The 68581-nt window shown below is 50.3% G+C and overlaps 5 protein-coding genes across 12 annotated transcripts; 3 read left to right on the top strand and 2 right to left on the bottom strand.

Annotated features, from left to right (window-relative positions):
* The first annotated feature begins 5888 nt into the window (after positions 1–5888).
* On the top strand, positions 5889–8101 carry NR0B2 (nuclear receptor subfamily 0 group B member 2). The gene is made up of 2 exons (XM_036914884.2): positions 5889–6497; positions 7444–8101. Exons 1-2 carry the CDS (start codon positions 5960–5962, stop codon positions 7740–7742), a joined length of 837 nt encoding a protein of 278 aa, XP_036770779.1. The 5' UTR covers positions 5889–5959; the 3' UTR covers positions 7743–8101.
* Positions 8102–14684: 6583 nt separating this feature from the next.
* On the top strand, positions 14685–21024 carry GPATCH3 (G-patch domain containing 3). Its single transcript, XM_036914870.2, has 7 exons — positions 14685–15148; positions 16465–16889; positions 18358–18532; positions 18853–18912; positions 19425–19546; positions 19658–19785; positions 20324–21024. The coding sequence occupies exons 1-7, from the start codon at positions 14713–14715 to the stop codon at positions 20538–20540; spliced, it is 1563 nt and encodes a 520-aa protein (XP_036770765.2). The 5' UTR covers positions 14685–14712; the 3' UTR covers positions 20541–21024.
* A 138-nt stretch (positions 21025–21162) lies between these two features.
* On the top strand, positions 21163–28506 carry GPN2 (GPN-loop GTPase 2). 2 transcript variants are annotated; one of them, XM_036914880.2, is made up of 5 exons: positions 21163–21791; positions 22343–22499; positions 24604–24764; positions 25838–25968; positions 28138–28506. In XM_036914880.2, the coding sequence occupies exons 1-5, from the start codon at positions 21381–21383 to the stop codon at positions 28208–28210; spliced, it is 933 nt and encodes a 310-aa protein (XP_036770775.2). In that variant the 5' UTR covers positions 21163–21380; the 3' UTR covers positions 28211–28506. The 2 variants fall into 2 exon arrangements, with proteins under 2 accessions (XP_036770775.2, XP_057355864.1); XM_057499881.1 differs by having other exon boundaries at positions 27709–28506.
* On the bottom strand, positions 25814–68256 carry ZDHHC18 (zinc finger DHHC-type palmitoyltransferase 18). Of its 7 annotated transcripts, none has more exons than XM_036914877.2 (10): positions 67859–68256; positions 63632–63792; positions 52400–52549; positions 48431–48568; positions 48269–48317; positions 47688–47790; positions 46275–46387; positions 45344–45443; positions 42930–43007; positions 41333–42375 (listed from the first exon to the last, which is right to left on the bottom strand). In XM_036914877.2, exons 1-9 carry the CDS (start codon positions 68161–68163, stop codon positions 42966–42968), a joined length of 1161 nt encoding a protein of 386 aa, XP_036770772.2. In that variant the 5' UTR covers positions 68164–68256; the 3' UTR covers positions 41333–42375; positions 42930–42965. The 7 variants fall into 7 exon arrangements, with proteins under 7 accessions (XP_036770770.2, XP_036770771.2, XP_036770772.2 ...); XM_036914878.2 differs by having other exon boundaries at positions 41347–41988; XM_036914875.2 differs by lacking the exons at positions 41333–42375; positions 42930–43007 and adding an exon at positions 25814–26087.
* SFN (stratifin) lies at positions 36166–37495 on the bottom strand. Its single transcript, XM_036914882.2, has one exon. The coding sequence runs from the start codon at positions 37407–37409 to the stop codon at positions 36663–36665; it is 747 nt and encodes a 248-aa protein (XP_036770777.1). The 5' UTR covers positions 37410–37495; the 3' UTR covers positions 36166–36662.
* Positions 68257–68581: the final 325 nt, after the last annotated feature.

Here is a 68581-nt window from a genome sequence, read left to right as displayed (position 1 = left end):
ATTCAATCTCATTATATAACTTATCAATAAATATTGGTAAAATTTTTTGGTAAAAACTTCTTATTAAGTACCCAGTACTGTACTGAACACTTTATAAACATTATGCGACTTAACATAATGCTCCTATGTTATTTTCTCCATTTGGGGGAAGGAGAAAACAGAGACATAGAAGTGAAGTCATGTGCCCAAGGTCACACAGCTGAAAGGGCAGAGCCAGGATTCAAATCCATGCTACCTGACTCCAGTGCCCACACACTTCAGCTTCAAGTTCTGCCTCCCTAAACTGGCATTCTGATTTTATAGACAGGTCCCAGACATTTGTTTGATGTGACTCTTCCTGAGAAACCAAGACCTGATCTTGAACCCTGGTGAATTCACTGAGACAATAAATGTTTCTGGGAAGGCCTCTTGGTGACCAGAAAACCTCCCTAGTGACCTCTGATCTCATTTACATTTGCATATGAACAACAAACAGATAAGGGGGTGATTCCAGCACCATGTGCTAAGCTCTCTATTAGGGATAGTATATGACCTGGGAACTCAGGGGTGGAGCAATTTATTCTTCCCAAGAGGTGAAGAGGGAAAGACATGAAGCCTGAGCTAGGGAAGTAACATTTGCACTAGACTGTGCAGGGTGATCAGGAGCTTACCAAGCAGACAGAGTAAGGGAAAGGCATCCCAAGCAGGGGAACAGCATTGGCAGAAGCTTGAAGGCAGAAAGGTGCATGTCACATTCAGAGAATGCAAAGTCACCTCGTGCTGGCTTTCCAACTCCCAGTTCCAGCCCCTAACCCAGGCCCTCTGCAGCCCAGGATCTCCCAGCTGCCTCCTCAGTTAGTCTGAGGCCTCTGTACACAAGAGCAAACAGGTACACCCATGAGATCACAAAGCATTTTCACGTGCATTACCTTATGGGCACTTAACTTTATAGATCACGCCCAGCCCAGTGCCTGACACACACTAGGTGCTCAATAAGTGTCAGTTGCTGTAATTCTTAGCATGATGATGATGATTGTTCCTGCTTGGATAGTAACACCTTCATCCCATTGTCACATCAGGATTAACCAAGATAATTGTGAAAGTATTTTGCAAACCATAAAGTGCCGCACAGAAGGGAAAGTGTTGTCATGAACTTTCCCTCTGGAAAGCTTCCAATTCAAGCCCCTCAGCCCCGCCACTCCATTTCAGCATCCCTGCCCACCACTGGGGCGGGCATCCCAGGTTCCCCGTTAAAGCTGAGAGCAGGGCTCTCTCTCCCTCATCAGGATGGGGACTCCTCAGGGCTGGCGATCAGACCGAAGGCTCCCAAGAGCAGGGCTTATCTCCTCTCCTACCAGGGTCTCTGAGGGCTGGCTTGTGTCACCCCAATAATATTTGGGGTTCCCAAGGGTGGGACTATGTCTTTCCCTTTAAACTGCTAAGGGTTGGCCTGTGTTTCTCCCTTCAAACTGAGGGCAAGGCCCGGGCAGGGGGGCAGCTGATCAACCATCTCCTCACAGAGGCCTCCCCACTGTCTGAGTGAATGGCCCCAGTCAGGCTCTGGGCTGTGGAGATCCCAGCTGAGGCCTTTCCTTACCCTCCAGGGCCTCCAGGACTGACCTGGCCTTCAGGTCACACACAGGACTCAGAAAACAGTTCCCCACACTGCAAAAACTTAGAACCAAGGGAACCCAGCTTCCAGCCCAGCTTTACCATGACCCCCACAGAAGAGTGTCTCCTTTCTCTGGGTCTCCTCCTCTTAAACTTTCCCCTGCAGGCAGTGAAGGTGACAGCAGCAATAACGATCGCCCCCTTTATGGAGCACATGCCGTGTGCCATGGACTCTGTGTCCTCATAAACACCTCACGTGAGCCCCACAAACACCCAGGAAAGGCAGTATTAGAGGCAGATTTTCTGTGAAGCTAATGAAGCTCAAACTGCAGGGCCTTGCACTTGGACAAGGGCACTTGGGCCTATACACATTCTTTTTAATTTGAAAAAAAATAGTATTTTAAAACTACAATTGGTTAAGAACACTGTTTCTTCTCACACTATCCCACTTTGTAACCTGAATGATTCCCAAGACACCTGGAAGTATATGGATGATGAAGGAAAAACGAGGATATGTGTGGAGCAAGAAGCAAATGTTTGTGAAGTTCTTTCAGTCATCATTAAATTGTCATTTCATATTGACACCAACTCAAAAAGGAAGCTTCCTTCTATAAGGAATATGAAACACATGCAATTATAAAGGCTCCATTCACATTTGTCTTTTTTGATAGGAATTACACAGAGTAGAATTTATCAAAAATGTCCACTACAAACTTGTAAGCAGAGCTCCAGGCAGCAAATACATCTGTGTGTGATGTGGCATGTTTATATATCCTATCAAGAATAAAACGTGTTTTTTTTTATCAACCACACAAGAGGAAAGACAGAATCATCTCTCTATTTTCACTGTAGAAATTTATTTTTAAAGTTCATTGATAGCTCTACTTTCTCCTCTTCCTGAAAATTTCAGTCATAAAACCATTAGGTAGAGCAGAACAAGATAGAAGCGTGTCCTAGAGAGGGAGGGAGCCACCAGGGCCCAGAGCAGAAGTCAGCACCCCAGCAGGGGGAAGAGGAGGCAGGGGAAGACTGTGTCCCTGAGTGGGAGGGGCAGCCTGACACAAGGTACAAGAGCCCCAGTGGGGTGAGGAGTGCATCTCACAGGGCAGGGGCGGCTGTGGCGATGGAAGATGGGTTGTGAAACAGGGCTTGACCCAATAAGTAAATAAATTAAGAATAGTGGAAGCCAGACTTCTCAGTGTCAGGGAAGGAAGGTACAAATATAGAAAGGGCAACAGCCAGAATGAACCCCATTATAGGGAGTTAAAATTGCAGAGAATAGTCCTAACTCATGTTTTTTAGTATGTATCAATAGATATAGAAATAAATATAAATGTAAATGGGTGTGTGTGCGCCTGTGTGTTGCATGTATATTCCTTAGCTCTGGGAGGGCCTGGAACAGTGACACCCAATAGCAATGAGCAGGTCTTGGTTTCTAATTACTGTCTAGGGCCCAGATCATAGTTTTTAAACACTGTTCACCACTAAAAATTGAATCAGAGCTTCTTGGAGTACTGGCTGATCCCAGGAGCTTGAAAAGAGGCTATCTTTTTATACCAGAAAACCAAGGATGTTCAAAGAATGACAGGTGTGTTAAAAGGACAGACTCCAGCTTGAAGAGGCTTCCATTGGCCAAGTCTGTGACAATCTGAGCATCAAAATAAATAATGATAGTAACAGGTTATAAGCCACTGAATAAAATAAGAGACCATGAGTTCCTAACTGAAGACATACATACATAATACATTCAAAGTATAAGGAAGGATATCTACACAGTTTCAGAATGCTTCCTCACAAAATACTGATGCATTACAGAGGGGGAAAGAGCAACTACAGTGGAGAAGCCTGGCAGACATCACCTTAATCAAGCGACCCAAGCGGATCATGGGACAAATGGAAATGGGTGCTACCTGTTAGGGTGTGTCAAGAAGAACCCAACATCACTTCTGCAATATTCCTGCTAAAGATACATAATGAATCTAATCACAAGGAAGTCTCAGACAAACCCAAAATGACAAACTTGCTGCAAAATCATTACAGCTCTTCAAAAGGGTCAAGGTCGTGAAAGGCAAAGAAAAACAGAGGGACTTTTCCTGACTGACAGAGGCTGAAAAGACCTGACAAAGAACTGCAGTGTGAGACTCTGGACTGTGTCCTTTCACTGTAGTGAGTTCACTGGTACTTTTGGTGAAACTGAAAGGGGTCTTAGAGTAAGTGGTATATGGTCAATGTTAATTCCTGCTTTGACGGTTATGCCGAGATCATGTAGAATGTCCTTGTGTATATAACAGAATTACACACTAACAGGTTTGAGAGTTATGAGGCATCAGGATGCCAATTTACTCTTAAAAGGTTGATGGTAAAAAATAAAACACAAAAAAGTCCCCCCTATCGTTCTTGCCATCTTTCTGTGTTTGTGAAGGTTTCAAAATAAATGTCAGGACGTGTAGAAACAAAGAGTGTGCAGCTAAAATGTATAGGCACGTACCGTCAGGCAATTGATTAGTAGAAGTATTTTTTATTCTCCTGGGTTTGTGCCATTTATGTTTTCTGTCGGACAGCTTAGTATGTAATTGGTAGTGATTTGTTTTCTCATTTTAAATACTCACTTTCATACCTGATTTTCTATTCTTAAGAAGGGCCCTCCAAACTGTATGTTCTTCAGGCCCTATAAAACCAATATCCACTATTGGCCTTTCTTGTACCCTTTTAAAGATGGAGAAACTGAGGCACAAGTATAAAGTGACTTGTCCAGTGTCACTCAGGTAAGTGATGAAGAGGGTTTGAACCCAGGCAGTTTGACTCCAGAGTCTCCCAGAAGGGGACACTGTAAGGGTTCAGTGACATAAAAGGACATGAAAGGAATTTTACCAAGGTGAGGAATAAGATTATTCACCATCAAATGAAAGTTCATGCCTGCCTATTTGTCTGCTGGGGCTTAGTTCCTTAGGCAGAGGGAAGGGGGAGCAAAGTCCTCCTGCTGTATGCCAGAAACTGCTTGGAATTTGACATCCAGGACTTTGCTTTGTCCCCACAGCAGCCCTACAGGTAGGTGTTATTGTCCCAGATGAAACTCTTGAGGCCCACAGAGATTTGGGGATCAGCACAAGGTCGCACAACTGGACAACAATAGAGCCAAAAGCAGGTGCCAGGGATGGTGATGGCTGCCCAATAGTGTGCTGGCAGGCGGCTTTCCAAGCTGCATTTGCCAAGGTCCACAGTCATGACACAGCGAGGACCTTTCTACCTGCTCTCACACCCACGCCCCACCATCTGAGACAGGTACCCAGGCCATAGTTGCTGTGTGGCTGGCAGCAGAGCAACATTTCTGCCCAGACCATAAGTGAGCAACAACTGCAGAATAGGCAGCCACAAAGTGGGGCCCCAAATAACCATCAGCTGTGGGAAAGTCAGGCCACACAGCTCTGGCTGCACAGTTGGGCCAGAGGGTCCAGAGAAACAAGCAAGGACTTTGGAGTCAGACAGATCTGGGCTCTGTCTCTTAGTGGTGTGACCATGGGCAAGTCAATTCACCTCTCTGAGTGTCAAAAAGTAAGAATCTTGCCTCATAGGAAAGCTCTGAGCACTGGAGTAGAAAGTGCCAGGCACGCAGTAGGGGCCCAATAAACAGCAGCCATATTTCCTTATTATTCTGTAAGGGCTTCTCAGCAGACATGTCCTTTCAGGATCTCCAGGAATCCAGGCTGGGGAGAGAGAGTTCTAAGGACCCTATTTCTGCAGGGGCCCCAGAACTGGAGTGAGAGAAGGGGGCCTCCTAGACTGCACAATGGGCGAAGTCCTCCCAGCCCGCCAGGGTCCCGGCTCCCTTCCCCGCAGCCTGTTCCTTACCAACAACAGGCGCAGGGCCCCAAGGTTAGCAAACAAGCTAGTGATAAGGCACTTCCAGGTTGGGCTTTGTGTTCAAGGCTTGTCCAGCTCTGGGGCTGGCTCCCCAGCTTAATGTAAGTCTGCAGGCACCAATAGGGACACCTGCCATGGCCACCTGCTGATTGTGCACCTGAGGCCTTGGTGCCCTGGTACAGCCTGGGTTAATGACCCTGTTTATCCACTTGAGTCATCCGATAAGGGGCAGCCGGGCCAGCGGGCAGGCGGCCCTGTGCCCTGCACCAGCCACTTCATTGACTGAAGCAATATCAGGGCCACGTGGAGCTCCCAAGGCCCCCTCCCCCTCCATTCCCCGCCAGTTTTGCCAGGGTCAGTGTATGTTCCTTTTTTTTTCAATGAACATGACTTCTGGAGTCAAGGTTGTTGGGCCCTTCCCTTCTTCCCCCCAGTGAGGATATATAGCACCCAGAGTGCAGAGCAGAGGGCGGGAGAGCTGGCAGGAAGACGTAGCTGGTCCTCAACCATGAGCTCCAGCCAGCCAGAGACCTGCCCATGCCGGGGTGCTGCAGGCCGCCCAGCTATTCTGTATGCACTTCTGAGCCCCAGCCTTGGGGCCAGGCCCTCTGTGCCTCCATCCCGTAGCCACTGCCTGTGCAGGCAGCACCGACCTGTTCAGCTACGTGCCCCCCATCGCACCTGCCAGGAGGCTTTGAACGTTCTGGCCAAGACGGTGGTCTTTCTCAGGAACCTGCCATCCTTCTGCCAGCTGCTCCCCCAAGATCAGCGGCTGCTGCTGAGGGGCTCCTGGGGCCCCCTCTTCCTGCTTGGGTTGGCCCAAGACACTGTGACCTTTGAGGTGGCTGAGGCCCCAGCTTCCAGCATACTCAAGAAGATCTTGCTGGAGGAGCCTAGCAGTGCAGGCAGAGATCAGCTGCCAGATCGGCCCCAGCCCTCGCTGGCTGCTGTGCAGTGGCTTCAGTGCTGCCTGGAGTCCTTCTGGAGCCTGGAGCTGGGCCCCAAGGAATATGCCTACCTGAAAGGGACCATCCTCTTCAACCCTGGTGAGCTCCCAGACACTCCTGGGTGAGGGCCAAGGCTAGACAGGGGCAGGGCCCAGCCAGGGAAGGCACCTTCTAAGAGCTCGACATCCATCATCTCTGGGATCCTCATGATCACCAAACAGTTATCTCACAAAAGAGGCTCAGAGAGGCTGAGTGACCTGCTTAAGGTCACACAGCTAGGTAGGAGCACAGCATGGATGGGAACTCAGGTCTATTCACTCCAGAGACTGACCCTTGCTGCTCTGCCTGAGAACTTGCCCTGACTCTCAAGGAAGGCCCCCAGGAGTAGGGGAGGAGAGGCGGGTAAAGAGAGCTGTGCCTCAGTCACAGGTAAAACTCTGTTGGGCTCAGGAAGGTTGCATAGAGAAGAATGAAAATGAAGGGGTGTGACAAGGAGAGAGAAGAGACTTTGTGACATTCATCTAGGGGAGTAACAGATGGAGATAGTGTTCTTGGTAATCTGGAAAGCATCTGAGATGAGAAGTTCTCACTAAAAGGCCCTCACAGAATGCATAAATTATAGTAATTGATTATAATAGTAGTAGATAATTCTCGGATTACACTTACCATATGTTAGGCCCAATTCTAAGGGTTTTACATAATCTAGCTCATTTAAACCTATAACAAACCCAGGAGATAGCTACTATTACTATCCCCATTTTCTCTATGAGGAAATTGAGGCACAGAGGTTGAGTAACTTGCCTTAAGTCAGACAGCTAATAAGTGACGGTGTGTGATTCAAACACAGGCAGCTTGGCACTTAACCATTACTCTGTACTGCCTCCCCATCATTGGGTGGATGAACAAAACGATAAATAAATAAATATTGAAGGTAGTAACAGGGCCTCAAAGGCCAAGCCAGTGGCCTCAGGTCGTGGGCCAGTATTGCTCTGGGGTGGCTGGCAGCGGGGTGCTCACCAGCCCTCTTTGCACTCTCTGTCCACAGACATGCCAGGCCTCCACGCCTCCCTCCACATCTGGCACCTGCAGCAGGAGGCTCATCAAGCGCTGTGTGAGGTACTGGAGCCCTGGTACCCGGCAAGCCAAGGCCGCTTGGCCCGAGTTTTCCTCACGGCCTCCACCCTCACATCCATTCCATCCAGCTTGCTTGGGGACCTCTTCTTTCGCCCTATTGTTGGAGATCTTGACATCGCTGGCCTCCTTGAGGACATGCTTTTGCTGAGCCGACCTGCCCCAGCCCAGGCAGAGATCGGGTGCAGGCTGGGAAGAGGTTGGCAGCACTGATTTGGCCTGGCTGTCCTCACGAGTAACCCAATGCTCCCAGAGCGGACAGACCTGTAGAGACAGCACCTGGCTCCCCCTGAGCAAGCTGGCCTGGCCCAGCCAGGTGGGCTACAGGGCCCCTCACTCAGCCACATCCCGGGTGGCCTTCCTTGGCTTGGGCACCGTGCTCTAGATGTCTGGCTGGCCCTTGGTGGTCCAGAGAGTCTCTGGGCCAAGATTCCTGCCTCTTCCCAGAATGAAGATGGAAACTCAGACTACCTTTTGGCCCTAGAGTGCTACTGACTTTGTACAAAACTGACTTTAAGTTATTGGCTTTTGTAATAAAAGGTGCAGCATCCTTGGAGCTTGACACTGCAGTTCGTGCATGTGGGAGGGACTGTCCCACCTCCAGGGCCCACCCTGCCCTATCGGAGGGAGCCCAAGAGGAAGGCACCATAAGGAGTGCATAAGCCAGGCCTCAGGGAACTGGGATGTTAATTTTTCAGAGTGGGATGACAATTTCATTTCTGGGATGAGATTTATTTTATACGGGTCTGAATGCAGAGGATAGGATCAGTTCAGTACCCCCTCACCTCTTTGCCTTTGTCTTTGGGAGGAAGGAGTGTCCTCCTTGACCCCCACCCCCTACTGATCCTTCCCTCAGCTTCTGCTCCCTACAGGCTCCCTCTCAACTCCGTGAGAGTCAGATCACAGCCAATAAGGAATATGAAAGAAGCCCATTCCCAAACGAAAACAGACAAGGTCACCCGAATTTCTACAGTTTGGGATCATTCGTTTCCCTCATTCCTGAAGGCTGTATTCCTGCGGAAGAGGCTGGTCTGTTATTTTCCCAATGGGAGGGGCAAGGGCACCCAGGGCTGGCCTGGCACCTGCTTGGAAGCCAAGAAAGGCCGAGGTTTAGCTAGCTGCCATACCTGCTGTTAAAGTCTGAAACACTTCCATGATTATTGGTTCACAGTCACCGCTCTGAGGCCCACTGGACCCCCTCCCACTGGCCCCCTCCTCTGGGAACCCATTCCCATCATCCAGCAACTAGAAAGGCAATGCTCAGTATCACAATGGCTTCCAGGTCTGCTCCACTCAGTGCATGACTGGTGGCTGTTCTGATTGGTCAATGGCTGTGCCTCACTGTTGGTTAAATATTTTGAGTATCACCCAGGTCAGGGTGACTGACCTGCAGGGTGGGCAGGAGGGAGTGATAACAACACATATGCCTATAGGACCCCCTTTCAGGCCTCCTCCTTTCTCCAGCAGTAAGGCCTGGCCTGACCAGTCCCACCCACTTCACCACCCCAGTTTGGGATTCTCCTCACAGGGGCTAAGTTAATTATTGCCCAAGAGGTCATTCACTCAGGGAAAACAGTCTACGAGTCATCATTCAGACCAGTCCCTAAGGCCCCCAGGATAGGGACCACAGCTGAACTAGCCATGTACCCATCACGGGCAGCCAGTGCCAGCAGTAGGGGCACGCCGTCCCTTACCCAATCAGCCACTCACTGGCTCAGACACCCAGAATGGATCAAAAACACACAGCTCAGCCTCCATAACAAAGACATACACAACTCAGACCTACAGCTTTCTCACACACACAAACACACACACACACACACACACACAAAGACATACAACTCAGACACACCTATACAGACCCATAAAACGGACCGCACACACACAGCACAGACACGCACAGGCTGGCACACTCGCTCAGTGACATGCAGCAGACCCAAACACATTCACACGACAGACAAGCACCCAAGCCAGGTATTCACATAAGCACCCCTGTGCCCAGGGCTGGAGCATACAACACCATCATGCCAGGTCATGTTCTCCTTCCTCTGCACAGTAAAAGTGGCCCCCAAAGTAAGCAGACCATGTCTGTGCATCTTCAGGGTCTCCCCACAGCCTGCAAATGCTCTGCCAGGCATTTGGGGTCTCAAACTACCAATCATCCCCTTTCCCCAAGGTGACCCCAATATCTCTCCTCCTCTCAGACAGGCCATAACCTGTTCAGCAATTCCACCCAGTCAGGACCTAACCAAATTCCCAAACAGAAGCATCCTTGAATGCCCAGAACAAGTCCTACAACCCTCTACCCCTTCAGCCACTACTAGAGCCCCCAGAACCAGACCTCAAGATCCCAGACACCTCTCCGTCCCTGCCCTTCCCGCACTTTGGCACATACCACCCCATCTCACCTGGCAGAATCATGAGGCAACTCTTTCAAGAGCAAGTGCCTTATCTCCCCATAGGAGCCCAATCCAGGGGGTTCAGGGATTTGGGGTCATTCTGGTTTTTATGACCCTTCACTAGCTGCCCCGAACCCGCAGGCTGAGCCTTCCTGCCTCTCACCCTCTCCTCCACAGCTATTAGCAAGCACTCTTCTCCCCTGGGTCTCCCAGCCTTTTCCCTCAGCTTGCCTAATGTTTCCATCATCCAAACAGCTGCCCTTATTAGTCCTACCTTGCTCCTTTACAAATTTCTTTCCTACCCTTCTAAATTGTTGGGGAGCTACATGTTTGTTTCTGATCTGTAGCTCTTGAGTTACTCCTTGTATCTCTTGAGTTATAAGCCTTCTGCAAGAAACATAAAGACAAATCTAGCAAATCTAAGGAGAAAAAGATAGTACTACAATGTACTAAAGGCACTAATGTTTTCTCCATGAGACTACCAGCTTTCCAAAGTTGGGGGACTGTGTCTCCATTACCAACGTGTTAGGAGTGGGACCTGCATCTCATCAAGCAGAGAGGGTAGAGGAGGAAAGAGGCCCAGGCAGGGTACTTACGGTCTGACTGACCCACTGTGCTGGGATTTGACCTCAGGCCTGTGTGACTGTGGAGGCTGGGATCTCACCAGAGCACAGGCTGAGGTGAGTCACGGCCAGAAGAAGGCTGTCTGGAGCCAACGCAGCCACTGCTTACTGACCGTCTACCCTCTCAGCCATGATCCCTGTCCTCGGGCCCAGCCAGGGATGACTCATTAGGAAGCAGAAGAGTGGCTGTGGCTCTGCAGCAGCCTCAGGTACCATTTTATTATCATTATCTCTACTTTCGTTAGCCAAATCATTGACTGCTTAGTAAGCAGCCAGGCAACTGACATACTGTGCCCTGTGCTGACACACCCCACCCTTGGGGCAGCCATGTACCATACAATCTATGACGGATGCATAAAGCCAACACCCACTATCCATCTGTCCTTTCACACCATCATGCAACCTCTCTCTTGATGTCTACTTGTACCAGACCCTGGCTAGATGCTGAGGAGAGCACAGAATAAATAAGACACAGCCCCTGCCTTCATTGAACATGCCATCTGTGGCAGAGAGAGACTTGTGAGTAATTTTAACGGAGAGTGATCTGAAGTGTGATAAAGGGACATACAACAGGCTGCACAGGTTCAGAAGAGGGAATGATTAAATCTGCCTGGAGGTCGGAAATATGCTTCAGGAAAGTGGTGACTGCTTTGAGCTAAAGAGAATAAATAGAAGTTTGCCTAGCAATCAAGGGATAGGCATTCCAGACAGAGGCAATGGTAGAGGCAAAGGCCGGAGGTGTCAGAGAGCAAGGGCATTTAACTAATTGCAAATGGTCTGGGGCAACTGGGCCCTGGGCAGCAAGAGATGAGCCTGCAGAGATGGGTAAGGACCATGTGACAGAACAAGGCATCAGGGAAAGGCGATTCCCATGCAAGTGGTGGTGGCAGCAAGGCCAAGGTCTAGGGGGAATTAAGCTAACAAAGGAGACCACCCATTCCTGGCAGGTCACTCTGGGTAGCTGCTAAACAATAACCAGCAAACACTGAGAGAACTGTGCTCTAAACACATTATGTGGAGAATGTTATTTTATTTTCATAACTCCATGTGGAATTACTGTCATTATTCCCATTTTATAGATGAAGAAACCGAGGCACAGAGAGGTTAAGTAACTTGCTCAATGTTACAGGTAGAAGTAGTAGAGTCAGGATTTGAACTTGGGTAGCCTGGATTTATGACCTACACTCTTACATATTGTGCTACCTTGTGTCTTTAAAGGTCAGGGATGATCAACTGGAGAATAAATAACAGCATCTAGATTCCTTCTCCTCCCCACCCCACTATAATATAGGATGAGAGTGAAAATGTAGTCTTGGTTGCCTTCGGGTTTAAGCTTTGGATGAAAAGTCTGAACGGCGTGCTTCCCCAGGGAAGTGCCCACTTTCCCTGGAAAGAGTCCCCAGACACACCTGGCAGCACATCCCCATGTTAGTGCCAGGAATGTTCATTCTATCAACAAAGATTTACTGAGAGTCTACTACACTGAGCCTCATGCAAGGACCAGGAAGTTTAGTCCCACACATGGCAATTGTTTGTCATCATATGTGCATAACTTCTTGGGTCATCAACAGCTTTCCCAGAGCATACCATCTTTATGTCGATCCATGTTGTTTGCTGTAAAGAACTTATTCTATGATTTTCAGATTTTAAAATATATGGTTTTAACTATGTCTTTTCTGTATAATATACAGAAAAGTACACAAATCATACACATACAGCTTATCACAAAATGGGTACATCCCTGTAACCACCACTCAGTTGAAGAAATAGAGCGTTAGCAACACCCCCGAAACCCTCTCCATCACTACTTACCCCTCGTCCCCAAAGGGCATCCCTATCACTGATTTCCTACATCATGAACGAGATTGCTTGTCTTAAACTTTATATAAATGGAAACATATAGTATGTACTCTCTTGGGTGTGTTTGTCTTCTTTCACTCAGTGTTATGTCTGAGATTCATTCTGCTGCTCTGTGTAGTAGAAGCCCATTTGTTTTCATTGTTGTGAAGTATCTCATTACACTGCAATTCATTTATCCATCATACTGCTGATAAACATTTGGATAGCCAAATAATATTTCTATGATCATTATTGCACGCATCGTTTGGTACACAGATGTTTGCAGATCTGTTGCTATAGAGCAAGAATTGGAATTACTAAGTCATAGAATGTATGCTCAAATTGAGTAGATCTTGTCAGTTTTCCAAAGTGGTTGTACCAATCTACACTTCCATCAGCAGATTCTAAAACCCAGATACAATGTTGTCCCTATCCACAATTACCCAGATTCTCATTAGAGCTGTTTTATTTATTTATTTATTTTAATTTTAAGGACCTGATTGGCTTTATTAAGTGGCTCATGAATGGCAGCATTCCATCTGTCAAGTAGAGGAGAACTACTAGAACTGTTTTTTAAATTTCTAAAATAGGTGTGCATTTATGATTACCACAAAGTAACCACTTGATTTATTGCTTTTGAAAGTATGTTATTTTCCCTTTTAACATGTTTTATTAAAATTGAATAAAACAAAATATTTATAAAATATACGTAAAGTATAAAGAATAACATTACAAAGAACCCTCATCGCTGTTCCACAGATCATTATTACCATCACTCTGAAGTTTTTCTGTCACCTCCCACACAAAGGAAATGATCACTGTGAATTTTGGCTTAATCATTTATTTACTTTTCTTTATGGTTTTAAAGCATACTTATGTATTCCTAAAACATACTTTTAGTTTGTATTCTTTTAACTTTAAATTGTTTTCTGACCTATTGTTGCTTAACATCATATACCTGAAAAATTGTACTAAATGCCAATTTTTTGCTCTTACAAAGACTGCAGCTATGAATATTCATATAAACAGTCAAATAAAAAACAAATCTGGACTTGGTAAGGAGAAACTTTAATTTAAATGATTATTTTAAGGGAGGAAAGGAGCTGTTGCAATAGGGAAAGGGGAGCTCTTGCAATGGGAGAACACTGTGACCATAAGAGCTACATGTGTCTCAAGGGTTAGGCAGAAGTTTTTCTTTTATTCAAGGAAAGAACTGCGTGTGAGGAAGTGGGATGCCCAGGAGTGGTACGACGGGACAGTGGATCGGAGAATGTTTTACCTTGAAGCCACCCTGTTCTCCGGAGGGGAAGAAGAGGCTGTTAAGGAGAGGTTGTATGCTGGCTCAAACACAGCAGGGTGGGGGAGTGGTGCAAGTTCAGGGACCTGGGAGGAGAGAAGCCTAACCAAAGTCTGTTCTGATTGATCACTTAGGCCAAGCAGTTCATCTAAGCATTTATGAGGCAAAAAATTGGAATTTGGAGTCCGTATCTACCCTGTCATAGGTAAACAAGGGGGCATCCATTAGTTTTATCTGTCATATAAAGAAGGGTATTTCTTCACAGTTGCGTTGCCAAATACAAAAAGTTGGGAGGGGTTTCTTAACCTCTGTTTTCCAGGATCACAGGGTTTGGGTAAAGTTCAACACTATCAATAAATCTCCTGATAAACGTCCGCAAGATTTCTGTAAAGTATATAGCTACAAGTGGAATTGCTGCGTCAAAAGATTTGTTTTCCAAAGCGATTGTACTAGTTTACACTTCCACCAAGAGTGTATGGGGAGCTCCAGTTGCCCCACACGTCACCGACACTTGATTTAAATTTTGTGCCCATCTGGTGGAATGGGTCTCATTGCATTTCCTTATTGAGACTGGACACCTTTCACTTGTATGTTTCTCTTCTGTGAAGTGTCTTCAGACCACTTCTCAATTGGATTATTTTTCTTACTGATTTGTAGATTCACCAACATGTTTTGGGAGAATAAGTGGATGTACGACCAAAAAGACTGAACTGAGAGAGAACTGAGATTGGTTTGGGAGATCCACGGTGACTAAAAAATTGCCCCTCCCAAAGGCTTCTAATTTGATTTTCATTAGGACCTTACTAAGAACTCTGTACCACCACTTCTCAGGTAAGATTTTCCCTCATCGCCGGCTTCTCTCTTTGGGACAGGACCCGACTTGCCCCAGAACTTGCCAGCACTTGGCTCCACTGCACCAACGAGCCAACAGCTTACCGGTTACACATTTCCGCATCTCAGATGCCTCCGCGCCGCTCGCGAATTCTCGCGATAGTTGGTTCCAGGTAATCATGTGACAATGCAAGATGGCTTCACCCAGTGAGGCGGAGGGGGAGGCGGCCGTCTACCTGATAGTGAGCGGTATCCCCGCGGGGTTGCGCTCGGCCCAGCTACGGAGCTACTTTAGCCAGTTCCGAGAACAGCGCAGCTGTGGCTTCCTCTGTTTCCACTACCGGCATCGGCCTGAGCGGGCCTCCCCCCAGGCTGCTCCCGACTCTGCCCAAACTCCCGTCGGCCGGGTGCTCTCCCAGACTTCAGTTGCCGATGCCCGCGCTCCCTCCACTCTGGACTCTGCTCCCGCCCAGGCCCGTACTTGCTGCTGCGTCATCTCGGTACGGGGGGCAGCTCAAGCGCAGAAGTTTTTTCGCATGTACTCGGGTCGCCAGTGGCTGGATTCTCAGGGGACTTGGTTGCCCGGTCGTTGTTTCATCCGCAGACTTCGGCTACCTAGTGAAGCATCAGGTATGGATGGGAAAGATGATAGACCGAGCCTGCGGGCCCTTGAACCTAGGCACCTTTCCTGAGAAGTGCTGAGGGTAAGTCAGGTCTCTGGTTACGACTCTTTAGGTGTTTGGTTACGACTCTTGAGGAGTTTAGGTCATTTCTGGACAGACTTCAGACTCAACTTGCAAGTTAGTTTAACTCAGTGGGGGGTGAGGGGCGATGGAAAGATGCCTATTTGGATGATCTAACATTTTCCAGTTTCTTAGGTCCCTTCTGAGACCCCTTTCTCTGAGGGGTTGATTTTTGCACTGACATGGAAGGAAAAAAGGTAAACAGGTTTCTAATCCTCTTACTGTCGTTATTGCACTCTGTTGCTCCACACCTAGTCCTCTCAGCAACATACGAATGAAGAGACACTGTTTTTTTCTGGGTAGCTCCTTTTTTCATGGGAAATCACTTTGATGGGGAATACGAAACACAGTGCAGAGTCATCTCATTCATTCATTCAACAAATCTAGCTTTTATCACTAGACCTAGTGTGACTCTAGCTGGTATGCAGAGAAGGTTCAGACAGTTTGTGCTCAGAATCCAGAGAGGAAGACAGATTTGTAAAAAGGCAGTTGTCACAGAGATGCCATTCTAATTGTCAGCATTTACTGAGTACTTCTTGTGTACTTAGAAGTAAGCACTTTTCTAAGCCTTTCATTTTTCTTAGTCCTCACAACAATCATATAAGGTAGGAGCTCTTGGTACCCATTTTGCAGGTGATCAAATTGAGGGATACAGAAGTTACGTTACTTGCCTGAGGTTACAGAGCTAGTAAGTGACAGAGTCACAGTACAAACCCAAGCATTTTGCTCCAGAGCCCATGCTCCTTATCACCAAGTGCTCTGAGATGACAGAGAAGGGAGAAACCAATTTTCTAGAGGGACCAGGAAATGTGGCTTTTCATCTGGATCTTGAAAGATAAACAGGAGTTTGTAAGCAAAAATGGTGTTCAGAGTGACAGACAGATGTGAAAGCCCATAAGACCTTCAGGGCATGTGGTTTGAGCACATGGTATATGGGTGTGCAGGGGTTGGGGGATGGTGGCAGTTGAGAATCAAAAGATCAACAGGAACCAGATCTGGAAGAAACGTGTGTGCTTAGCCAAGGTGATGAGAAATGGCATGAAATTAGTAGGTGGTTCTGGTCAGGGAGTGGAAAAAGGGACTCAGAAGTTGAAAGGGAGGAACAGCATTAGGCTAAAAAATTTAAACCTTGACTAATTCCTAGCTCAAGTGTTGCTAGAGCCTTCTAGGTTTCAAGAGCCATTCTTCTCCCTGCTTTCCAAGGTTTGGGCTCCTTTCCCTTCAAGACCCGGAAGGAACTGCAGTGTCAGAAAGCTGAGAGTGAAGCCTTCACTTTGGTGGACCTGAAACAACTGCCAGAGCTGAACCCACCAGTGCTGATGCCCAACGGGAATGTGGGGACTCCCCTGCGGGTCTTTCTGGAGTTGATCCGGGCCTGCCGCCTACCCCCTCGGATCATCACCCAGCTGCAGCTCCAGTTCCCCAAGACAGGTTCCTCCCGGCGCTACGGCAACGTGCCCTTCGAGTATGAGGACTCAGAAACTGTGGAGCAGGAAGAGCTTGTGTACACCGCTGAGGGCGAGGAAATACCCCAGGGAACCTGCCTGGCAGACACACCAGCCAGCCCCTGTGGAGAGCCAGAGGGGGAACACGAAAATGAGGAGGAAGAAAAGTCACAGTCAGACGATGTGAGTGCAGTGAGCCATCCTGTCGATGGCAGCTTAGAAAGGGCAAGGCATTAATAATACCACTCTTCACTTGTTTGTTACAGAGTTCTAAGCCTGGTGTCTTCAAGAAGGTTCAAAAGAGTTAGAACTTCTCAACATTGAATGTGAAACTGCTTTTGCATGTTCTTTGGAGTAAAGGGGCCAGATCTTTTATCTCTTTTATCAGAAGATTCTCAAGGGGTTTTCTTTTCAATCCCTCAGAAGGAATAAGGAGGGTTCTTTTCATAGATGAAAATCTACTGACCAATAGCTAAGATCATCTAAGGAAGTAGAGGCAGAGCAGGTTGTGAACCCAGTCCCCTTTGCTGCCTGTCTAACCTCTGTGTGCTTTCACGATATGGTTGAGAAGTTGCCTGTTTTCTGACTTTGAGTCAGTAGATTGAAAACTAGCTTCTACATTAACTTTATCAATGAAAATAGACATATCTTCTACCTATTTCTCCAGACTTGTTTGTTCATCCATAAAACGATGTGCGATTTGTTGGGAATCTTTTTCTTCGTGCATACTCTGGGTAAAAAGTAATTCAACTATGTCTTCAAAACACCCAGCCCAGAGTTACTAGCCAGTCTGGACCACATGCTTAGTGTGGTCCTGTCCTGACTTTTCTCCAGCAGCACCTGTTCTGCAGCAGTGATTCCTGAGGCCGAGTTTAACTAGGACAGGGGCCCCCAGAATTTTAAGCCAGGAGTCTTCCTATCATTTTGAAAGTCCGGTCAAGCAGTTGTAAACACGGGGTCAAGCACAGAATCCCAAAGAAATTCTAAGACCCTTTCCTGCCCTCAAAGAGCCTTAAATCTCTCTGAAGAGAGAACCAGCATCAGTGGGGACCTGGGTTTGAATGCTGGCTTTGCCATGCTCTTGTGTACTATGTTGGACAAATCACTCTACTCCTTTGACTCCAGGTTTCTTCATCTGTAGAATGGGAACAGGCTTGTAGTGATTAAAGGAGTGAGGTTATGTGAAGGGCCTGACACACTGTAGACAATAGGTATTTGTTCTTGTCCCTTCTTTATTTGTGATATCATTTATAAAGGCCTAAACATTATGTACTGACCAGCACTGAGAAGTTCAGAGACCAGTGAGGGTGCTGTGGTCTGAAATGTGGGGGCTTCATGTAGGCTGCAGAACTTGAGGATTTAGCCAAATGAAGAAGAGAAGGTGGTGGGAGAGGAGCATAGATATTTCAGGCAGATGTTTCAGGAAAACAACATGGGCAAACGTACATAGATAAGAGAGTTGGGCTTGTTGGGGGAAGAAGTGAAATATTTGAGAAACGGGGAAGGGAGAGATGTATTGTGCTAGGCCTCAAAGGGTCAGATATATGCTGCTTCTCAGAAATTTGGAGGAATGGAGCTGAAGGCCTATTTCTTGGCCTTCTGGGCATGAGATCAGGAAACTAGACAGGCAGGTCACCTCTTTACCTTCCAGGATGATGACCGGGGTGAGGAGTGGGAGCGGCATGAAGCATTGCATGAGGATGTGACAAGACAGGAACGTACCACTGAACGACTGTTTGAGGAAGAGATCGAGCTCAAGTGGGAGAAGGGTGGCTCTGGCCTGGTATTCTACACTGACGCCCAATTCTGGCAGGAGGAAGAAGGAGGTAATCCTGGCACCCTGGCAAGGGCAGGAGTGGTCCCTGCTGCATTTGCTCAGGGCTGTCTGTTCCATATGGTGGATTCCAGGCAGTGGGCCCAAATAAAGGGCTAGGGAAGAATCTTACCCTGACTGTATATGAAAGACCTGTCACCCTATTTTGAAGTCGGGATCAGTGGAATGGGAAGAATAACTTCCCACAAATTCTGAATGACCCTCCCAGAGGAAACTGAAAGATACAGTCAAAAGCCCCAAGTTCTAGAACATATGTCTAAGTCTAGATTTAACTCAACAGAGCTCTTCTGCTTGATGCTTTTATTTCTGCAGACTTTGATGAACAGACAGCTGATGACTGGGATGTGGACATGAGTGTGTACTACGACAGAGGTACTGGGTGAGGGGTTGCAGTACTGGGAGGTCGAACTCCTGTGACACTTTACCAGACCTGATTAGCAGAGGCTCATGGGTCCAATTTCTTTGGGGTAGCCTACTGAGAGGGTTCCTCTCTTAAAACATCTCAAGTCGAGTGTTAAGTGCTGGTTGTAGGCGGAGCCATTTTTCATTATTTGTGGAGGAAGGACATGTTCAGGACAGCCCTCAGGGAGCTCTGGTTCTGATGGGCAGGTCTGGTAGAATGAGAGGGCCCTAGGTCTTGAGTGAGAGAAGACCTGGATTCTAATTCTTTTGTTTTTTGGCTCTATAACTTGTCTGCACCAGTTTCCTCATCTGTAGGATGGGAGAACCATGGTTCCTGTTCTTGGTAAGTTTGATGACATAATAATAAAGTAATAAAACACCATGAAGATGAATATGTAAATCTAGTGGGGAAGTCCTAGAAACCTGATTTCCCCTGCCTTCTGCTAGAAGACCGTTCTGCAAACTGGGTTCTGCTTTCTCAGATGCTGGAGACAAGGATGCCCGTGACTCTGTCCGAATGCGTCTAGAACAGAGACTCCGTGATGGCCAAGAGGATGGCTCTGTGATTGAACACCAAGTGGGCACCTTTGAGCGCCACACCAAGGTGAGCATTGTGCCCAGCCCATTGACCCCTCTTTTTTCCTCCTCTACCCCATTCCTTCTCTTCTGCCCCCACAGGAGCCCTACTTCTGAGTCTTCTCCTTTCTCTCTGCAGGGAATTGGGCGGAAGGTGATGGAGCAGCAGGGCTGGGCTGAGGGCCAGGGCCTGGGGAGCCGTTGCTCCGGGGTGCCTGAGGCCCTGGATAGTGATGGCCAGCATCCCAGATGCAAGCGTGGACTGGGGTGAGTATAGCTGAGGGACTTCTCTGGGGGCCCAAGCTAGCCTTCCAGCTGGATGCTGGTTTCCCCTTTTTCTCTGGTTTTGGGATGGTGCTGGAGACTCCTAGGGGATGAACTTCAAAGCACAGTTAGAAGGAAAAAGTAGATCTGGCACTGTTGTGTGTTTTTAGACCAAGCTCTAAGACCTGACAGGATCATTATCTGCTGGAGGGGTCATTCCCTCTAGTCTGAGAAGTTTGGACTTGATGATTGCTATTAGGGAGTGACTGTAAGTCACAAGAGTTGTAACAGTTGTTCTAAACTTTGGGTACTAGTTAAAAGAAAAGCGGTAAAAAGAAAAAAAAAAAGGCAGTATGAGGTCCCTGGTTGCTGGCACTATCAATGGATGGACAAGGGGGTTGGAGAGCAAAGATCCAGGTTTAAAGGACACTGTCTTGGGGTCAAACCAGGTAAGTATTAACTATTTCCCTGTCCTTTCTCAATCCCTTTACTGGGGTTTGAGGGAGAGCAGTCCTCTCACTGAGAGCCCTTTTTAATCCAGGTACCATGGAGAAAAGCTACAGCCATTTGGGCAATTGAAGAGGCCCCGTGGAACTGACTTGGGGCTCATCTCCACCATCTATGATGAGCCCCTATCCCAAGACCAGGGGGAGTCGCTGCTCCGCCGCCAGCCACCCACTAGCATGAAGTTTCGGACAGACATGGCCTTTGTGAGGGCTTCCAGCTGTGCTGTGGGCAGCTCCTTAGAGCCCAAGTGACAGCTTCAGAGGCTTCCTCAGTTACCACCACTCATGACTACATGGAGGCAGCCCTAAAGAGCTCTGGGAGTAGCAGTCTGCTCATCCTCTTCAGGATGCTTTGTTCTGAACTTGTCATCCTGCTCTCTACCTCAAGGACATTTTTACAAAAAGACTCCTCCCCTCCCCTTTGATATTGGGGCTTAATGAGCACTCCTCATTGGTCTCCTAACCTAGCCTGTTTGGGCTTGCCCGTTGCCTCCCCCAGTACCTTGGAATTTGGATTGACTGAAGTTATCATCACAACATTCCCTGGGAGGCCACCATGAAGGGGGAAAAGGGACCTGTAAGAGGAAAGGATTTGTGGTGCTCGAAGAGACAGTTTTGGGGCAGGCCCCCCAACCAACGCGTCTACCCCTAACCGACGGGGACCGGGCAGCGGAGAGTCCGCGGGAGGTGACGCAGGTCTGCGACCTGAAGGGAGAATAAATCGTTTGCTTCTTTATTTCCTTTATAATTTGGGCCCGGAGGAAGGCCGGGGAAACCCCGAGAAAGGATACCCCAACCCATCCCTCGCCCTGGTGAGCCGCGGCGCGGAGCTGTGTCGTCACCGTGGGGGCGGAACTTCCTCGGCCTCCGGCGTCTTCCGGAAGTCGGGTACTGGTTCCGTCAGTACCGGGTGTTTTGGTCTTGCGTTGCTCTGTCCGTGCAGTTCCCCAGACGACACTCGGGCATCGCCGCCAACCCCAGGCAAAGCGCACTTCGGGGATCCCGTCGCCCTCGGCTCTCGTCTCCGGCGCGGTGGCCTGTCCTGCTTCCCCACCGAGCTTAACGTGCTCTGCACAGGGCCGCGTGCCGCTCATGGCGGAGGCCGCTCTGCCCACCGCCTTTGGGCAGGTGGTGATCGGCCCGCCAGGCTCGGGGAAGACCACGTACTGCCTGGGCATGAGTGAGTTCTTGCGCGCGCTGGGCCGGCGCGTGGCTGTGGTGAACCTGGACCCAGCCAACGAGGGGCTGCCGTATGAATGCGCGGTGGACGTGGGCGAGCTGGTGGGGCTGGGCGACGTGATGGACGCGATGAGGCTGGGGCCCAACGGCGGCCTTCTCTACTGCATGGAGTACCTGGAGGCCAATCTGGACTGGCTGCGTGCCAAGCTTGACCCCTTCCGTGGCCACTACTTCCTCTTCGACTGCCCAGGCCAGGTGGAGCTGTGCACGCATCATGGCGCCCTGCGCAGCATCTTCTCCCAGATGGCACAGTGGGACCTCAGGGTGCGTCTTAGGTCCAGCAGACCCATTTGGTTATGCAGGAACTGACACAGGGATGAGGACATGCCACGCCCCCATGTCACACAGCAAGGTAGGGTCCAAGTGGCTTTGGAGTAAAACAGGTGTGAGTTCGAATTCTGGCTCTGCCACTGTCTCGCTGTGTGGTCCCGGGTAAGTCAGTTTGTGTCTCCAAACCTCGGTTTTCTCATGTTTGGATGTTAGTGCCCAACTTGGAGTACTGGAAGTATGGAAGAGATTAAGCAGAAAGCGGCATGGTGGGCAAAAGTTAAAAAGTAGAATCAGATGTGGAAATTGAACCCGTTGCCTGCTGGAAGGCTCTAGTGCAAGGTGATACCTTGTTAGAAAAAATGCCCCATATCTCCTAGCAGAAGGAAGTGAGTGTAGCTATTAGAATGAAGCAGAAGCAGGAAGAAATTAATGGGCAAATATTGCACTCTGACCTCAGGAGTCCCCAGTTTGATGGGGGAGACATAGGCTCTGATGTTCTCCGCCTCCCCAGGCCACTCTTACCCTGTCTCTTCCTCCCCTTGCAGCTGACTGCTGTCCACCTGGTGGATTCCCACTACTGCACAGACCCAGCCAAGTTCATTTCAGTACTGTGTACCTCCCTGGCCACCATGCTGCACGTGGAGCTGCCCCATGTCAACCTCCTCTCCAAAATGGACCTCATTGAGCACTATGGGAAGCTGGGTAAGAGCTTCTGTTCTGAGCAGTGGCTGGGCCAGAGTGAAACAGACATCTCAGATGAGGCAGCTGCCTCCAGGGACCATAACATGGCCTGGTGATCGCAGCCACAGGCAAGTCCTGACTCCTGCCTATTTATTTTGTACCACCCTGTGCCTGATGTTGTTCTGGGTTTGGGAGATGAGAGAGCTATAGATGGTGATATGTATTAAGACAGAATTAAAACAAAGTGATGGGACAGTGAGTGACTGGGAATGAAGGGAATGAGCAGTGCCATCTGAGCTGAGATCCAGAAGGTGAGAAGAGCTATCCAGGCAGAACTATTCTAGGCAGAGACCAATAGGGTGGAAACCCTTAGGGAAAGAGCTTTTTGTGTTCAAGGGAAAGTGGAAGGAAACCAGGGTAGATGAAGTAGCGTCAGCGGAAAGGTAGAAGGAAATGAAGTCAGAGAGGTGGGCAGGAGTCAGAAGTTGTCCTGTTGAAACACAGAGGAAAGCCATTGATGAATATTAAACAAGGGAATAGCACTAGTTAGAAAGATCATTCTGGCTGCTTTGTGGAAAATTAATTGAAAGGGGCAAGAATGAAAAGAGAGATCCTTCAGAGGCTGCAGCAGCCCAAGCAGTGGCAATGGAAATAGAAGCAGATAGATTCTAAACTTACTCAGGGACTAGGATTTGTTGGTGGATTGGACATGGAGACAGAGTAATTAAGGGTACCCTCAGGTTTCTGACTGAGCCAATGGATGGATGGAGGTGCCCTTTGTCAAGGTGGCAGAGACTGAGGGAGAAACAGGCTGGTACAAAGCAGGGGCATTTCCTAGGGGCCTAATGGCCAGTATTTCTTTCCTGCAAAATTTGTGCTCTGCTGAGCTGGGGGCATCAGTTCCCTAAATAGCATTTCCAGTCACAAAAAGCCTAGAGAAGACCAACTGAAATGACCAGCAGTGAGCAGGAAAGGAGGTTGCTGGGAGAGTGATATGCTAGGGCCTTGTCTGAGGAGGCCGACTGGCTGCCAGTCAGGACACGGAAGGAAGTCAGTAGCTTGGAGGGTCCATCTCTTGGCAAGCCCAGAAGCCCCATTTTATCTCTCTCCAGATTTGCCTCTTCCCAAGTCCCTCTCCCCCTTCATAATCGCCAGCCTAGGTGTCCACATAGTGGGACCTTAATCTTTCTAATTCTGTTACCAGTCATCCTCACAAGAGACTGATATGCAAACCAGATGAGGCAGTTGAGGCCCAGAGATATTGCATGAATAGCCCAAGGTCAGTCACACAGCTAGTGTGGTAGCTGAAATGAAATCTAAACCCAAGTGTACCTGGCTTCTTCCGTAGTTCTTAATTCTTGGTGAGAAATGTACTTGTCAGGCAATCCAAGTTTGTTGGCATGCCCAGGACAGTCTGCCTTATAGGCACAGGGGCATCAGTTTCTATTAGGAGGTGGAGTACAGGGAGTGGGTTGACCGATCTCTGACAGCCTGATTCCCTTGGCTCACTTTGGGACGTGCCTGCTCAGTAGCCCAACTGTTTGAGTTTTCCAGGCAGAAGTGGACAGTGTAGGGAAACCCAATTCCTTCTCTTAGGGGAAACTTTGTATTCACAGAACTGAGCCAGAGACCTCCAAGTCAACTAATCTGGTCCCTTGGTTTTACTTAAACAAGGAACTGGCCCTGCAAGGAAAAGTGATTACCCCAAGAAGCTTCCCCACAGAGTCCTTGCAGTGTGTTGGTCCTGGGGGCACTGCCTGACTGTGCACTTCATGAGAAAGGGACCATGCTGTCCTTGGTACAAGTTCAGTGCCATCATTTATTACCTTTATTGCCAAGGAGCAACAAATAGAGGCCTAGGCACTGGGATTTATAGCATTTAATCCTCACAGCAGCCCCATGAGGTAGGTACCTGCCCATATAGCTAGTAAATGGCAGAGCTAATAGGTGAAACAGGTATTTTCTTCTTAGTAACATTATTTCACTGCCTCAACAAATATTTGTTGAATGAATGAGTGAGTGAGTGAAGGCAAAGGAAGAAAGAAAATATGATCCTTGTCCCCAGGTGTTTTAGCTTGATGCCAGATTCTCTGCTTAGCTCCTGAATGCCTGTTTCTTTCCCTAGCCTTCAACCTGGACTATTACACAGAGGTCCTGGACCTTTCCTACCTGCTTGACCACTTGGCTTCTGACCCTTTCTTCCGTCACTATCGTCAGCTCAATGAGAAATTGGTGCAGCTCATCGAAGATTATAGCCTGGTCTCCTTCATCCCTCTCAACATCCAGGTATGGGGAACTGAGAGGCCTCTTCCCTTGGCTATAGGCTCTGACAGTGCTTGGAACCTCACTAAGCCGAGGGTACAGGAGGTTTTGAGGGCCCAAACAGTCGTCTTTGTCCTGGGCCTTTGGTCCCCTTGGTTTTGGGACCAATGGTTGTGGTGGGCAGGATTCCATAAAGAGCATGGACCAAACTTTGGCTGTTAACTATTCTGTATTGCTGGGGCCTTTCTGCATATGTTCCCTCCTCAGTGTGCAAATTGATGACTTCAGAAAGCTACCATCAAGGACTTGACCAAGGTCAGGGACAAGTCTCTCAGACTCCTTCAAGTTGGGAAACTGCCTGTTAACTTTGCAGAGTAGTACCCAACCCCTGCACCTCTCACCTTGCACCCTGCAAAGATAACCTGGAGACACAGGTGCATGTTAGATTCCTTTCTGCCGTTGGGGGACTTGTCTCTTCCCTGTTTAATGCCACACTTTTCTCCTCTAAAATAAGGAGGTGAACCCAACAGTATTAATCATAACAGCTACCGCTTATTGAAGGCTTTCTGTGCTAGGCATTGTGCTGAGGACTGTGGGTGGGTTATTTTGATCTCTCCTTCTCATAGTGTGTTGTATTGACTGTTCTTATCACTTTTATGTGGATGAGAAAACAGATAGCATCCATATTTATTGGGTGTCTACTGTTAGCTAAGTACTGTGCCAGGCACTGGGGACACCCCTACAAACAAATGCCTGACGTCAGGGTGCACAGTCAAGTAGGGGAGGAGATGAGTTAAATTATTAATAGGTGGTAGGATCCGAACTACAGTAGGGATAAACCCAGGGGATTCTAGGTGTGCATAGAAGAGCTTACCTGTTCTCATTTGGGTGGGTTGGTGGTTAATAAAGATGGGATGAGCCAGGCCTCTGGAACATGTAGGACTGCTCCAGGCCAAGGAAGCTGCATGTCCAGACGTGTCATGAGGTGAAATTGAGGTACTGAGGTGGGTGTTTCGAGACTGCGAGCAGTTTGGTACAACTTTAATTCCCCACCGACTGATTTCACTCACGTAACTGTTTCTCTCCTCTCTGCCCAGGATAAGGAGAGTGTCCAGCGGGTCCTGCAGGCTGTGGATAAAGCCAATGGCTACTGCTTTGGGGTCCAAGAGCAGCGAAGCTTGGAGGCCATGATGTCTGCCGCGGTGGGGGCTGACTTCCGTTTCTCCTCGTATCCTTGCTCTCTAGCCTCTCGGCCACAGCCAAGATGGGGAGACATGGGACTCAGAAATGGCCCCATCTCCCTTACAGATGGCTGATTTCCTGTGAAGGCTTCAGGGTTGGTTGTATCTGAGGACAGGAGCAGATAATGATCAGAAGGAGCAACAAATACAGAGGCCCAGGAATGAAAGGGCATTCATCATTCAGGAGAAATGCAGGGGGCTCGGTTTGCCTGGGTGCTGCAGGGGTGCCCAGGAGGTAGGCAGGGCTGGCGATGGAGGGCTTGAATGCCCTGCTGAGGAGTGTGGGCTTCTGCTCAGGGGTGGGTGGTGGGAACCAGCAAAGTGTTTTTGAGCAGGGTGGCCGTGATCAGACACACATTTTTTAAAAGCCCCTCAAATGTAGAAAATGCATTTAAGGAATGTGATTTGGGGCAAGTGAGTTTATATAGTCTAGATGAGACAAGATAGAGCTCTTGGAATAGAAAGACTGGAAAACTATTAGGAGATAGACTCCCAGTCGGGGTGACTAGATGCTTGCGGGGTAGATGGAGGCAGAGCAGATTAGACTCCTGGTTTCCGTGAGTGGCATGGGTGGTCGTGCTTAGTCCCCGAGGCGGAAGCAGGAATAGGAGAGGGCCGCTTTATGACGTGGGTGGAAGACAGGGGAGCTGGCAGGTGTGCTGTGTTTGAAGGGCTTGGGACAACCAGAGCTGCTGGGAGGCAGCTAGACCTTCAGGACTGGAGCTGGGTTAGTGAGCAGTTGGGGGTGGTCCCAAGGTCACGTGTGGCTGCCCCTCAGGTCACAGAGGCCATGTGTGAGGAAGGGCAGGGAAGTCCAGGCACTCTCGGCTAGTTTCAGAGATTCAGCATCTACACAGGATGCTGGAAACGGGGGCTGCAGAGTCCTTGGGTATGGAGAAAAATGATTCCCGCCAACACTTACTGATCTGGGTCAGGCCCTTTCATAGGTGGGAAGCAAAACTCACAGGGAAACAGACAAGTTACAGATGGTAGAGTGTAGAATGCCTGCTGAAGGGGCTGAGGAGCTGCCTTGCATGTGCAGGTAATAATGGTGGTAAATTCAACTGCATGTGCTCAGCAAAAGGCGGGGGCAGCTTCAGTAGCGCTGCCCTGTCCTGCCCACTGTGTATTACCTATGAATTCATACATACTATCACACAGGAGTCTAGTCATAAAACCATGCATACTGTGTTTAATAAGTGATTTAGGAAATGTTCAAGGATTTTTTAACCATACACATTTGTGCTGATTTTAGAATCTGCCCTCCGTCGGCACTCTGAATATCCAGGAGAAGTACCTGAACCCCGAGGAGATGGTAAAGAAACGTGTATAACCTGACCATCATTCAGTGGGTTGCAAGCTCCACTTGCAGGGTCTCCTTTAGTCCTCACTCAACCCCCTTTTATAGATGAGGCAGTTGGGGTTATGAGAGTGACAGGCAAGGTCCCCCTCCCTGGATGTATAACCTCAGTTGGGGGTACTGGAGTCATCTAGTAGAATAGCCATGGTGGCCAGCCTAGCCGTGGCCAAATGCCCTCCTAGTCAGACCCCAGACCCAGACCTCAGGCCAAGTCAGCTTCCCAGGGCTCCACCAGCAGCGTTACAGTCTTTTCCTTTGTGAATCTGACTTGTGCCTGGTGTCCCAGAGAGAGGAGGAAGGTGCCCTATAGCCCAAGCAGAAATTTGTTGTTTTCTTTAAGCTCTTGTTAACTTCCATCTCTTGGCAGAAGAAAAGTCACAGACATTTACTGAGCACCCACTGTGTGCCAGGTGCCATGGCTGGCACTTTATATTCACTGTCTGCTTTGATCCTCACAGTGACTCTACAGATGAGAAGAAGCAAGTGGCCAAGTCAGGATTTAAACCCCTGTGGTCTGGCTGCAGAGCACGTGCAGTTACACGGAGCTGGAGGGGTGGTGCTCTCTGGTCCTTTCATGCTCAGCAGTGTGAGGAAGAGGCAGCTGGGAGCATTTGGGTCTGGGTGCTTTGAGGGCTTTTCAGACCCAATTGGGCCCTGTTGCCTGAAGCTATAATTATGGGGAAGGGAGGAATATGACGGACGTGATTGGAGGGTAGGCATTAGTAGAGATCAGATTCTGCCCAGACTAGTTCCCCATCCTTGCCTGTGCTGTCAGCCTTGACGTGCCCTCCCTCAGCACCCTGGGCATCCAGGAGAAGTACTTGGCAGCCTCAGACCAGTCAGTGGAGCAGGAAGCCATGCACCTATAGCAACAAGCTGGCCTCTGGAGAACGGGACACCTAACCCAGCACCTGGGAAAGTGGCAACTCCCAGTGAGTGGTGGACAACTCAGCAGGCTACAGATCCAGCAGCAGTCCTCCCAGCTCTGACTGGTGAGGGCCATTCAGCCCTGCAGAGGATCTCTGACCAAAACCCAGACATGACATGGAGCAGAGCTCCCGCTGCACCCTCAGTGCTCATGAGCTCTGGTTACTGCTGCCAGGAATTCAGCCCTGGCCCCTCAGACTGTGATGGAATGTGCTGCAATACAAGAGTTTATTTTCTACCTTTTGTGGCTTCGAAACTTTCTTCAACCAGCCTGACCAAGGGGAGAACAAGGAAAGATCACCTTTGCTCAGAAGAGTCCTGTTTGTTTATGCAGGGCCATGTTTCCCCCAAAGCACAGGATCATACTGGAGGACTGACACTCACTCTCCAAGTGTGGGATTCGGTTAATCTGCAGTTTTAGCAGTGCGCCTGGAGCTGGAGGGGCTTCCACACTGCCTAGCAGATCTTAGTAACCTTTTATTTTCATTGTAGTTCACAGTTCTGTTCTTTTTTTAGCAAGTGTTAACTGGTTTTCCATTTATAGTTGTGATTAAAAGTTTACTTTGAAATAAAAATATTTATACAAAGCTTTTTAAAGGAAAATATTAAATATATGACATCACGAGAGGTATGCCAAAAATTAAGATAGCTTGAAGTTGGAAATACTGATGGCTTCCTTAGCCCTTCTTGCAAATGTTTGGCTGCAATTTACAATTTCAGTCGATAGGTGGCATCCCAGGCTTATTTTTTTTGCAGTTGTGTAGCTGGGAGGCACAAGGGGACTTGGCAGCTGTGCCAAAAGTCTTTTTTTTTTTTTTTTTTTGCCAGAAGTCTTATTTGCAGACACTCAGTTCTGTTAACACATGCAAAGGGCTTGGCATTTTACAAAATGCTTCCACACACATGGTCCTGTGTCGCACAGCAACTCCTAGAGATAAAGACAAGATGGGGAACTACAGGGAGGAAACAAAAGATAAGTTTGGCTTTCTCAGAATTCATTTTGATGACTTCTTAATTGTGAATACTTGATGGCAAAAAGTCATAGCCCTTCTCCCCGGGATTTGGAGCCAGTCAGGAGAAAGAATTTAGACACTTATCACATTACTGAATTGTAAATTAAGGAAAAGATGTGTAACAGGTGATTTAGGCAGTTGAAGAATTCAGTTGTAGAAAATCTATTCTGAAGTGGCTTGGAGATGGGGGTGACCAAGCTTTGCTTTCCAGTTCTGGCAGCCAGAGCAGAAGCAGGAGAGGGAGGCTGTGAGGAGCTTCTGTGGCTGGAACAGTATGAAAGCGGCCAGCCTCTGCTCCCACGCCTGCCACAGAGGGGGTAATAACTGGGTGCTGCTTCCCAGCCTCTTTCATCTGAGGAGTTCAAAGGACATCACCCCTATTAACACTCTGTACAGTAGGTGGGGAGTATCAGCAGAGCAAGCCAGGGAAACTGAGGCCAGGAGGCACAGTCTGGGGCTGGCTGTGAGTCATCTGTGGGGCCTGGAGCCCAGGAATCCTGACGCCCACGTTGCTAGACAAATCCCTCATCAGGCCATACGGGTGGGTGCTGTGTATTTGAAAATAGTACCAATAGCTGTGGCTGTGGGTTTTGATGCTTACCCCATCCAGAGGCCTTGGCTCTCACCAAAGCAAATCAGTTGGAAGGAAGGTACCATTGAGGATTTCAGGGCCTCGTATCCAAGTGCCCTCAGCATTTATTCTCTGCAGTCATAAAGTGGAGAAGGATGGCAATAATCCAAAACTTTATTTTCAGGCCTCAGTGTGACAGCAAGGGTGTTTTCTTCTCCAGTAAATGTAGTTCTTATCACCAGCCACTGATGGCAAAATGATTTTCTGTTACTCTGCCATGACAGGGAAGGGACAGCGTCATGCAAAAAATAAGAGCCATCAGGTAGCAGGTGAGGTCTGTTCAGTGAGGGGGTTTAGCATAAGACACTGTCCTGCAATGGCTGGCGTACAGCAACCATCCTTAAGATTTCCTTTTTTTTTCTTTCCTGATAGAAAAGTAAAAGCTTGGAAAGAGAAAGAAAGTTACACATCATCCCATAACACTTTAGTGATAAAAATATTTATAATCTATGATAAATTTTCTATTCAAATTATATATTTTGCTCCTTTCAGTGTTATCTTCCTATACATGCAGAGTGATAGCTGTAGCATTTATAGGTGGCATATGTCATAATCGTGACCTTTTTTCAGTTAGCGCTAGTTCATATAATGAGAAAGATTTTTTTGGTGTCTGCGTGATAATATTCTGTGGTGTGGCTATAATGTTTAATAAGTCATTGCCAATATTTTGCTATTGTAAGTAGTTCTGGGATTATCATCTTTGAACCCAAATCTCTGAGTCTCTGACAAAATTTTAACTTACACCAAAATCCTAGAAATGGAATAGCCAGTGTTTTCCAGGATTCATTTTGTCAAAATGCTTTCCAGAAAAGTGCCGCTTCTCACAGACACTGTCTGAAAGACCCCTTGTCACCTCCAGACCTCACAATTGCAATTGTGTGAGCAGTTTCTCAGGGAAGGAAACCAGCTCCTGAGCGCCTTAGAAGGGATTTCTTGGTCATCTCTGCTAACCATTGACATTAGTGTATAGGCATTTCCTGGTTCTGACCTGGGACCCCTAACAGTTGGAAGATAGCATTTGGAATTTAACAGAGACCACATCTAACAGGAAAGGCTTCCAGACCCGGCCAAGGGGCAGAATGAGAGCAGCGCCCTGAAGCCCACAGCAGAAGCACAGCCCATCTGCCCTCAGCTGTTTCTGTGAAATGTTCACCCACAGTGGGCTGAGAAGAGGGAGCCTGACCCCACTAGTGTTTGTGGGAAGGTCAATTTTAGAGCTTCCCTGTCCTTTCTCAAGGCTTCTGAGAGGGAGGGGAATAACTTCAGAGGGATGAGGAACATCCCAGCACTACAGAGGCCCACCTTGGTTCTGAAAGCAGTGGGGAGGCCCAACTGCCCCAGAATCCTGGAGGGAAGCTGTCCAGCAAACTGAGTAGCTCCTTTCCTGTCGCTCTTCTCTTGCAACTCTGGCTGTGGAACCCTTACCCAGGCTGGTCTGCACTGCCCACTTCCTCTTCCTGCCCCCTTTAGAGGGAAGAGCCCCAGGTACATGCACTCACAGCATCTGGCGTGCTGAGGGCAGAGGAAAGCCGAATGAATGCCTTGTTTCCAGCCAGGGAGCCAATTCTCAGCCCCAGAACTCAGGTGACAGCCTGAGGTGGAGGTAGGGGGGCTGAGAGGGGATGGGTTGGGGATTTGGAGCCCAACTGAGGTGAAAAAATATGAATATTAGTAAGATGCTGTAGACTATAATACCTAGCAAAATAATTCTTTCTCCCTACCCAAAACCCTGAAGCAGCTTTGGAGGAGGGAGATGGTAGGCCCCAGATAAACAAATCTACAGCAGTGTCCTTGCTGTGCAAATAAGGAAATGTGTGCAGTACTCCCCTTCACAGTGAGTGGGCACCTCTTCCTATATATTAATCCTGGAAGCCTCCACTTTGCTTTGCAGAATCTTGGGACATGGGTAAGATTTCTTGCAATTTGTAAGTCATACCAGTGGTCACCTAATCTATTCTGAGCTAAAAACCAGCCCCCTCTACAGACCAGGAAATTTCAGGTTAACTTTATTCTGAAGTTGTCTTCCTTCTTTCCTTCTAACAAATACTGAATTCCATAATCTGAGGTATGAAATACTGTACCTACCAGAGATTGAAGACTCCATGCTTTTCAGAGTCAGATTTCCCTCTGTTATCTCTAGACAAAGAGTTAAACTTCCCAGAGAGCAGTAAGAAGATTGGGCGGAGATGAGGGATGAATGGGCCTCTGCCACCCCCAGGGTGACATACCTGTCTGCTGCCCCCACAGACATTCCTGGCTCCTGACTCAGTGGGTAGGTGGGGCAGGTTTTGGGGGGGTTCTGAGGGGAAGGGGACCTAGCTTGCAGAAACCTGCCTGCCTGCCTTGGCTTTCACACATAACAGGGATGGGAGGATGGGGAGACCCTGTGAACAGGGTGAAGAATTGGAAAGAAAGAAATGATGTAACCAGGTTACCTGGTGAACGAGTCAGGAAACTGATGCGCCACACAGTCTTTTCGCATTTATGACAGTTAAGTAGAGTAAGAAGGCTTTCTTGATTCTTTGAAAGTCCAAGATAGGAGCAGGCAACAGAGCATAATGTGGTTCTTTTCAAACATTTTTAACTCAGGAAATGCCAATATACAAAACAGACATACATGTGGCTATTTTAGCCAATATGTGTGGAAACCAGAAACTCTGACCACTGGGCTCCTGCCCCATGGCACCCTCTGAACACAGTTTGAAAACAGCTGTTGTAGTTTTAAAATCATGGACCTTAGAGTCTGACTCATTCCACTCCCTGGACACGGAAGTACTGTAATTGTACAACCTTGATTATTAGGTTATTTAGCTGCTCCGAGCCTCAGGCTCTTCACATGCAAAATAAAAATGGTAACATGTATTGCTGTGAGGAGTAAGTATGAAACAGCCTAGCGCATGTCCGCTGCCGTTGTTACTGTATACTGTTGTCTAGGAAGAAGCAGGAATGGGGCACTGCTGGTCAGAGGAGCAATCTTGGTGCAAGCATCTGAAATCAGGTTTTCCTGAAAAGGCTCTGGACATTTGGACATTGGATTGTGTGTGTGTGTGTGTGTGTGTGTGTGTGTAGGAGTATCTTGCCTTTCTGAAAGGAGCCACAATGGCTGGCCTGACCCTGATGATTTGTCTTCCTAGGGTACCTGGTTGGTTCTGAGAAGGCTCCTTGACCCCAATGCCTTGCCCTCCATCTCCTCCTCCTTTGGATCCACAGAGCCAATTTGGATTTTGCTCTCTGAAGTAACTACATATGAGAGAAGATTTTCTTCTCTAGAAAATTTTAGATGGCAAATTTTCCCCATACCATTCATATTCTTGGGAGAGGAAGATCTTTGCAAGCCTCAGGCCTCCCCGTTTCCTGGGGAATAATCTGGCGGTGCAGAAAGGACAGGGCTGGGTTACTTGAATCTTTGTGAGCCCTGTCTCTACCTAGACAGCCATGCCTCCTCCCAGAGCCAACTGTATTTCCATGGCCACAGTGGAGGACCTAGCACTACCCCTGATCCCTAGGCATTTAGAAGGATGGTTTTAAAACTAAGTTCTGAACATCTTCCTGTACACAAAACCTCACCGGCGATGCTGTGGGGAGAAAGGAGGAATAACGGGACATTGCAATTTCTAGGGAGCTCTCTGAGGAGATAAGTGATAAACTCAGGGCATAGCTGCAAACTGAGAGGTAGAATCAAGTACATATGAAATCATAACTGAGTGAATGTACCTATATACGCGAAGGAGTTGACAGACTAGCTGGCATATCCAAAGCTCTGTATATGTATTAAAGGGAGAAGGAAGGTGGTAAGTCATGTTTTGAGCTGAAGATGGGCTTTGAAATTTAGAAAATTGTTAAAAGACTGCTCCAGTGGGGAGGACAATGGGAAGAGGGAAACAACCACTCTGAAATTTCCAGCAGAACTTAGCATTCTTACCTGCTTTGGCCTCCGGGACTGATTTTTTTTAAGAGATGTAATTCACATAACATAATATTCATCTTTCTGAAGTGTACAGTGGTTTTTAGTATATTCCCAAAGTTGTGCAAATAGCACCACTATTTAAATCCAGAACATTTTATTCCCCTCAAAGAAATCTAATAATCATTAGCAACAGTACTGAAATTATTTAAATGTCAAATTTAGGCTGGGAAAAGATGGCAAGAAATGCTCTGGGTTTTTAGTAAGATACATATATATCATAGATAAAAGGTCTGGAATCTCATGGTCAGCAGCTGGTGCCTAAACCAGCTCACATCCAGCCATCTGATTTGGTGAATTGCAGTCCAAAGCATCTGCTTCTGAAATCTGGCAACACCACTACACTACCGTAGGTAAGCTCATTTCTTTCCCCATATAGGGCAATCATGAGTAGTTTAGAAAAGTAGGCAAAAGTCAAGGTTGAGAGAAAAGAAGAAAAAAGTTCCTTTCCCAGGACCTACCCATGAAGAGAAGTCACCAGACCAGTCTGGTAAGAGAAACAGGGTCACTTCCCTAGTTGAGGGGGAGTCACTTGCCCTAGTCCAGAATCTCTGCCTGGTTTAGAACCTTGAAACCCAGCACGCTTCCACAAAAGGGGAGGAGAAAACGGCACTCAGAAGGGCAACAGAGTGGTCCTGCCAGCTTCCCCTGTAGAATAAGTAGCTCTGATAGGAGCCCTTCCATTTTGAATCCCATGGGTGTGACCAAACTTGGACTCTGGGGAACCCGATGAGGCAGAACGGAGCTACCAGGCCAGTATTCCCAGGTGGCCCAGTGAACTAGCCTGTCAGATTTGGCAAAAGGCTGCTTCTCAGGACTGGGTCTTATTACTCTGCTATTGGCACAGACTGCTGATGCTGGAAGGATTAATAACAGCTAACATGTATTGCACATGTACTAAGGGCTGCTCTCGGAGGTTTTATTTTCTCAAACTTCACAGCAACTCTTAAGAGGAAGGCGCTACTTTTGAATCCCCACTTTACAAATGAGGTTAGAAAGGTAAGCAAGGATAACAGCCTTGGCCAAGGTAGGCTTGGAGTCAAACCCAGGCAGTTTTGACTCTATGTTTTCCACATTTTTCGTTAGAAAGCCTTGAGTTCACTCCCCTTATGATACAAAAGGGGAAATGGGGGCCCAGGGAGGTATAATGGTTTTTCCAAAGTCGCACAGCCAGTCTGGGAGACAATCCAAGCCTTCTGCACACCAGGATAGAGCTGCCTGGGTGTGGTGGAGACGCCTTGGTGGCCTCTTCCCAGCCGACATGCCAGGCCCAAGCACCGCAGGTAGCGCCGATGACTCAAAGGGCGGGGACTGCTTTTTCCGCACGGCCCCGCCCCGTCCCGTTGCTCTGAAATGCTGAGCTCTCGGGAGGGGCCCGTGCCAACTTGTCTGAGCGAAAGCTGGGAAGCACCGCCCCTGGTGATCAGCGGGTGGTCGGGGAACCCAGAGCCGGGCCCCGTGTAGCGGCGCCGGCGGAGCGGGGAAAGCGTGGAGAAGACGCGCAGTGCGCTGTCCACCGCTAACTCGCCCATTGGCCAATCGGGCCCTGAGGGCGGGTCCCTGAGCAGCTCCCTCCCGTGATTGGACAGCATCGGCCTCGGGCCCGCCTCCAGTCCCACGCAGCGAGGGCAAGGCCCAGCGAGATTGCAGCAGGTTCCAGCTTGTTACCTCTCCGAGCCGAGGCTCGGAGATCGGGCGCCCCAGACTAGTGCCCGCTCCCTGCGGCCATTCCCGCCCAGTTTGCGTCTCCTCCTCTCCGGCTCATTTCATTCTGTCCCCATCTCCGAACGCTGGGCGGTGTCCCCCTCTGCTCAGATCTGGGCTTTTAATGACGGCTTCATATCCCTGCCTCAGGTCGTACTCGCCTCCTCTCAGATCTGAGCATCTAATGGGACTAATTCCTACTAGCAAATCTGGGGTGGTCAGTGCCGTTACCACAGCGTATCCCTGCTGCGCTGGCCTCAGACCTCACACCTGAGACTTCACTGGTTTTCTCTCCCCACAGATCTGAGCTCTTCGGCCTCCCGACTCGCGGCCCCCAGCAGAGGAGCCTCAGCGCCCCCTTTGCGTTCACCTGGCCCTCCCAGCACATGCCAGTTTGTTTGGATCGCCCTGACGGAGGGAGCTGGACCTCCAGCCTCTCATCTGGGGTCACTGGCTCCCAAGTCTTGCGGGCAGAGTCACTAAGGCAGCCCCATGGGCCAAATCAGAGGTCTGAAGTCAGGATTTCTGTAAATCGTAACACCAGTCCCTGTCCCATCCCTGGCCAATAACTGGTAAAGACAGGAGGAGTGTCACAGGGGAACTTTATTGAGAGGAAACATGGCCACACCCAGCAGACAGTGCGGTCTCTCTCTCTCTCTCTCTCTCTCTCTCTCACTCACTCACACACACACACACACACACACACACACACACACACAAGCAGTCATCTCCAGCTTCTGCCACACAGTCCGGTTCTCAGCCACAAGGGTGGGACACTCCTTAATTCCTAAGATCCAGATACAGCAGGAGCAGGAGGGAAGTGATCCCCGTTCTCGGGTGGGGTTTGGATGAGGGGTGCAGAGCAGGGGTGGGTGGGGTGGCCTGACAGCTACTTGAACAGCAGGGTCCTCTGGGTCCGGGTGGCCTCAGCTCTGCTGGTCCCCCTCTGTGGAACTTTCTGAGCTGAAGCAGGGCACTAGGGGGAGAAGGGGGGACCTCCCACCCCATACCAGTCCTCTCTGCTGGCGGTGGCGACTGGGGCGTGCAGGGCATGGCGGGAAGGGTAGCCAGCAGGGCTCAGCTCAGCTCTGGGGCTCCTCGGGAGCCTCGCCCCCTTCTTCCCCGGCGTTGTCGGCTGTCCACAGCGTCAGGTTGTCTCGCAGCAGCTGCATGATGAGGGTGCTGTCTTTGTAGGAGTCCTCGCTGAGGGTGTGCAGGTCAGCCATGGCCTCGTCGAACGTGGTCTTGGCCAGTGAGATGGCCTCCTCAGGGCTGTTGGCAATCTCATAGTGGAAGACAGAGAAGTTCAGAGCCAAGCCCAGGCGGATCGGGTTGGTGGGCGGCATCTCCTTCTTGCTGATGTCCATGGCCTCCTGGTAGGCCGACCGGGCTGAGTCGATGATGCGCTTCTTGTTATCACCGGTGGCCACCTCGGCCAGGTAGCGGTAGTAGTCGCCCTTCATTTTCAGGTAGAAGACCCGACTTTCGGCATCACCGGCCTCCTTGATGAGGTGGGTGTCCAGCAGGCCCAGCACGGAATCGCACACGCCCCGGAGCTCCGTCTCCACCTTCTCCCGGTATTCTCGCACCTCTGGGCCCTTTTCTTCCGAGCTCTCCTCATTGCTTTTCTGCTCGATACTGGACAGGACCCTCCAGGCAGCCCTCTGGCCGCCCACCACATTCTTGTAGGCCACTGAGAGCAGGTTTCGCTCTTCGCAGGACAGCTCCTGGCCCTTCTGCACGGCGCTCTTCATGAAGGCGGCCATGTCCTCATAGCGCTCAGCCTGCTCTGCCAACTTGGCCTTCTGGATCAGACTGGCTCTTTCCATGGCTCTGGGGACAGACTGGCAGGCGGGGGGCTAACGGGCTGCCTTGGAACCACTGCAGGACTGCACTTCTCCTGCTCTCTGCCTGCCTTTTGGCTGGGTGGCCAGGCCCACGGAAGGGTGGGGAGGGGCAGGGGGCGGGACTGGGACCTAGGACCTGCCCCCCTCTCCTGGTATCCCCACACCCTTTCCGGCCCTGCCTTAAAGGTGAAAGGACTAGATGTGGGAGTGAGTCATCCGGACAGTCAGCAGAAGAAATCTGGGCATTGGCCCCACCTGTGCAGAACCTTTCCAGGCTCCAGGCCGCCCCCTTTTGTTCAGGGCTCCCATTACATGGGTGCCCACGTTAGGTAGCTTCCCCAGTGTTCCAGGGCTAAGGAGGCTTCGGTCACCTGACCGCTTTAGCCTAGCCAGAGCCCATAAAGCCAGGTGCAGGAGGATGGGCATCCTAATCCTGCCAGGTATGATTCCCACCTTGGTTCAAGTGAGATAATTCAAGTTTAGGGAGAACTGCCATTTCCCAAGCACTTTCACATCCATGATCTAATTTAAAAGTGGGAATACCTGAGCTCAGAGAGGGATGAGATTTGATCAAGGTCACACAGCTACTCTCCCCTGCAAACTACTTCCTTTGGCGTCTCTTCCATCAAGGCCTCTGACATGAGAGCTCCAGACTGTATATAGAAGTGAGATCCAGGCTCTGTCCAGAGTCTTCCATCCCCCAGTCCTCACGCCCCTCAGAGTCCTGTCCCCTCTGGATTCCCAGAATGCACATATGGCAGCTTTCAGGGTGCCACTTAATGAGGTGTTTAACGAGTGGCCTCTGACGCTCCAGCCTAGCCTTTGTAATTAGTCACCCAGTAGGTTTGTTGGACACCTGCCCCTTCACAGCACAATTTCCCTTTCAAGTTGGCGGCCTGTTGCCACTTGTTGGAGAACTTACCCTCTGGCACTCCACACAGGTCACCTGCCCCCTCCAAGCTGCCTGGTGTATCAGTGGGGCTCACAGAGGGTGGGGCTCAGCTTGCTGGTTGTCCCACTTTCCTGCCTCAATCACCCGCCCTCTATCAGAGGCTGGGAAGCAGGCCACCTGGCTGCTCAGCCCAGTTTAAGTTCCCCAGGGAGGACGCTAGCAACTGAGGAGAGAGACAGGACCGAGAAAAAGGAGGCGGTGGTGACACATGCCATTTTGTTTTATGGGGTAGCAGCCCCAGCTGAGGGCTGCCTCCCCCAGCCTGCCTTTCAGAAGTTTCCCTGGTCCCTCCCCTTTGACCATGGCCCTACCTCTGACCCTCTGGCAGAGGCCTCAGAGATGGAGACTCTGTCGCTAACCTTCCACCCCTGTTTGCTGGGGCTCTGGCCTTGTGTCAGCCAAGAATTTCACCTACAGGTGCTGGCACTGTGCCTACGAGCGTGGGTTCCTGCTTCTCTGCCCCGCCCCTAGCCAAAACTCAGATGGAGTGGGGTAGTGGAGGGGCTCCGGGTGGGTGGGGGGGGCTCCCCTTCCAGCCTAGTCCTTGAGCCAGGACCATTTCATCGGCCTGTCCCTCCCCAGTTCCTCTTGGTGTCTGAATACCCACCCTCCCCTCCCAGAAGAAGGCTTAGACCAGAACTCTGAGGCCTGAAAATGAGAGCAGCCTCTTTGAAGGAAAAGTAGGAACATGTCTGGGCTGAGGCTACAGATTTTCTAAGGAAGCAGAGGGATTTTAGGCTTGACATCCCAAAGGCTTTGCTCAAATTGGATCACTGACAAATAAGATGGAAAGGAGATATACTGAAATGCCAGCTGGCACAGTGTTATCTTTAGCTTATGGGGTTCCGAGTTTTTTTTCTTTTGATTTTCCTATTGGCTTCAAGTTACCAGTGGTGAATATGTATTATTTTTCTATGAGACAGAATAGCTGAGTATCTTCAGAATCAGACTGCCTGAGTTCAGTTCTTATAAGCTGTCGTGGCCTTGTCCAAATGGCTTAACCTCTGTGAGCCTCAGTTTTCCTAAGTGTAAAATGGGGCTTTTTGTGAGGATTAAATGAGTTGATGAAAAGCACTTAATAGAGTGGATGGTAACTATTATTATTATGTGAAAAAAAACCCAACCCATCTTACTATAAGCATCTACACTCAACACACTAACATGGATCTGAGTTCTAGGAAAGAGGGGGGTCCCACACTGGGCCATAGGTGAAGACCAGACCCTTCCCAGCTGGGAGTCCACAGGGGAGAGAAGACGGATGAACGTGCAGATGTGCCCGCTCAGCACTGCCTCCTCTCCCCCCATCTCGGACATTCCTCTGGCCAACACAGGCCCTGGGACTCAAGGACCTGCCCTTGTACTCGTCATCCAGCCCAGGCTTCCCCAAGTCCTGGGGGAAAGCTGGAGATCCCAGAACACCAGAAAGCTAGAAGGCAGGGCCTGGCATGCCTAGGAATTTTGGAACTGCTTCTGTCTCCAGAGAGGGAGCATTCTCTGCCTACCACTCACGCCAGATCTGGTGGTGGTTCACAGCACAAGCTTGGGAGCCTGAAAAGGGTAGAGGAAAGGAAGCCTCTTTACCTCTCCCCCTCCCTTGCTGAAGCTCAGGCGCGATCCAGGAGCCGCGCTGCCTAACACCTCCTGCCCACTCTGGCCTGTAGATCCTGACTCAGTTCCTGTCTCAGGCACCTCCCTTTGCCTCCAGGCCTCCCCTTCCCAAGCCCAGGAGCCCAGGCAGACAGGAGGCAGCAGGCCCTGGCAGGGCACAGAGTTTCAGAGTCAGCTGCCTGAGTCAGCAGGGCAGGAGATGGGGCCGCGGCCCAAGGGGGCTATCATCCTGCCTGCCACCTCCCCACCCTTCCATATAGTATCCATCCTACCAACAGGCTCAAGACCTCTGTTCCCAGAGACAACCAACCTTAGCTAGTAAGAATAGCCTTTAAAGGGTTGTGCCAAAGAGAAGACAGCAACCAGTTGCTGCCCATCTCCCCTGGAACAGAGGATAGGGCTCTGAGTCCAGCAAGGGGCACTTGGGTTGGAGCCCAGAAAGAACTTCCTGGGAAATTTTTTTCAGTCTGGGAATGATCAAACTAAACAGGTGACTGGAAGCAGCTATGGCACCTTCTCCCCCTGATTAGTTGTGAACTAGAGTCCAGTTACCCAGCCAGGAGCTTACTCTGCTAGTTGCCTTTGGGAGGGAATATTAGATTGCTTTTAAGTGACTCAGCTTTCCTGAGTCTTTTTCTCCTCAAGGCACTGCTGTTGAGAGTCTCCCACATCTCCTCGTCCAGTCCAGTCTAGGACATAGTGTGGAATTTTTGGAAAGAGAATGGAATGAAGTCAGAGGGTGGGACTGCATCTCAGCTCTGTTATAAGGCTTGGGCAAGTCCCTTCCTGCCTCTGGGCCTCAGTTTCCCCATTAGTACAAGGAGGCTGGCACAGATCATCTGTAAGCCCCCTGCTGGGTATGCATGACGTTCTCTAATTGTAGGGTTTCTCCCACTGAGATCTTCTACTCCTACAGCACCCCTGTTCACTCCTTGGGCAATGCAGAAGGGTCAGAGGTCAGGGTTCCGAGGCTCACCCCGTTTCCTTTAGTTCCTCAGAAGATTCTGGGGCTGTCAGAGCCAGGTCAGTTCCCTCAGTGCCTCAGAGATCGGGTTCAAATCCTGGCTTTGTGCTTTATCAGCTGGGGTATTCCAGGCAACTCCTGTGCCTTCCTTGAACTTCAGTTTTCTCATCTGTAAAAAGGCTGACATCACCTCCCTCATAGGTTCAGGTGAGAAAATGGGCCTGGCACCTGGCAAGCCCTTGCTAAATGGCTGCTGTAATTATTCTTTAGCTCTTAGCGCACTGTGTGTGTGTCCCAATGTGGGGCAGCAGCTGGGGAAAGAGAAGATTCTGTGAAATTGTTACCCTGGGCTGGGCTGAGTTCAGGGGTGTGACAGTCCCAGACTGGAGTTAAACCCTCTGTCTCAGCCCAGGCTGGGACCTTCCAGAGTTCAGAGGTCAGCTAAGGCTTGAAGGTCTCTGGAACTGAGACCAGGAGCTCTGGAGGGGCAGAGTGAGGAGGGCGCTGGTCACTCTTGTCACGTCACTTCTGGCTTTGTTGTGCCTCCTTTTTAAATCTCCAGAATAGCACTGAACGAAGCTGGCAGTGAGGGTGAGCTAGATGTTCTCCTGTGCACACATCACAGGCCCCACGCCCCAACCCCAGCCCCAAAGTAAAGGCAGTGCCAGGCAGCCAAGGGTATGGCAAGAAGAGGGAAATCTTTATTTTGGTTAAAAAAGGTACAGGACAGCAGCCAAGCAACCCCCACCGTGGGCTGAGCAGATTTCCGAGGCTCACCCGGTTTCCTTTAGTTCCTCAGAAGATTCTGGGGCTGTCAGAGCCAACTCAGTTCCCTCAGTGCCTGCAGCAAAGTGTACAAGCCTCCTCCTTGCATGCTACCTACTCCGGGTGGTGGGGATGGAGGGGGCCGTGGGAACAGTGTCAAACCAGTTGTGCTTAGAACAGTCACCAAACTTGTTCAGCAGCGTCACCAACCAGCAACACCCCAGATGGCTCCTGAAGAAACCTGCTCAGCTTGACTATGGCCAGGCCTGATTCTAAGGGGTGGGAGGGGAGCAGGCGTAAGGCAAGATTCCTCAAGAGTCTTGACACCTTACAAATCTGGGGAAGGGGAAGTAGGGCGGAGGAGGGGAGGGCGGGTCTCAGCATCGTATTACATAATTGTGCTGACAGCTGCGTATGGCTTTCTCCGCTCTGGTCCGGGCGGAGTGGGGTGGGGGCGAAGAGGCCAGCCCCTGCCCCTGGGAGGGCCCTAGAGGGCACATGTGTGGGGCAAGCCTGGGGACAGACCCTGTAGGCACAGACGGTGGCAGATGGGCCACAGGTTAGGCAGGTGGAGGTGCCGGGTGCCTGGCTCCCCCTAGGCCACTCCTGGAGAGGCAGAGAGCAGTGGTCCTCAGGAGGTCCTTAAGCCCCCGCACACACTGGAGATCCGGGCAGGACAGCAGAGGAGGAGAAGAGAGAGGGTTAGCGGGCTTGGGAGGAGAGAGGATGGCTGCAGCGGTGCCAGCGGACACAGACGCTGCCATGGCGCCTGCCTCTTCCCCACAGAAGGGCCAGGCTTGAGCAGCAGGCAATGAAGCAGGAGAGAAATCGGGCAGGTGAGAGAAAGCTCCGCAGGGACACGATCTTTCGTGATCACGGCCCCTGCACACCAGTGCACCAGGACAGGCCCAGGCATCTCAGGGCTGTGCGCCATCCTCTCCCCAGCCTCACCCTTCACCCCCTGCTCCAGCTGGAGAGCTGCTCTGCATGAAGTTACTTCCTCAGTCCAGAGCAGGGCTGGGCCCTTTGCCTGGCCCCCACACCCCATCCTTCTGCTTCGTGGGGAGCCCCGAGGGCCCTACCACCGCCAGCACACACACCACACCACACACCAGACAGATGGAGGGGCTCCATGGGGGTGGCGAGGCATGCGATGAGGATGAGATATGTGAGGGGGGCGGGCAGTGCTGGCTGATGGGAGATTCGATCTTACCAGCTAACCCTCTGCAAAGAGGCCTGTTAGCTCCCCTCAGGCTGTGCAGGAGATGGCAAAATCCTGACAGGTGTCCTCCTGGGGGAGATACCAGAGAGGCGAGCCAGCGTTATGGGTTGTCTGGCTGGGCCCCGCTGCCCAGGCAGGGATGGAGGCCAGGGAGACTCTGGCTCACAAAGTGCAATCGGCTGTCTCATAAACATCTTAGCTAAGCAGTCACTAGGTGTCAGAGCAGAGAGACTGCAAGGGAAAATAATTTGGGGGTCTCCAAGCCTCCGAGGCAGGGGAAGACAGAGGACAAGAGGGGATAGGATGGCCTCCTTTTACACGCCTGTTGGGTAGCTGCAGCCCCCTCTGCTCTGCCTCCAGCAGCCAGGGAAGGGGAACTTTAACCAGATTGTCGGACCACCTGCCTTCTATCTCCCCAGGCAAGACCAAGTGTGGCTGAAAGAAGAGAGGGATGCCAGTTGGGGCCTCAGCAAAGGAAGAGCAAACAAAAACCAAACCAAAGCAAATCAACTCTTAAAAACAAAGGTTTATTACAAGCAGTAACAAAGAATACTGGCTTAAATAAAAGGCAGGAGGGAGTCCCCTCCTTCCAGCCAGCCTCCCCCCCGACCTCCCAGTGCACTGCAGCATGGCCCTGGGCCTGAGGCTGGGTGGAGCTGTTTCTCCCAGTGGGGCCCTCTGTGGCTGCCACTTCTTAGCTGCCTGTGGCCACTGGCCTCCCAGCAAGAAAGGGCAAGATAGCAGAATTCCTATGTCACTTCTCAAGGGCTTCAGCCCACTTGAAGAGCCAAGTTGGGGAACAGAAGGATAATTTCCTATCTATTTTGACAAGAAACTATAGCCTCCAGCAGAGGAGGGACATCCTCTGAGTTTCTGGCCCAGATTTAGGCCAACCTTCACTTGCCCCTTGGTCCACGCTACTCTTTCCTGCCTTTTCTCTGGTAGGTGGACTCCAGCTGGCAGACTCCCACTCCTCGAGGCCCTGGCTCTGTGGATCCTACACTCAGCTTCAACGAGGGGGTGTGGCTTGTAGGATGGCAGCCGCTCCCCACAGCCATTACCCCATCCACAACGCCTGGCCTCAGCCTGTCTGGGCAGGTCCCAGCTGGAAGCCTGACCTGGGGGCTGGGTGGCTGACATGGGGTAGGGGGTGGCAGAGTCCCCAACCACTGGTTGTCTGAAGTCCAGGGAGGAGAGAAAGATAGGAGGATGGGGGCTGAGCTGCAGCGGGAGCCCAGGGAACTCTTGTGACCAATGCACACATTCTCTGTCCCCATGGCTCAGGCTGTTCCTGCTGCTGCAGACACCCAAGGGGGATGGCAGGGAGCAGGGCAGCCCAGGGGATGCGGGGAAGTGGGAGCCAGGCACATTCATACAAGGGCACACGCAACACACGCACACACTCACTCACTCACAGCCAGAAGGTCTCTTGTAATAAACTTATTAAAACTAACTTGCCTTCCAATAACCCTTAACCTGGCACTAGAGAGAGAGCAATGTGGCTATTTTTTTCTTCTTCCATTTAAAAAATGCTATATAGAAAAGAGGTCTATAAAATTGTGCAAAATACCTAGCATTAATAAACCCGTTTCAAGTATTGCCAGCACGAGTATAACCTGCCCATCCCCGGACCTGACTTGGGAGAGGCAGGGCACCAGGCTGGGATCCCTTAGAGACCCTCCACGGGTAGAGAGAGGGAGGCTCCCACCTCCTAGTGTGCTGTCCAGGAATCATGCAGGAGCTGAGGTCTTGGGGGCCTGGCTGGCTGGTTTGGCTTCCTCTGGCACAGGCTGACCGCCCCCCACCATACACACCCCCAACTTTGCCCTCTCCACCTGGAACCCCAGCTCCATCCTATTGGCCAATTACATACAAAACAAAAATGGAAGAAATGACCATCACTAAAAGAATGAAGGAGCCTCCAACCCACAGCAGCCCATGGAAGTGTCCCTTCCCTTCCCACAGCCCCCCATCCAGAGCTAACGGCTCATGGGGCTGCTTCCCTCCCGAGCTGGCTCAGCAGGACCCAGCAGCTCCGCTGGCTGGGAGGCATCCCACTCAGTCCACACCTCACTCACACAGGGCTTGCCCTGGCACAGGCCGTCCTCTGGGCGGCCTCAGGGGCCCTGGCCTCTCTATCCTGCCACCCATCAGCTGGGGGAACCTAGGGCCCAAGGGTGTGGGAACCTGGTTTTGGGAAGCAGAGGGTACAGCCAGGGAATGGTGTGGGAAAGCCACGTGCAGGGTGGGAAATAAATATGAAAAGACTTAAGTCTTTGTCGGCTCTGCTTCCCTCAGGTGGAATGGGGAGGGTCCTGGCAGGTGTGGAGTGCAGCGGGTGAGTGCAGAGGGGCACAGGCCAGCAGGTGGCAAGTACTGAGCCCAGTTCAGGGGTGGCCTCCTACCATGCTGGCATCAGGCTTGGCTCCACAGGCTGGCTCGCTGCTTCTGATGGGTGAGGGCAACATGGCGTCAGACTGCACAAATCCCCTCCGGTCAATCAGGCTGCCAAAACACAAGGGCACGTGAGAGCCCTGCCTGATCCCAGAGCTCCTGGCCAAGGGCTGGATGGCAGTCCATTACCCAACCACTGAAAGACCCAACCCTAGAAAGGCTAAGGGAAGGGGAGTTGCTCTCCAGCTGGGAGCTCAAGACACTTCCTTTCTGGAAGGGCCCTTGCTGCTGTTTGGATACCTGGTTTTTGGCCACAGAATTTATTCACTGTTAATTCAAATCGGCCCACCTTTCTATCTAGCTGCCAAGAAACCAAGCTTCAGATGAGGGGAAAAGCAAGGATGAAAGGGCACCTGGAGAGAGCGAAATTCCTACTGTGCCTCCCTTGGGGCAGGATGAGTGACAGACATACTGGTCGGGAAGTGGGGACTGTGTGTGAGATATTCCCTCTCTGGCGCTCTGGCGCCCCCTGGTGTCCAGATGGATGGAGCGCTTCCCAGCAGGGTTGAGCCGCAAGGGCTCCCTGCCGCCAGGAGGATGGAGGCCCCACCCAGACCGGCCATCAGCACTAGAAGGGCAGCGTTGCTCAAGCGAAGCCAAAACATTAATTGTAGTTTTCCCTGGAGAGCAAGAGTACATGTGATACCTAATACTCTTCTGTTTCATATTATGTACTTAGTGTTTTTCTACAATGAGCACATGTGATTAAAAATTACACTCCACAGAATTCCTTCATGTGACAAATGCCAAGTGCATTCAGGAAGGGATGGCAAACAGAAGGTGTCTATGGTGTGGGGAAAGGTCTCCTGATTCCAGAACGTTTTTGAGAGGTGTGGACTCACGGGGCTACCTCTACTGGCCAGGCCAAGCCATGCAACTTACCTGGGAGGTAGGGGGCCGCAGAGCACAGCACAGCAGTTGGTAATGACACTTTTATGGCTGTAGGGATTGACAGAGGCCTCACCGCCCCTCTTGCTGGACCACGAGCCTTTGATCTGCAGGCAGGAAGGAGGTCTGGGTCAAGTACCTCCTCTGCTTGCTTTTCCAGGAGGGAGTCTGGAGGCTGGGGAAAACTGGCAAATTCTGAAATAATTTCTGGCTGTATACTGGAAGGGACATGTCTTTAACCTAGGCTACTCAGTGAGACTGTGGGGGACTGCTGGACACTGGTCATACCCAACAGAGAGGAGGAGGCCCCAACCAGGACAGAAGACAGCAGAGCTGGAGAGGCTCCCAAAGGGAAACGTTCTGCCGCACCCTCTCTTCCCTGGCTCTGCCACTGCCTTGCTGCAGGATGCTGGACAGATCACCATTTCTCTGTTCTCAATCCGCATCAGAAAAATAGGGAACTCTCCGATAGCATAGTTGGAGTGCTACATAAGTCCTGTGCACCTCTAGCACTGTGAAGCTGGCACTGAGGAGTTTAGCATGAAGGATACCTACCAGACTTTAACCCACAGTTTTCCAAATTTATCTGGCTATAACACTGCTTTTTGCCTAACTCCTAGTAATATCCTGCAGGACCAGCCCCCAGGAACTGCCTTGGGAGATGCTGGCTGATGTCATTTCTGCTCTGTACCTATCACCCAGCACATGACATCCTATCATGTGCTGCTTCCCCAAATGAAAGTCTGAGATCAAGGATTATGTTTTCTGTGGGCAGTATCAGATGGTGGCCCTGGTACAGATGCTCTTATTTGCTTTGTAATTATTTGGGAGGCTGGGAAAGAGAAGTCCAGTCTGGCTCAGGGCTGGACACACAGTGGGTGCTCACGCAATGCTTACTGGTGAAGGCCTACAAGGCAGCGGGTAGGGAGGGCCGGTGGAGCCTCCTGGTCCTGTCCTGGTTGCCCACCCCAGTAAGGAGGCTCAGGGAGTCCCAGGGACACCGAGAACAGTCACATCTCTCTGCCTACAAGTGCAGTGTGGTTGCACAGTGAGCACAGCCATGGTTTCTGGGTGCAACTCTGGCTCTGACCCAGAGAGATGTTGGAAATAAAAAACTCTGGAACTGGTAATGTGCTGGCCAAATGGAAGGAGTGTGGCCCCTTGAGGCGTTAAAGCCACCTGGGGCTCTTGGAGCCACACTGAGGGGCAGAGGCATGTGGGGCCTCAGAAACCTGGGCTGGGTTTCCCAGGGCCAAGCCGTGAGCACGGGAGGAGGTACTGTCTGCCACCCATGGTTCCCCAGCAGTCTGAGAGTCAGGGCTGCCCCGCTGCTACTCCAGCCCCCTCAGCCCTGCCCCTTAATGGGGATCCTGCCCAGGAATGCACAGCTGTTCCAGCCTTACTCACGTCTTCATTAGTTGTCAGGTTGGAGGCGACGAGGTAAGTATGAAACCCTGAGAGGCCCAGGATGGACCAGATGGAGAAAAAGCAGATCACCAATTCCAGCACAGTGGGCAGGGTGGTCAAGGACCCACACGGGACTGCGGATGGGAGCCTCGGCCTTTCTTGGTCCTTCCCTGGAGCTCTTTCCCAGACAGGAAATGAGCATGTGACCTTCTTGGGGCCCACTCACCACTCCTCAGCAGGGGCACCTCCTGGGCTCCAAGGGGGGGGTTAGGAGCCCTCAAGAGCAGGATGAGCCCAGAGTAAGGGATGGTGGGGGAACAGAGGATTCCATAGCCTGATGTGGTCCCCAGAGCTTGGTGTCTTAAAGTAAGACAGGGACCGTGGCTGCTGAGAGTTACCACTACAGCCTGTTTAAGATCAGCCCTGGCATGGGCCTCGAGAGCAGAAGCTGATGTATCAAATTCTAGAGGACCAACGTCAGCCTGACATCATTCCCCTCTACTACAGGATGAGGTGCGGGCACCCGTCCCCGTGCAGGAGCCTTGGTCCCAAGAGGGCACCCACTAGGCGACAAAGGATATCTTGCTGGTGTCTCCTTCAGAGTGGAGAGGAAGTTGCTTCCCTGAGAGCCTGGGAAGGAAGAAGCAGGGGGGGAGGACACAGCTCAGAGGGACAGTGATCACAGCCCCTTGACCTGGCTGAGCTTGGTGGCCCGCCCCCGTGCACCCCTGCCCCCAACTCACGCAGCGTCAGGTGGGTGACCACGCAGGCGAAGATGAAGGCCGTGAGGAATGAGAGGGAGAGAATAAACGCGTAGAAGAAGCGGTAGTTCCGTCTCCCCACACAGTTGCCCACCCACGGACAGTGATGGTCAAACCGTTCTGGAAAAGGCCCAGGAGAGTCCGGTTAGTGCTGGCTGGCCTGCAACCTGCACAGGTGTTTATACAGGCCTCACGCCACAGAAGGGGCTTTTGTACCCCATCACTCTGTCCTTACCAGTTGACTCAGTTCCCTGGACACATCCCGCTTCTGGTCCTTAGTGCAGTGGTTCCCACCGCCACACACGTTCTTCCCTGTCTCTTTATCTGTTAAGGTCAATTACTCCTTCACGTCTCAGCTGCAAAGCCATTTCCTTAAGAAAGTCTCCTTAGACCCCAGACAAGTCAGGGCCACATTTTCTGCCCTGTGGCTTATCTTTTCCAGAACTTTGCCATGTGTAGTTTCACACAGACAAACCTCGGAGATATTGCAGGTTTGGTTGCAGACCACAATAAAGTAAAAATTATAATAAAGTGAATCAAATGCAATTTTTGTTTCCCAGTGCATATTGAAGTTACATTTACACTATAGTCTATTAAGTGTGCAATGGCATTATGTCTTACTAAACAATGTACATACCTTAATTAAAAATACCTCATTGCTAGAAAATGCCACCTGTCATCTGAGCTTTCAGTGATTTGCAATCTGTTTGCTGGTGGAGGGTCTTGTCTCTATGTTGATGGCTGCTGACTGATCGGGATGGTGGTCGCTGAAGGTGGGGGTGGCTGAGGCAGTTTCTTCAAGTAACACAACAATGAATTGATCTGACTCTTCCTTTCATGAAAAGTTTGTCTGTAGCATGTGATGCTGTTTGCTAGCATTTTACCCATAGTAGAATGTCTTTTCAAATTGGAGCCAGTCCTCTCAACCATGCCACTGCCCTATCACCAAGTTTATGTAATATTCTAAACCCTGTGTTGTCATTTCAACAATCCTGACAGCATATTCACCAGGAGAAGACTCCATCCCTAGAGACCACTTTCTTTGCACATCTGTAAGAAGCAACTCCTCATCCAGTGCAGTTTTACCTTGAGATTGCAGCAGCTCAGTCACATCTTCAGGCTCCACTTCCAGTTCTAGTTCTCTTGCTATTTCCACCACATCTACAGCGACTTCCTCCGCTGAAGTCAAACCCCTCAAAGTCATCCATGAGGGTTGGAATCAACTACTTCCAAACTTCTATTAATGTTGATATTTTACCTTCCATGAATCATGGATTTTCTTAATGGCATCTAGAATGGTGGATTCTTTCCAAGAGGTTTTCAATTTACTTTTCCCAGAACAACAAGAGAATCACTATCTATGGCAGCTACAGCCTTATGAAATGTATTTTTGAAACAGGACTTGAAAGTTGAAATTACCCCTTCATCCATGGGCTGCAGAATGGATGTTGTGTTAGCAGACATTAAAGTATTAATCTCATTGCACATCTCCATCAGAATTCTTGGGTGACCAGGTGCATATTGTCAATGAGCAGTGATATTTTAGAAGGAAACTTGTTTTCTGAGCAGTGGTCTCAACAGTGGGCTTAAAATAGTCAGTAAATCATGTTGTAAGCAGATGAGCTATCATCCAGGCTTTGTTTTATTTATAGAGCACAGGCAGAGTAGCTTTAGTGTAATTCTTAAGGGTCCTAGGATTTTCAGAGTGGCCAATGAGCACTGGCTCCAACTTCAAGTCACCAGCTGTGTTGGTCCCTAACAAGGCAGTCAGCCTGTCCTTTGAAGATTTGAAGCCAGGCATTGACTTCTCTTTCCTAGCAAAGAAAAGTCCTAGGTAGCCTCTCCTTCCAATGGAAGGCTGTTTCATCTACACTGATGGTCTGAGTAGTGCAGCCTCCTGCACTGATTATCTTGCCTAGATGTTCGGGACAACTTGCTGCAGCTTCTCCATCAGCACTTGCTGCCTCACCTGCACTTCCATATTGTTATGGACATGGGCTCCTTTCCTTAAGCCTCATGAACCAACCTCTGCTGGCTTCCAACTTTTCTCTGGAGCCTCCTTGCCTCTCTCAGCCTTCATGGAATTGAAGAGACTTGGGGCCTTGCTCTGGATTAGGCTTTGCTTAAGGGAATGTTGTGACTGGTTTGATCTTCTATCCAGACCATTTATACTTTCTCTGTATCAGCAATAAGGCTGTTTCACTTTCTTATCATTCCTGTGTTCACTGGAATAGCACTTTCCATTTCCTTCAAGAATTCTTCCTTTGCATTCACAACTTGGCCAACTGGCCCAAGGGGACTAAGCTCTGGATCTCCCTTGGCTTTTGACACGCCTTCCTCACTAGCTTAACCATTTCTAGCTTTTCATTTAAAGCGAGAGACATACAGCTCTCCCTTTCACTTAAGTGCTTAGAGGCCACTGCAGGGGTGCTAACGGGCCCAATGTCATACTGTTGTGTCTCAGGGAATAGGGAGGCCCGACAGGGAGAGACACGGGGTAACCGTTGGTTGGTGGAGCAGTTAGAACACACACAATATTTATCGATTAAGTTTTGTGGTGCCCTAAATCAATTACAGTAGTAATGTCAAAGATCACTGATCACCATAACAAATATAATAATAATGAATAAGTTTGAAATATTGTGAGAATTACCAAAATGTGACACAGGGACACAAAGTGAGCAAACCACTGTTGGGAAAATGGCGCTGGCAGACTTGCTGGGCATAAGGTTGCCACAAATCTTCAATTCGTAAATAATTATCTGTGAAGCATAATAAAGCAAAGTGTAATAAAACAAGATATTTTTGGTTTTATTATATTACATATTCTTGTTTATTATAAAACATGAGGGAACCTGCATTGACCTCAGAGAGCTGAATGCCAGGGTCCAGCAGTGGCTGGCATAAAGAAGATCCACAAGAAGTGCTTGTTGCCTGGCCTACCACCCAGCCACACACCAATGACCAGTCACTCCTGTCCTTTGCTCTAGAACTAGAGGGTCAGGGAGGGTCTGGGTCACTATGTAACTCATGGAGAACCAGCATCAGAGGCCCAGTCAGAGGGCTGAGCTCACACCAGCACTGTGTCCGTGGGGGTGGTGTCACACCCAGACTGGTGAGGAAAGTCCTCTGTGGGAATGTGGGTCACCAGCCCCTTGCTGGCCTCATGCCAAGACCAGCACCCTTCACAGGGGTGGGTGGGGCAGAGCCTCAGGGATGACTGACACCCACTGAGTCACCCACCTCACTGCCTGCCGTCATGGGGTGTTCCCCACTGTGCTCCTGCTCAGGGTGTGCTGCGCCAGCACGATGAGCTCATCCTGGGCACTGGGCACAGTCACCATGGCTCAGCTCGCCGGGGTCATCTCACACAGTGTTTCCCTTAAGACACTCTCCCAGGGGAGCATCCTTGGTCCCCATCAGAGCTGCCTGGCCTCTGCAGAGCAGGGAGAGGGAGGAAAACAGCCTCTGGTTCTTCAGCAACCACTATAATTGTGGGTCAGGATCTTAGCTTCCAATCGAGGCTACATCTTCTCACCAGTTAAACTCCTTTGTTCCCAGATTCAGACCAAAGTCTTTAACTATAGCAGGCTCTGGGCCACTGGATGGCATATCATTCTCTTTTTGGTCCAAACATATCTAGAATGTTATTGCTCCAATCTCTGGTTCCTGGGAACTTGGACCTACTGAGAACTAGGCTGAAGCCCGGGTGAACGGCTCAGGGCCTCTCTCTGTCCACCCTGTACTTCAGAGCTGGGGGGAAGGAGTCCACCAATCCTGCTGAAGCCAGGACACCACTGGCCACACTCAGGAGCCCCTCCTCAGTTAGAGCAAGTCTGGGTGAACCAGACTTCCTGCTCAGCCCTGGATATTTCATGGAGTCACCCCCACGAATGACTCCCCTGTCCCTCTCAAGGCTCCCCACGTCCCTCCCCGCTGCCTCCCACGTACCCACACAGTTGTCGCAGACACTGCAGTGCGAGGTCCGGGGCGGCCGAAACATCTTGCAGGTGAAGCAGTACTTCAGCTTCACCATCTGTCCATTGATCATCACCTCCCGGGTCCGAGGGGGAGGCCGGTATGTGGAACTGCCTGTGTTGTCTGAGGGTGGGAGGAGAGAAAGATAGGGGGCGTCTAAGCCCAGAGGCAGGAGCTCCAAGCTCGGGAAAGCCACTGCTGCCCAGCTAGGAAAGAGAAGCCTCAGGGAAGCTATTGCTGGGGAACAAACGTTGGGGGAAAATGCTGGCCCAACGTGGGGACAAGTGCTAAGAGCTGCTACCACCTACTGGGACTTGCTATGTGCCAAGCACTATGCTAAAGCTTTACACACCTGCTCACACACCGCTGGCCTTACACAACTCTGAGACAGGCTATCAGAGGAGACCTGGGAAGGCTTAGTGAGGTTTACCTGCATCCAATCAAGCCTAGATCTAAGCTCCCGCCTCCAGGAGGTTCAGGAGACACAGGACAAAGTAAAAACAATCGCATTCATAATGTGGGACATCTAAGACAACTGGCTTGATCTGTAACAAAAGTCAATGTCACTTACAGAAAGAGAGGAGGAGAGACGGTTCTAGATTAAAAGAGGTCTAGAAGATGAAAACAATGCAATGCATGATCCTAGATTGGATCCTGTTTTGAAAAACAGAACACAGCAACAAAAGATATCTGGAGGCTGCTGGAGAAAAATGACTATAGATCAGAAATTTGAGAACTACTAATTTTCCTAGATGTGATAATGAATTGTGGTTATGTAGGAGGTTTAGTTTTAGATACATGTTGAAGTATTTGTGGGTAAAGTGCCTATGATGCCTATAATTTACCATGAAATGGTTTAATAAGAATTATACATATATATTAGTAAGAACTATGAAATCTAGATTGTGAATGTTTAGGAATTCATTGTACTGATGAACAAACTACTTTTGTGTGTTTGAAATTTTTCATAACATTTTAGAGAAAAAGAAATAGAGAGCTATAACATATTTATGGATTGGAGGACTCAATATTAGAAAAGGAGTTATTCTCTCTAATTTATTCTATAGATTCAACATAATCCTGGGGGTGGGGGACAGGGAAACTGACAAACCCATTCTAAAATTCATATGGAAATGAAAAGGGCCGAGAACAAAAGCTAGATTTATACAACTAGTCATTAAGACTTATGATAAAGCTATAGTACTTAAGAGAGCCTGGTTTGGGTGCAAGCATAGAAATACTGACCAATGGAACAGAAAAGAGAATCCAGAACCAGATCCAACATATATATATATATGACTATGTGGTTTCTAATAAAGGCAACAATGTGCCCTGAAAGATGGTCTTCTCCCAATAAACACTACTGGGTCCAGTGGATATATAAATAGGAAAAATATGTAAACGCACCTGTCTCCCACCAAACACAAATTCAATTCCAGATGGATGGAGCTCAAATGCAAAAGTCTTGAATAAAGAAAACAGAATGGCTTCACAACTCTGGAGTAGACAAAGATTTCTTAAATCTTTTATGGGCTAACCATAAAAGAGCAATTTGATAAACTGCATTATATCAAAATTAAGAACTTCTGTTCATCTAAAGACATTATTAGAAGAATGAAAAGGCAACCTTTAGAGTAGGAAAAGATATTTACAATATGCTTATCTGACAAAGGAGAAAGGATTTGTATCCAGAATATATAAAGAATGCTTATAAGTCAGTAAGGAGAAGACAGACAACTGAATTCAAATGTGGACAAAAAATTCAAACAGGCATTTCATAAAAGCAGCTGTCCAAATGGCTAATAAGCACATGAAAAACTGCTTGTACTCGTTAGTCATCAGGAAATGCAAATTAAAACCACAATATGCTACCGCTATATAGGCACCAGAAAGGCTAAAATGAAAAAAAACAAACCAATAAAGAAATATCAAAAGTTGGCAAAAATGCAAAGCAACTAGGAATCTCAGATGACTAGTTGGGAAAACTGGCACTACCAAACCTCACCATATGCGTCCCCACAATCTCACACCCAAGTGTCTTCCTTACAGAAATGGCATGATTTGATAAGCACCAAAAGACATGTTCAAGAATGTCCACAGCAACAATTCCCATAACCCAAACCTGGAACTACCCAAATGCCCATCAATAGTAGAATGGATAAAAAAATGTAGTATATAAAGACACAGTGGAATTCTATACAATGATAATGAATGCCCCCAACTGCACTCAGCAATATATGCACGAATCTCACTAACATGGTATAAAGTAAAGAAACCCCTCAAAATGTTCAAAAGCAGGTAAAAGTATTTTATGGTGTTAGAAGTCAGGACTGTGGCTGCCCTTGGAGGAGTGGCAGTCGTTGGAAAGGGGAATGGGGGCATCCCAGGACAAGGCTCATACACCATTTCCTGACCTGGGTGCTGAATACATGTGCGTGTTCACTTTGTGAGCACTCAATAAACAGAACACTTATGATCAGTACACCTTTATTAAGCCCGTTACACTTCAGTAAAAACCTAAGGAAAAGGAAAAAGAGAAAGAAAGGTCTAAGTAACTTGTCCGAGTCACACAGCTGGTATACTGGCAGAGCAGGGATCTGAACCTAGGTCTGCCAAATGTGAAGCCCACAGTGCTACCCACTGAGCTGCTAGCACCCCAGGCCACAAGAGAACCAAAGCCCCCAGAGCAGTGGCTCCTGTCTGGACAGAATTCCAGGTCAGCGGGGCTGTGTGGTCCCCAGCCCTCGGCTATGCTCCCAGCCATCACTCCCACTGGATCAGCTCCTCAGATACGATCTTCAGTTTGGCCACTTGCCTCCCAGATTATTCACTGAGCACCTACCATGTGCCAGGCACTATTCTAGGCTCTTGGCTGCATCCATGAGGCAAACAGACTCATGTCCCACATTCCCAGCTCCCAAACAGACTTCCTCTAGGCTGTTTCCCCATCACCCCCAACCATGGTGTGTTTAAAATAGAACTGAGCATCTCAGTGTCTCTTCCTTAAAACTGGCAGCATGGTAAAGGGCAGAGGGCTTGAGGCCAATGGACACACTCTGAAACGTGGTTTTGCCACTGGCTGGTGGTATGTGATGTTTAAGTCAAATGAACTTCTCTGAGCCTCAGTTTCCTCATCTACAAAATGGAAATAACAGGTAGAATGGGGCATGAATCCTGGCTCTACCCCTTCCTACCTGGGTTTCTCCTGATGATACCATTTGCTAGATGTGTGATGAGGCAAATCATTTAACCTCTCTGTGCCTGTTTCCTCCATCACTGAAATGATGCTAATAACAATTCCCACCTCATAGGGCTGTTGTGAGGACAAAATGCATTAGTATATGTGAAGTGGCACAAAGTAAATGCTTAAGAACTGTGCACATTATTATTAGCTCATAGAACTGCTGAGAGAAAGAAGAGGCATGGGAAAGCGAACTCTTCACTGAGGGCCTACTATATGCTGAGCACTTTGCATATATTATCTCCTTTAATCTTGTAACATCCAGGAGGGAAGGTTACCATTATCATCTCTAGGTTACAGTTAAGGACACTTTTCAGTGAGGTTAAGTGACTTTCCCAAAGCCACACAGCTGGTGGCAGAACCAGGATGTGAACTTAAGTTTCCAAAGCTTGGGTGCGAGATATTTTTGTAAATTTTAGTGTCATAATGAATGGCTTAACCCTGCCTGGCTCCTTATTTCTGCCAATGGCACAAACCAAGAGCTGGAAGGAAGCTCAAGAAGAGTGTATAACACAACCCTGGCACACAGCAGATGCTTGGTAAATGTTCTTTTGCTGACTGCCTCTCTTCTAACCCCTTCAGTTTTCAAATGAGCAAACAGGCCCAGAGAGGTTAGGGGATTTGCCCAAGGCCACAGAGCCAGTGAGTGACAGAGGCAAGGGGACCCAGTTTAGAGTCTCTCTGCAGACCCTTCCTTCCCCCTCACCACTGCCTGGCCAGTTGCTAGGTGTGGTCAAGCTCATCCTTCATGATCTTTCACTCTCTATTCCCAACACCCTAATCCAGTCCAGGCCTGTATCACCAAACAGCTTCTCCAGAAGATTCCCTGCTCCCTGCACACACTGCCACATTCTTCTAAATAACCCCTTTTAAGTCCCTTCCCAGCTCACAAACCTTCTCTGGCCTAAGAGACAAGATAAAGAACAAACTTCTTGTCTGGATACCAAGGCCCTCCACAATTGGGCCTAACCTCTGTTCCCAGGTTTTCTCCCACTACCCTTACCCCACGAGTCCCTGGAACCTCAGATCTCCTGCCCCTGCTCCCACCAAGCCCCAGCCCCCACCTTCTTCTTGCTCACCAGAGCTCGCCTAGTCTAGTTTCCAGCAACTTCTCTGAGCATTTCAGTCCTGGGGGCCCTCGTGCCTCATGCCCAGCACCTGAATACACTCACTGCTCAGCTGAGTTGTGATAGGACTGCTGTGTGTGTACACTGTCCCTCAAGCTAGACCACACACCCCTTGAAAGCAGGGATAGTGGGACACACACTTCTGGGCCTACGAACTCTGAGGCAGCAGCAAAGAGGAGAGAAAACATGCTCTGGATTCAGGCAGGCCCAGACTCTTCCATTAAGGAACTGGTGCCCTCAGAAAAGTTACTTAATCTCTGTGAGCCTGCGGTTGCATTTGTAAAAGCAGACAAATAATAACTACTACCTGAAAAGTTCTAAGAATCAGAAACAGTATATGTGAAGGAACTGGCATTTGGTGAGCCCTTACTAGTAGCTGCTTTCACAGGCTCTGCAGACTGAAACACTGGGTTCCAATCCTGCTTTTGTTACTTACTTGCTACTTAAGGAAGTGCCATCATCTCTCAGAGCCTGTTCACTCATTGGTAAAATGGAGATAGATGATCATCAGTCTCTTAGGGTTGTGCTCAGGGCTCAAAGAGATAGATGCTGCAAAGACAGCCCTGAGCACAGTGCGAGGTTCATGGGAGCCTCAGTCCTGACCAATGGTTCCCATTGCAACAACCAGGTATGCACAACTCCCCAGTTCTTCCCAGAGCTGTTGCTGCAACTCCAAACCCAGCCCCTAATCCTGCCCCATGAACCCTAGGTCCCTGCTCCTGTTCCTGCCCACCGTTGTCTCCCAGGCTTGAACACAGGCTTTGGAGCCAGACAGACATGTGGATATGAATCTTGGCCCAACCACTTACTAGCTGTGTGATGGAGGTCAAGTCACTTAAGTTCTCTGTACCCTCATCCACTAAAAAAGAAAATGGGATATAATCAAATCCAGCTCCTAGTGCTGTTAGGAGAATTAGGCGAGAATTCATCAAGTGGATTTAGCAAAGTGTCTAGCACCTGGCAAGAGTTTAATAAATATTAGCCATTATTATTATTATTGTCCTTTCTATGAAACATTATATTCCAAACAACTGATTTATGAAGAAACTTCAGAACACAACACATCTGTGAATGAAGGACAGCCACAGACCCTCTTCAGGACTAAGAGAAATGTTACTGGAATCCTCATTGGATTCCCACAGGCCCTCGCCAGGGCACGGAGGAGTCTAAACCTCTCCCCCAAGGCAAGGAGGGAACTCCTACCAGTATGTTCTGACCACCAACAACCAGGCTTCCTCCTTTCTAGAACTCTGAGAAAGAGGAAGTGAAGCTCTGCATATCCAACTTCCTTAGGCTGCCAAGAGCCAGTAGAGAGGAGAAAGCATCACTGCAGCAAAGGTGCCTCCCAGATGCTGAATGAGAGGCAACAACTGCAGGGCCCAAAACAAGCTGGGTCAAAGGAGACTGTTGGGATGCCACTGTAGAGGCTGAATCCCGGGACGGAGGAAGATGAGCAGCTGTCCCACTGCTTATTCTCAGGCCAGGCAGTGCCGACTGATCACGGCACTGACTGGGCCTCAGCACCCTCAACCCACTCCTCCCAGAGGCCACTACCAGTGGTAGCTTGTTTGTGCCAGGAGCTAGTCCATTTGCTATTCCTGACCACAAGCCTCAGGCCTCCTTAGTTTCAAGAGGGAAAAACAATTTTCAAAGTATACTGACATTCCGTCTTGCTCAATGCACAAAAAATGCACCAAGTTGGGTGAGGGGACATACACCCATCATTACACATGGGGGACCACCTTCACTCCTATAGGATAAGGTGAGGTTGAAACTAGAACCCTTGTCTTCCAAGGCACTCATTTGTTCATTCTTTCAGACATTAGCATTTACTGTGTCAAGATACTGCACAAGGCCTGGGGTGGCAGGTGAGGAGAGGAGGTAGGGGCCAGGACGCAGAGACGAGTAAGATTTGTTTGCATCATGCACCCAGTTCAGAAAGTGTTTGTTGAAGAAATGAAGGAACAGTGATAATAAGAGATGCTACCCCTGCCCTACTGAGATCTGCGGTCTACCCAGGGCTCTTTCTGCTTCAGGTTCTTTCCTCAGAAGTAAAAAGTTACCCTGCTGCTGCCTTCCAGGTGGGGATGTGGTAATGAGGGAGAAGGCTCCTCCTCACTAAGTGGCTGTGAGAAGCAGAGGAATCTCCCCACACATTCCTCCTGACCAGGGGGCACCCTATGGGTCTCCATCCCAACCACAGCCCCAGGACAGGAGACGGCAGGCAGCCCGCAGTCAGAGCTGAAGCCTGGGGCAGGGACCGGAGGCCAGGGGCTGGTGCGGGAGGCTGGGCTCTCCCTACCCTACTGGGCCCTGATTGCTGGCCTTCCACCGGCCCCACCTGGAGGGGAAGTAGGTGCAGAGCTGTGGCCTCCCTAGCTTCCAGGCCAGCTCACGGTCAGCCGCAGCGCCCAGGCCAATGTAATGCCCGCCTGACCATTTCTGTTCATTCTAGAGGTTTATGGAACCCCCTATGACCTACAGGCTTAGTGAAGGCCTGGGGACACAGGAAAAGCGCAGCTTGAAGGCAGGGTGAGTGGGAGAAGTGGATAATTATAGAATTGGTGTAAGAGGCACATAAGTCAAGTGTGGTGACTCTGGGGCCAGCCTGATCTCATCTTGAAACCTGGCCTGGCCACTTGTTAGCCTGTGATTCTGAGGAAACTGCTCAACCTGAGCCTTGGTTTCCTCACTGGGTAATAATATTATCAACCCTGTAAGATGATGATGTTCTATATTAGAGATATAAAAGTCCAACCCATAGTTAGTCAATTAATGGCACTACTGGGGTCTCTATACTCAATACCCAGAGAACACGGGAATATGTGGGGTGGGGACAGGAGGCAGCATTCAAGAAAGCCACAAAAGATGAAGAGCAAGTAGGCTGGATCAGAAAGAATGCAACCCTGGGCTCGCCAGCGGAGGGCAGGGCAGTAGAGGCCAAGGAGTGAACAAAGGCAAAGGCACAAGGCATTAACTAATGCGGTGTGGCTGGGGACCCCCGCAGGGGGCGGGGGGCGGGGGGTGGGCTGGAGCTTGCTGGCAAGTGCGCCTCAGCCGGCAAGTTTTCCGGAAGGTGGAAGATGACTTGGTTCCGGGCCACATTTCCCATTGAATCACGTGATGAGAAAGTTATTCCTTTTTCAATTTTCTTTCAAGCCTTTGACTCCATCAAAGGGAAAGTGTCAACTTTTAATACCTAAAACCTGTGACCCTCACAGGCCTCGGAGTGAGTTCTTGCTCTAAGTTGACTGCAACCCTAACCACCAAGAATTCCATAACATTGTTATGTTTTTGTTGTTGACTGTCTTCTGTTCAGAGCAAGTGGCTTTCCACTTACAGGGATGATATAAATCCTCCTTGTAAAATACATTTAAAAGTGAGCTATTTAAGGAAAATACTAAAGAAATGAGGTACAAGGTGAGATGTAGAAAGGGCAAAAATCACAACGGCTGTACTCAAAAGACCAGTCTTCAGGAACTGCTGCTGAGGGAACTAAGGAGTCATGTGAATTCTGAGTGGGGAGGCTGGGGGGGAGGTGAAATCTGGGTCTTGGAGAGACAACTGTGATTAAAGAGAGAGGCCAGGTTTCAGGAACCGGTTGACAGAATCTTAAGCCAATCCAGGTGGAAAATGAGATAGGTCTGCCCCCTGGCAGTGGACTTCCGAAGGACCAGAGGGGAGCCATCCGGAAAACAAACAGGATGTGGCTTGTGACCTGCTGTGCAATGGTGAGGGAGGGATGGCCTTTCTGTCTGTCCTGTGAGCTCTAACTGTGTCTAGCTGAGTGTCTGTCTCTCAGATTTGATGTTTCTAACATCTCCCCTCAAACCCAAGGGCAGTGTTCTTGGGGGCAGGGTTCCTGCCTCCTACCTCCTTTCCAAGTGCCCAGAGCACTCGGACAGTGTGGCCCTGCGTGGTGATCCAGCTCACCAGCTAACAAGTCAGGATCTCAGATGAGAGAGACCGGCTGCCCCGTTTGCCTGGACTGAGGGGTTTCCAAGAATCGAGACTCAGCACTACAACAGGGACAGTCCTGGGCAAACTTGGAGGAGCTGCTCACCCCACCTCGGTGGTCCTTGCAAGGTGGGATCCTGGGCCAAACCTGTTGGGCTGGAGTTGCTGGCCTATTGGCCAAAATGAGAAGCCCACAGTCTGCATGGGCCCAGGTAATCAGTTCATATTTAAACGAACAGCACACCCACCTCAGAGCCAGCCCCCAATCATCTTAAAAAGGCTCAGTGCCCCTAGTCTTTTTCAAGAAAATGTTTCACCCTGACTGGAAGCCTCCTGGCCACACCCCCAACATGGCCTGCTCAGGGTCCCACACCTGGCCCCCTTCCGACTTCTCACTGTCTTCTCCAGCTTCTGTTGCATCTGCCTGGAAGGCTCCTTTCATACATCTTCCTGTACTTGAACTTCACCGAGACTGTAAGCTTTGGCTCGGCCACTTCTCCATGAAGCCTCCCTGTACCTCCAGGCAGAAGATACTCCTGGTTTCTCTGGTCCTTCTCCAAAGCCTGATTGCACCTGCGGTGGCCAGTCAGCCCTTCCACCTTGGTCTGAGCCAGTCTGGAAACCATCAGAAGGCAGGGCTCGCCTAAGATTTAATTTTGGCCCCACCTCCTCCTGTCCCCTGAGTCATGAGTCAGCATAAAAAAATAACACATAAATGATCAAACCCATAATGCCTAACTGGGAGAAGTTCCAACTCTTTCCCAGTCACCTGGGGACAGCAATGAGGGCCTCCGCAGAGGCTTGTCCATTCAGCCGACTGCACTGTACCCCCCGCAGGGCAGACAAGGTGAACAAGACCCTTGCTGTCCAGGAAAGCCTCCTGGGCCTGCCTGACAATTCAAGTACCACCACGCAGCACAGAGCCAAGGAAGGAAGGCCAAGGCGCTTGGGGAGTGGACACCAGAAGGTCTGGCCCAACTGGGGTCTCAAAGACTTCCCAGAGTACAGGACACTTGGGTTGAGACATAAGAGTGACAGGGGTGTGGCCTCAGGACACTGGGGATGTGTCCCCGAAGCCATCTCAGAAAAGAAAGTGAGTTTGGGAGTCAGGGCACATGCTCCACCTCCACGCTGCCACTCCCTGGCTGTGTGTCACCTGCCTCGGTTTCTGCATTGGCACAGCCTCTGTTGTGAGGATTTGTGGGGCTGATGGATGGGAAGCACTCAGCACACCGTCAAGCGCTCCCCAGACATGGGGAGCTACTGCTGCCGTTATGGGCAAAGAGCTCACGGGAGGCCAGAGGCTGTGCTCAGGCTGAGCGGGACAGTGATCTTGCCTCACGGTTGGTCCCCACCTGGAGGGAGGAGAGACGGGACTGCTGCTGCAGCGCCCCCCAGCCCACCTGGCAGGTGCAGCAGCCCAGGTCAGACCGCAGAAATCGGGAGCAACAGTCTGGGAGGCTGAGTGGTGAGTGGCCCAAGGGTGCAGGGGAAGGAAGCTGGATGTAGGTAGAGGAAGACAGCAAACAAGGGTGTGACTGAGGATGGCCCTGGGCAGAGGAATGAGACAAAGAACAAAGCGCAGAGAACATCCTCTCCCCTCCTGCCCGCCCTCTGGGGCTGCTCCGGAGAATCAGTGGGATGACTTCCAGTGATGGACCAGCACTGCTCTGACATTTCCAGGCCACTAGGTCCCTTTAGGACCAGCCACTGTTTAAAAGCCTGTCTGGAAGCCACCCTCTTAGGGGAAGGAGGCAACCACGGACCGGAAACCCCTGAGGTGTGCAAATACCCACCTCACTTCTCAGCAGGAAGGAGGCAGGGTGGAGCAAGCTGAGATTAAGGCCCTGGCCCTGTTGCCCAACCTCCCAGGGGACCCACACAGCAGTCTGGGAGGAGTCAAGGGCCACCTAGGGTGCCTGGGAGCCCACATTCTTTCTAGCCATACAGACCTCCCTGCCAGCCCTGAAATAGACCAGCTTGTTTGCCAGTCTGGACTTTTGCTTTCACTGTTTCCAAGCTGCATATTACTGGTTCCAATGTACCACTCAAGGCTCATTTCAAGTGGAACTCCTCCTACAGGCCTCCCCTGACCACCTAGTCTAAACTGGCCTGCTCTCCACACCTCCTGTGCTCTTCCCTCAGATACCCACATGGTTCAACTCCTCATCTCTTCGGGTCTTCGCTCAGATGTCACTCTTTCACGAGGCCTTCCTTCCCGGACCACCCTATTTAAAATCCTACACCCTCTCCCAGTCCTCACCCTCTCTCCCTGCTTCCTTCTCTCTGACATCCTAGATATTTGTTTGTTTTTCCTCCCACTATAATGTCAGCGCCAAGTGTGCAGGACACTGTCATATCTGTTCACTGCCATATCACCAGCATCTGGAAAAGTGCATGGCACACAGTAGGGGCTCAATAAATGTTCGATGAGTGAATGAATAGGTATGTATGAATGTTTAAGAGTAGGAGCTCTGGTCAGACCACCTAGGGTCTGATCTCAGCTCTTCTATTTACTGTGTGGTGTTGGACCACTTACTTAACTTCTCTGAGACTCAATTTAATTAGTACAATGAGAATAACAACAGTCCCTATCTCAAAGGACTGCTGGGGGATTAAATAAATTATGAATATCAAGAGGTGAAAACAGTGCCTGGCCCCCAGTAAGCTCTCAGCTCCACACTGGCTGCCATCACGCTTCACTGCTAGCATTTCTCACTTGCTTATTTGCTCACTTGCTGGTCATCTATCTCTACTCCAGCTTGCCTTACTCACTACTGAAGCCCCAGTCCCTAGCAGGGTGGGAAGAGAAAATCGGCCTCCTCTCAAATCAAGGAATGTGGAGCCGGGAGGCAGTGTCAGCTGGAGTAGGCGCCTCACCAATTTGTTTCTCCAGGGCGGCTGCCTCACAGACAGTGGCCCGGGGCAGGATCCCGGGGTCGGTGAAACTCGTCTGCAGCAGGCAGCTCATGACGAAGAAGAAGAGGATGGCAGCGATGATGGGGATGGCGAGGGTCAGCTGGCGGGCCAGGAAGGGACAGCTAGAAAGAAAGAGGGACAGAGAGATGAGCAGATATCCCAAAAGCTCCCCTGGGGCACAGGCTACAGCACTAGGCAGGGGCAGTCATCCCAGCGACTGCCACCACTTTCTTGAAGGCAGCCTCTTCCTAAGGCAGAGGTATAGTCCCTAGGTGAGTGCATCTACTTCCCCTGTAAGTGCCTAGAGCAGACATCACTAATTGGTCCTTGTACCTTCTCCCTGTGCCCATGGCAGATGTGACTGACAGATCCCAGCATTTAACCCCTGCACTTAACTGAAGCCTCAGAATCCTTCCAAACACAGAGCTTCAGGCAGCCATACCAATAACTGGATTGTCACTTGAGATGAACCATCCATGGCTATGCTCATTCATTCATTCAGTCAGTCACTCCACATCTACTAAGGTCTCATACATGCCAAGCAATACCTTCAACAAGCAGCAGGAAAAACAGCAGTAAATGAGACAAGAGTCATTCACCCTGCTCACTTCAGTGAGGCTTACGGTCTAGTGAGGAAAAGCAACATGTACACAGTCACCACACAGGGCTTTGCATGCTATACTGGGGAAGGGAAAAGTAGCAGAAGAGTAGGACAGGCTGGCTGAAGGAGAGGACACAGTGCCTAAGCTAAACCCTGAAGAATGACTAGGTCAGGCAGGTGAAGGGGGTGGGGAGAAAGAGCATGGTCCACTACTGCCACTGTCACCCCGGGCTAGCATCCCCTGTCAGTTCGATCTGGTCCCCGACCCTAGTTGGCGGGGAGAATGGCCTGTGCACAGGGCTGACTCCAAGGCCAACCCAGACTATGAACCACGGTCTTTGTTGCCTTCCCTCCCAGAGCCAGAGTGGCAGCCGATGGGGTGAGGAGCTGCTATTTGGAAGACAACTAACCACTGGAAGGGAAGGTCCCAGGAGCTGGCACAGCAGCAGCAAGAAACCTCGTGTGCATCTCCATGCTGCTTCTGGAGCCTCCATCATCAGAGGCTCTGGCCTCCACAGAGGCCCTTCCCTTGAGGAGCAGAGACTGCCAAGGCCAAGGGCTCCAAGGGGGCTCTGTTGTGCTCCAAACATGTCAGTGGTCCAGGGTCCAAGCCTCAAACAGAGCCAGGCCCTCTCTGTCACCTGCATGACAACTCCACCAGCTCATGTACAACCAGACTTTTGGGGGAATGGAGAAGACTTGAAGTCTGAGACTTGCAGTACCCTCAGAAACACCAAGTCCTAGCCCCCTGATATTACAGAGGGGAATTCCGAGGCCCACAGCCAGATCCAAGGTCACCCAGACAGCCAACGACAGGACTGGGGCCTCTGGGCTCCCAGCCAGGGCTCTCTCTACTTATTCAACAACTATATACCATATTGAGTGCCTGCTATATACCAGACCCTGTTCTAAGTACTGAGAATACAACAGTGAGGAGAATAAAATCCTACTTATGGAGAGACAGGAAAGAAACTAACAAAAAGTATACATGTAATATGTTCAGATGGTGACAAGAGCGTCAGAGAGTAAGTCAGGGTAGAGGGCATGGGAGGGAGGGGAGCGGTTTGCTGTGTTATAGGGACAGTCAGGGAAGGACAGAAGAAAGGAGGGAAGGAGCCATGAAGCTCCCTAAGGGAAGGGTATCCCACACACACAAAGGCTCTGAGACACGGTGTGCAGGGGCGCCAATGCCACCAGAGGGGAACAAAAGGGGATAGTGGGAGGGGATGGAGACAGAGCCAAAGCTCATTGTCAGGGCTCTTGGCTCTTACCCAGAAAGCCAGGGAGGTTCAGATCTGACTAAGAATTAAAGGGGCACTTTGGCTGTAGTGGTGGGAGCCTTACCAAGAGGCCCGTGTGATAATCCACCCAACTGAACAATGAAGAAAAACCATTCTCAGCAGGGAAGGCCCCAGAGAGCCATCTTCACCTTTCCCCAGAGCAATGTGAGAGAGTGCATGCCTCTCACACACCACACCCTCACCAACAGTGTTCCCACATGCCAGGTCTCTACTGAGGTTTTTCTCCCCATTCAGACCCAGGTGCGCTCTCCGCCTAAACCGAAACCTTTCTGCCAACTCCACCAAGCCGAGCGAGGAAGATCAAAGACAAAGACAAGATGATTCACAAGTTCTCCCTGAATCCAGAAGTCCTCGCTTCCCACAGCCCAGAGAAGGTTGTGCTTCAGAACTGACCAAATCCCAGACTGCAGCGTCATGGGGGTCAACTTCCTCCTGCCTCAGCTGAGTCCTGGGAGTGATGGAAAAGGCGCTTTCAAAACACCCATGCGGGCCAGCCCAGAAGAGTGGATGTGAAACTCAGCACAGAGAAAACGCCAGGGACTGGGGCTTCCCAGAGCTTCTGCTTGTTAAATTATCCTGGAAATTTCTATTCACCCTGACTGAGAAAGGAAGGGAGGAAGGGAGATGCTTCACCTTGCTTCAAGGGAAAACCCAATGTTGCAGATACATGATCTGGCAGCTGGAAAGGGTACCTGAGGGCTGGTGTCCTTGTGGCAGCCATAACATGGCCACAAGCCCTTGGACAGTGTTTTATGGTGAAGACAATAGGCAACAGCAGCAGGGAGCATTAAGTGCTTGTTACTGGCTAAAGGCTTCCATGCGTGACTTCATGCCACCCTCATGACAACCCCAGGGGTGGGCACTATTATAAGCCCCATTATAGATGAGGACCCTGGGGCTCTGAGAGGTGAAGACACCGCACCAAAGTCACACAGTTAGTATGTGGCAGAGCCGGGATTTGAATCAGGTCTGTTGGTCCCAAAGATGGAGTTTTTAACACTGCATAATTAAGGAAGATGACAAAGGATGGGAAGAACTAGGAGGGGAAGGCAGGCTCATGTAGCCGGGGTATGTGTGAGTGTGTGTGAAAGGAATCACACAGTGGGTGGCTTGAGCTAGAAACCAAGGCTAGGGCGGCAAACTTCCAGTACAAATATGTGACCCTGGTAAAACGGCAGCATCCCCTCCTCTATCCATAAAATGGAGATACTGTGTGGGCTAATCCAGGGTCACTGGGGATATGATGAAGAGGTAAAAAACCCACAGGGGCAAATATGACCTGTCACACGAAAGCACTCTGGACTCTTGAAAAATAACAAGTCACTGCAGCTGCTCCTGCCATGGAACAGGCCAGAGGATGCTCGAGAATGCTGAGAAGGGAAAGCAGGCCAGGAGGACAGGAGGTGGGGGGCAGGGGCCTTGGGAGATGTCTGAGGGGACAGGAGGAGGCTGGGGGAAAGACAAGAAGCTCTGGAGAAACTAAGGAAGGTGCTGGAGAGGGAAGGGAAGGCCTAAGAGACCCAGAGATGTTTGAGGGAAGATTCCACAAAGGTCCAGGGTGAGAATGACCCGGAGGAAAGCAACGGGAGGCAATAGGAGAGTAGAGAGATGACAGGGAACCCTAGAGGGAATGGGGAAGATGGCTAGGAAATCTGTGGTGGGGAGTATACCGCCAAAGGACCTGGAAGAAATTCAGAAGTTGTCTGTAAGGGATATAAAGAAAACATGCCTCAAGGAGTCAGAAAAAACCTGGGGGGGGGGGAGACAAGAGATGGTCCAGGGCATAGGTGAGGGCCAGTGGCTCTATCTAAGGAGCCCCGGAGGCAGATTCTGAGAGGACAGAAAGGATGGGGCTGTAGAGGAACTTGGGAGGGTGATGCTCCTGGCAGAGGCTGGCAAAGAGAGAGTGCCAAGGAAGGGTCAGAGAGGATGGGGTGACTGGGAGGGCCCAGTGTAGGTAGGGTATCCAAACAGGGGAAGATGGGGAGTCAGGAATGATGGGTGGAGGGAGTCAGGCAGGGCGGGTAAGAGATATGCCAGGAGCCTTGACAGGCCTAAGGGCAGATTCTGAGAAGCCCAGGGAGGGCGCGGGCCAGGCAAGGGCAGGGAGGGGCGGGGAGGATGCCCGGCAGGGGCTGGGAAGGGTGGAGTGCGGGGCAGAAGGGAGAGGACGGGACGCCCAGCAGCAGACCAGGGGAAACGAGGGTGCCCGCCACGGGCTGGGGAAGATGGGTGCGCGGCAGGAGCGGAGGGCACCGGAGGGGACGGGGGCGCCAAGGAACTCACTCGAAGACGAAGAAGAGGACGGTGGTGGTGAGGATCAGCAGCAGCGTGAGCGCGAAGACGCCGCCGTGGCCGGCCAGCATGAGACGGCCGCCGCAGTAGAAGCGGTTGCGGCCCGGGAACACCTCCCACTTGCGCCGTGGGCGGCGGCCGCTGCTCCCGCTGCCGCTCCAGCGCGGTGCGGCGGCGGGCGACGGGGGCCCGGGGCCCGGGCCGGGCGGCGCGGCGGGGCCGGAGCGGCGCGCCCCTGGAGAGGCGGGCGGCAGGGCAGCCCCGGGGCTGATCTGCTGGTACTCGCAGTCCTTCATGCGGCCGGCCGCGGCCTCGGCTCCGCGTCCCGCGGGCCGGCCGGGCCGCACCGGGACCGGGCCGAGCAGCGGAGGTGGCAGCGGCCGCGCGCGCACTCGCTCGCTGGGGGCGGACCCGCCCCTCCCGGCACGGCCTCCCGCCGCAGCGCCCCCTTCGCCTGGGCCCGGGATGGCGCTCGTCCCCCGCGGCCGGCCGGGTCCTGCCAGTCCTTGTTGCCCTCCTGCAAAATGACAGGGGTAACAGATGCCCTTCGAGGGCGCTTTCTGTTCTTTTGCAACTAAACCAGTTGTTGGGCGTCCCCCTTGTGCCGGGGACCGTGTCAAGCCCCGAGATTCGAGTAGTGGACTTCGTGATCCGTTTCTGGTAATCTGTAATTACAGGGCCAGGCTTCACCCATCTCTAAGGACGGACTGGATA

This window comes from Manis pentadactyla, chromosome 4 (assembly GCF_030020395.1).
Source record: "Manis pentadactyla isolate mManPen7 chromosome 4, mManPen7.hap1, whole genome shotgun sequence".
Classification (NCBI taxonomy): Eukaryota; Metazoa; Chordata; class Mammalia; order Pholidota; family Manidae; genus Manis; species Manis pentadactyla.
Note: the sequence above shows the minus strand (reverse complement) of the source record. Positions and strands in the feature narration are given on the sequence as shown.

Bases quoted from the DNA above. Each gene is read 5' to 3' on its own strand.
- GPATCH3 (XM_036914870.2), top strand. From the start codon at position 14,713: ATGGCTTCACCCAGTGAGGCGGAGGGGGAGGCGGCCGTCTACCTGATA. The intron at 15,149-16,464 runs GTATGGATGGGA...CTGCTTTCCAAG, and splicing joins GCTACCTAGTGAAGCATCAG to GTTTGGGCTCCTTTCCCTTC. The intron at 18,533-18,852 runs GTAATCCTGGCA...TTATTTCTGCAG, and splicing joins CTGGCAGGAGGAAGAAGGAG to ACTTTGATGAACAGACAGCT.
- SFN (XM_036914882.2), bottom strand. From the start codon at position 37,409: ATGGAAAGAGCCAGTCTGATCCAGAAGGCCAAGTTGGCAGAGCAGGCT.
- GPN2 (XM_036914880.2), top strand. From the start codon at position 21,381: ATGGCGGAGGCCGCTCTGCCCACCGCCTTTGGGCAGGTGGTGATCGGC. The intron at 22,500-24,603 runs GTAAGAGCTTCT...TTCTTTCCCTAG, and splicing joins TGAGCACTATGGGAAGCTGG to CCTTCAACCTGGACTATTAC. The intron at 25,969-28,137 runs GTATCCTTGCTC...GCCCTCCCTCAG, and splicing joins GCTGACTTCCGTTTCTCCTC to CACCCTGGGCATCCAGGAGA.
- ZDHHC18 (XM_057499880.1), bottom strand. From the start codon at position 68,163: ATGAAGGACTGCGAGTACCAGCAGATCAGCCCCGGGGCTGCCCTGCCG. The intron at 46,388-47,687 runs GTGAGTAAGGCT...TCCTGCCTGCAG, and splicing joins ACCTGACAACTAATGAAGAC to ATCAAAGGCTCGTGGTCCAG. The intron at 45,444-46,274 runs GTAAGTTGCATG...GTGTTTTGGCAG, and splicing joins TGCGGCCCCCTACCTCCCAG to CCTGATTGACCGGAGGGGAT.
- NR0B2 (XM_036914884.2), top strand. From the start codon at position 5,960: ATGAGCTCCAGCCAGCCAGAGACCTGCCCATGCCGGGGTGCTGCAGGC. The intron at 6,498-7,443 runs GTGAGCTCCCAG...CTCTGTCCACAG, and splicing joins GACCATCCTCTTCAACCCTG to ACATGCCAGGCCTCCACGCC.